This window comes from Lipotes vexillifer, unplaced genomic scaffold (assembly GCF_000442215.2).
Source record: "Lipotes vexillifer unplaced genomic scaffold, Lipotes_vexillifer_v1.1 scaffold1094, whole genome shotgun sequence".
NCBI lineage: Eukaryota > Metazoa > Chordata > Mammalia > Artiodactyla > Lipotidae > Lipotes > Lipotes vexillifer.
Window position 1 is genome coordinate 1,754,479 of NW_006792775.1, and position 70,345 is coordinate 1,824,823.

Below are 70,345 nucleotides of genomic sequence, written 5' to 3' on the forward strand. Positions count from 1 at the left end.
TACGCGGGCCGCTCGCTGTTGTGGCCTCTCCCGTTGCGGAGCACAGGCTCCGGACGTGCAGGCTCAGCGGCCATGGCTCACGGGCCCAGCCGCTCCGCGGCATGTGGGATCCTCCCGGACCGGGGCACGAACCCGTGTCCCCTGCATTGGCAGGCGGACTCTCAACCACTGCACCACCAGGGAAGCCCCAAGGCCCCTGAAGTTTTGTTGAATTTATTTCCTACCCTCTGACATGCAAATGTCATACCAATAAGTCTGGAGTAGTAGCTGCTTCTTGCTCAATAGGTCCAATCGGTATAATGTCATCAACGAAGTGGACCAGTGTGGTGTCTTGTGGAAGGGAAAGGTGACCAAGATCGCTGTGAACTCAATTGTGACCCAGGGCTGGAGATCTGACTTACCCCTGGGGTAGGACAGTGAAGTGTACTGCTGGCCTTGCCAGGTAAAAGGAAACGGATTCTGCCGGGCTTCATGGACAGGGATGGAGAAAAAGGCATCTGTCAAATCAAAAGTTGCATGCTGGGTACCAGGGGATGTGTGAATTTGCTCAAGCAATGAAACCACATCTGGTACAGCAGCTACAGTTGGAGTCACCACTTCATTAAGCTTATGAGAATCCACTGTCACTCCCCAAGACCCACCTGTCTTCTGCACAGGCCAAATAGAATGGGAATGTGGTGGGATCACCGCCCCTTCACCCTTCAAGTCCTAGATGGAGGCACTAATCTCTGCAGTCCAATCAGAAATGCTGCTTGTTTTACCATCTTCCTCAGTAGAGGCAGTTCTAGTGGCTTCCACTAGGCCTTTCCCACCATTAATAGCCCTCACTCCGTGGGTCAGGTAACCAATGTGTGGATTATGCCAGCTGCTGAGGATTTCTATTCCAGTTGTGCCTTCTAGTGGGACTGCTGTGGTTGGACCTGAGCTGGAGATGCCCTGACCCCCTGACCTCCAGGGGCCCCTGTTTGACTGAGGGACAACGGGGAATTTTGGAGTGTCCTGGAATTGGTGTCAGTTCAGAGCCAGTGTCCAGGAGTCCCTGGAAAGCCTCATTGTTTCCCCTTCCCCAGAGCACAGTCGCCCTGTGAGTGTCTGCCGGTCCTCTGGGCAAGGCTGGGAGAAAGACTGACAACATCCATTTCCTAGGGTGTCCTGGGTCCTTCCTCAAGGGGACCCCACCTCCCCTTCCTTCAAGCGTTCTGGGGTTGAAAACTGGCTCACATCTGGGGATTGACTGAGTGGCCACGACCCTCTGTTTTTACAATTCGAGGTAGACGTTTGTTCACTGGACCTAGGACTTCTCCCTTATCCAGATGCGGTGAGAATCCAGCAGGCTTCCTGCCCGGTTCACGTCTAGGAAAACCAGGGTCAACCAGCCAAGGCCACGGGTCAGCACGAGTCTGACTATTTTGACCTCTGCCTCTGCTCTGCCATCCGTGCCGGTCACCACACCCACCTCGCCTTTGGCAGTGAGTGCCCCCACTTGGCCCCTGCACCCTGGGATCCAGGGACCCCACTCACTTAGGTTTCCTAGTTGGGGTGACTGCAGCTCCCACTGTGAGGTCTGGACAGCAGAGAACGGAGCCCCCTGAGGATGCGGTCTGAGGGGGTGCTGGGGCTCTCCATGGACGTACTCCCCGCAGTCGTGGTGAGAGGGTCTTCTGGGCCCTCCCGGGAGGGTGGGCAGATCTTACATGACAAATCCACTCTGACATCCTATATCCCTGAGCCTTTGACCAAGGGAGGTAGGCCATCTCCAGTTCACCTGTTATGGGCCACCTTTTGGTCCCTGTTTCAGCCAAGCAGCTAAACCAACTGTAAGAGCCCTCCCTCACCCGCAGAGCTGCAACATGAGATCCAGAATCCATGCTCAGAGGGCTCACGTCAATAAATTCGGTCCGGCAAACTTCATCTTCCTTCCTCCCCTATCCCATACCTTCAGTTTCCATCTCACACATTCCCTTGGCTTTTGTCTGTAAACATTAGAAAACTCAACTCGATCTTCTGGAACGCAGCACACCTCGTCATGAGTCACACTTTGTACATCACCTTTGAGGACCTGCTGGGGACTTGAGTCTAGTTATGGGTCTAGAAGTAAAGGGGTGGTGAGGGTGGGTCCTGAGGAGAAGCAGCAGAGTCTTCCATGGCAACTGCCTCTGGGGCGCTGTTAGCATCTCCCCAGGCAACGCACAGTTAACCCCTCCAAATGGAGGTGGGAAGGCTCCCTACCCATTAGGAGTGGGGAGACCTCTTCCACTGGCAAAGGGGACTCATCAGAATTTAAGGGCTCAGTATCCCCCACTCCTTCAGGGTCTTCCCACACATCCTCACCCCAACACACAGTCCTCCAGTCCTGCTTTAACTGTAGACACCCCGCGAGACTGGGAGTTCACTTTACGTTGTGAGTCAGGATGAGATTCTGCATTTGGTTGTCAGTAATCTCAGCCTTGCAGTGGTAGGAGATAAGGCTTTCCTTGGCCACACACAGAAGTGCTCTTAGATTATTTATGGGGCACTTGAGCTGGGAGTTCACAACCCTGAACTCACCCTTTTCTTAAACCACTTTTTCCAGCAAAAACCAGGAGTCACCAGCCAATGTCACCACATTCTTCAGTTTTCCAAAGATGTTCAAAAGTATATTCTATACAGAGTAATGCAGCTCCTGGCTTCGCATAAGTGGATTATGGGGAGGGTGCAGATACTGTGGGCATCTCTCTTGCTAGATCCCGCCACAGACTGTCAGTGCTTTCTCTCCGGCTGGAAATAGAGTCATTGGCGTCTTTAAATCCCATCGAATTAGAAAGCTGATTCCAGGAACCCGGAAGCAACTCAGAAAATTCATTCTTAACATTCTTTACCCTCTGGAAGCATGCTCAGTACCAAAATCTGTGTTAGTTGGGGTTCTCCGGAGAAAGAGAACCAACAAGATATAGAGTTTTGTCTTGGTAACTTGGCTCATGCAATTATGGGCGCTGAGAAGTCCCACCATCTGCCATCTGCAAGAGGGCCACCCAGGAAAGCTGGTGGTGCGATTCAGTCCAAGTCCAAAGGCCTTGGACCGCCAAGGACAGAAGGTCAATGTCCAGCTCGAGCAACCAGGCAGGAAGCAGAGAATTCCTCCTTCCTCCACCTTGTGTTCTATCGGGCCCCACTGGACTCACCATCCACACGGGGAGGCCACCTTCTCTACTGCATCCATGACTCAATGCTAATCTCACCTGGAAACCTCCTCCCAGACACCCCAGAATCGTGTTTAACCTGGGCACCCGGTGGTCAGTCACGTCGACTCAAAATTAACTATCCCAGCTGAGAGAACAGATTCAAAGCCTGCTCTGGAGAGAAGAGCATGGGGTCCCCACGTGGAAGGGGTGTTGCTAGGCCCTTCCCACCTCCAGGGCTGTGAAGTCCCCATGGGGACACATGTTGGAAGAGCCCCAGGCCTCCCAGGAGCAATAGAATGTGAACCTTAAATGTAATTGAATTATCTAATAGCCATGTTAAAAAAAAAAAAAAAAAAAAAAACTGAAAAGGAACAAAAGAAATGCATTTTCATGATATATCCAAATTAATAGCATTTCAACATGTAATTGATATAGAAATCATTAAGGAGATAATTCACAATTTCTTTTCATACTAAGTTTCTGAAATCAGACGTGTATTTTTTTATACTTACAGCACATCTCAATTAGGACTGGCCATTTCAAATGCTGAAAAGCCATGTGTGGCTCGTGATTACCACGTTGGGCCACACAGATCTGGACAGAGGGATCATCACTCCTCATTGTGATACTACATTTTCTGCTCTGTATTTGGTGCCTTGACATCTTGGGGCTGCAGGGACCCTGAAGAGACTGCCCTTTCCAGGATTGGCCAATTCCTAGAGATAAAGGCCAGGCTGCAGTGCTCCTTTCATAAGCAAACCACCCGCTGCAGAGCTCACCCCCACCACCTCCTCCACTGGCCTCTCATGCTCAGGACTGCCATCCCCTGCCGTCGTCCTCCCAGACCAGGTGCCAGAAAGCCAGGGACAGACCCTGTGCCCCACAGCCCCTTGAAATGATTAAAACCAGCTAATGCTAAGCTTGTTCACCCAGCCTTGCCTCTTCCTTCCCACAGAAACCACGATAAAAGTTCCTGCCCACGTTTCCCCCCTTCCCCATTCTCCTTCTGCCTCCTGACCCAGCCCAGTGCATCCCATCACCTGTCCCCTCCTCTCGGAAACTGTAACTGTCTTTTCAATGACATTCGTCTTCTGCTCTGTTGGTCTTGCTGTACCTGAATAATAACAAAACCTACATTTTAAAACATCCGTTGCCTCACATGACAGACAAGAAAACTGAGGCCTCTTGCCAAAGGCAGGCCAGCCAGTGGGAGGAGAGACTCAGCCATCCCATTGCTGAGTCCCTTTGATTTGGCCTCCTAAACATCCCTTCACCCCCCTGAAGCTGAGAGGGCTCCTGTAGGTGTGACCCTGAAGACCGGTCAAGCCTGCTTGGAAAGCAGCCACCCAGCCCACCGGTAGGGGAGAGGTGTCCCCTCCACCAAGTCCACCTCGTGCTTCCATGAACGGAAAGCCAGGTGGATATTAGACCAAGAGGAAAGTGCAATGCAGTCATGACAAGACAAATCCTTCAGGCCACACTTTCTAACCACAGTGCAGTAAAGCTAGAAAGAAAATATTCCAAGTCTAGTCACTAGCAGGGCAAAACAAAAAGAGAAAAAGCTTCTAAATAAATCTCAACATAAAGAAGAAATCAAAACAGCAAGCATAGGGACTTCTGTGATGGTCCAGTGGGTAAAACTCCGAGCTGCCAATACAGTGGGCCCAGGTTCGATCCCTGGTCAGGGAACTAGATCCCGCATGCATGCCGCAACTAAGAAGTCTGCATGCCACAGCTAAAGATCCCGCATGCCGCAACGAAGATCCTACATGCTGCAACTAAGACCCAGCACAGCCAAAATTAACAAATAAATAATAAAATTTTTTAAAAACCCAGCAAGCATAGGCTTTTTGAAAATAGTCACGAGAACAATTTCTAATATCCCCAGAACAAACATATAGCTTTTGGTGGATTTCCTAGAAAACCAGAGAGATTGGATGAGGGTGAACAAAGCATTCAACTCAGGAATATCAGGAAAAGAAAAATCCAAAACAAATAAAAGAAGGAACAAGGCTAATTAATGGTGATAAGGGAAGAAATTAACAAGACAGAAAATAGTCAATAACTTAGTCAATAAAATGAAAAACTGCTCTTTTAAAAGACCAACAAAGTAGGCAAATCTAATTAAAATAAATAGAAGAAACATTTCTTAAAATAACAGAAATATGAAAGGTGACATAAGCACACATATGAAAAAGATTAAAAATTAAAGACTTCCATTTCTGACCAAAATGAAATAAGAGGAACTGACTTTATCCCCCACCTTCCCCTAAACAATAAAAAAGGGACAAATTCAAGACGCTGGACAGCAGGCAACAGATAACAGTTGCCCTCGAGAGATGAGGCACATATTGGGGGAGGGGCTGCAGCTGCCCTGCTGCTGCCCTGGCAGGGCATCCAGGCTGAGATGCAGAAGAGGTACCAGGCAGAGCCCAGTGGAGTTTGGTTGAGGAGACAGAGCACAGAGCCCTAGAAGGCTGAAGCAGCTGGAGGGCTCATGCCAGAGACCCAGAGAGGAGAGGGTTCCCCAGAGGTCTGCAGAAAGCCCCCCTCAAGACAGCAGAGAACTGCCCAGAGCACACAGGTGAGGAAGCTACCAGAGGTGGGGCAAGAATTGCCCTAAAAGAGTAGAGAGTGGTGCCCACTCTCTCTCAGGTTGGAATAAGGCTTCTCTGTCAGCCGGGGTGGGAAACCTCGTGACTCATGGGGCATGCAGTAGAGTTCACAGTAGTCTCTTGCCTTACCAGTGGGGACAATTTTCCCTAAACTGAGCACAGCTCCAGTCGTGGCTGACCCGGAAGACTCAAATTGTTTCCAAGTACCTCAACTCTGTCCCAGTACAAAGCTAGAAAATAGGAAAACAAAAGTACCTGGCAAAGAAAAAGATAAAAGTTACAATGTCTAATATCTGATCACAAATGCCAAGCATGAAAAAAAATCAGGAAAATATGACACATAATGAAGAGATAGATAAATAAATCAATACCCAGAACTGATAAAGATATTAACAAGGGCAAGTAAATGAACAGACCAGGATATTAAAGCAGTCATTGTGACTGTATTTCATAAGCTGAAAAGTTGAGATATGAAAAAAGACCCAAATTGAACTCCTATAGTGTCTATGCTGAAAAGTGCACTGCACTGGATTAACAGCAAATGAAAATGACAAACCCACAAATCCAAGAAGCCCAACAAACCCTAAAAACAAGGAACATAAAGAAAATAACACTAAGACACAATTTAATCAATGGTTCAAAATTATAGTAAAGAAAAAATAAATTTTAAGCAGCCAAAGGAAAAAGACACATTACATATGTACAGAAAATTACATATTACAAAAGAAAAAATTAATGAACTTGAAGACATAGATATATCTGATATCTAAAATTAAGCATAAAGAGAAAAGAGATTTGTTTACGACCATAAAGTGTGCCAAAGAGCACCGGACAGCTCCAAATGGTCTAATACATAAGTAACTGAAGTCTCCCTGAATAAAAGGAGGTAAAGGAGGAGACAGAAAGATGGCTAAAGCTTTTCCAAATTTCATGAAAATGACAAACCCACAAATCCAAGAAGCCCAACGAACCCTAAAAACAAGGAACATAAAGAAAATAACACTAAGACACAACTTAATCAATGGTTCAAAATTATAGTAAAGAAAAAATAAATTTTAAGCAGCCAAAGGAAAAAGACACATTACATATGTACAGAGGAATAAGGTATGTACAAAGGTATTAAAATAAGAAAAATACAGATTTCTCATCAGTAGCAATGCAAGGAAGAGACAGTGAAGCATAACTTTTAAAGTACTGAGAGAAAAGAATCTGTCAACCTAGGATTCTATACCCAGTGAAAGTATCTTGCAAAAGCTAAGAGATATAAAGATTTTTTTTCAGGCATTCAGAATCTGAAGGAATTCATCACCAGCAGACCTGCACTACAAAAATATTAAAGAAGGTCTTTCAGGAAGAAGGAAAATTATATGAGATGGAATTATAGATGTACACAAAAGAATGAAGAGGATGAGAAATGGTAACTGTCTGAGTAAATATATTTAAATTGTTTTTGTTGCCTAAATATTTTAAAAAGATAAGCCATTGTTTAAACAAAAATAATAACAACTTAGTGTGGGGTTGTGAGCATATGTAGAAGTAAATTGCATGACAACAATAGTACAAAGGTCAGGAGGGAGGAATGAAAGTAACTTTTGTAAAGTTCTTATACTACATGTGAAGTTGTATAATATCGCTTGAAGGCAGACTATAAATTTAAGATGTGAACTACAAACCCCAAAGCAACTACCAAAATAAGAAAACTAAGGGTTATAGTTAATAAGCCAATTAGGGAACTAATGGGGCCATTAAAAATTACAATATTCAATTAACTTTTTAAATCCAGAAAAAATAAAATAAAAAGGAGCAAAGAGAAGATGGGTAAATAGGAAACAAAGAGTAAGATGACAGACCTAACCAAATCAATAATCACATTAAATATAAATGGTCTAAATACACCAAGTAAAAGGCAGATACTGTCATATTGGACAAAAAAGCAAGATCTAACTCTATGCTGCCTTTTAGAAACACACATCAAGTATAAAGACACAAATATGTTAAAAGTAAGACAATACTCTGAAGGCTGTAACTAAGGAAGCCCTGATTATCCTGGTAGTCACATCCAAGGCTGAGTCTAAGGTGAGATGAGTGAGGCACTTGCCTCAGTCAGTAAATTTAAGAATGCGTCCCCCAAAAAACTCATCAATCAAGATAAATAATATCTTAATGCAGTATTTTTAAAATACAGATTTATGTAAAAATATTCCACGAAAACCAAAATATAAGTTTTAAATACAGGATTAATAATGGTACCATGCCATGCCAAGCCCTACTGGGGTCTGAGGCAAAGGGAAAAAATTAGCCCTGTGGGAATCCTTGACCCAGAGGCACCCAGCTAAATCACCAGTTTTCTGGCCCACAGAAAACTGTAAGGTAAAATATTTTTTATTGTTTTAAGCCACTAAGTTTTGGGGTATTTGTTACGGAACAATAAATAATTAGTACAGATTTCAAAAACTATTCTGTGTCACAACTAATCGAAAGAAACCTGGAGTCACATACATTAAGAAAAAAGAAAGATCTCAAAAAAAAAAATTCTAACATTACACCTCAAGGAACTAGAAAAAGAAAAACTAAGCCCAAAGTTAGCAAAACAAATGGAATAGTAAAGATTAGAGAAGAAATAAATGAAATAGAGAATGGGAAAACAGTAGAAAATATGAACAAAACTAAGCGTTTGTTCTTTGAAAACATAAAGAAATTGACAAAACTTTAGCTAGATTAACAAAGAAAAAAGAGATAGAATTCAAATAAATAAAATTATAAATGAAAGAGGAGACACTACAGCTAATACCACAGCAATATAAAGGATCATAAGAGACTACTATCAACAGTTACTCACCAACAAATTGGACAACCTAGAAGAAATGGATAAATTCCTAGAAACATTCAATCTACTGAGACTAAATCATGAAGAAATGGAAAATCTTAACAGACAAGTAAGTAAGGAGATTGAATCAAAAACCTCTCAACAGAGCACCAGATGGTTTCACTGATGGATTCTACTAAACTTTTAAAGAAAAATTAATGCCAATACTTCTCAAATTCTTCCAAAATTGAAGAGGAGGGAATACTCCCAAACTCATTTTACAAGATCAACATTGCTCTGACACCAAAGCCAGATAAGAACACTACAAGAAAAGAAAACTACAAACCAATATCCCTGATGAATATACAGACAAAAATCCTCAACAAAATACTAGCAAACCAAATTCAACATCACATTAAAAAGATTATATGCTATGATCAAGTGGGACTCATCCCTGGGATGCAAGGATGGCTCAACATACACAAATCAATCAGTGTGATACATCATATTAATAGAGTGAAAGATGAAAATCATATGCTCATCTCAATAGATGCAGAAAAAGCACTTGACAAAATGCAACATCTTTCCATGATAAAAACTCTTAACTAAGTAGGTATAGAAGGAACAAACCTCAACATAATAGAGACCATATATGACAAGCCCATGGCTAACGTCATATTCAATGGTGAAAAGCTGAGAGCTTTTCCTCTAAGATCAGGAAAAAGACAAATGCGCTCACTGTTGCCACTCCTATTCAACAAAGCACTGAAAGTCCTAGCCAGAGCAATTGGGCAAGAAAAAGAAACAAAGGACATCCAAATCAGAAAGGAAGAAGTAAAATTGTCTCTTTTTGAAGATGACATGATCTTATATATAGAATATCCTAAAGATTCCACTAAAAAAAGAAAGAAAAAACCTATTACTACTCATCAACACATTCAGTAAAATTGAAGGATACAAAGTCAACATACAAAAATCAGTATGTTTCTACACACAAATAACAAACTATCTGAAAAAGAAATGAAGCAAACAATCCCATTTACAATAGCATCAACAACAAGAAAATACTTAGGAATAAGTTTAGCCAAAGATTTGTACAGCGAAAACTATAAGACATTAATGAAAAAAATTGAAGAAGACACAAATAAATGGAAAGCTATCCATGTTCATGTATAGGAAAAATTAATATTGTGAAAATGTGTATACTACCCAAAGCCATCTATAGATTCTATTCAATCCCTATCAAAATTCTGATGGCATTTTTACAGAAGTAGAAAAAAATCCTAAAATTCTTAGGGAACCACAAAAGATCCTGAATAGCCAAAGCAATCTTGAGAATGGAGGCATCACACTTCCTGGTTTCAAACTATACTACAAAGCTATAGTAATTAAAGCAGCATGGTATTAGCATAAAAATGGGCACAATGACTAATGGAACAGAATCAAGAGCCCCAAATAAACTCATGTGTATATGTAATATTTAACAAAGGAGCCAAGAATGCTCAGTGGAGAAAAGATAATCTCTTCAATAAATGGTGTTGAGAAAACTGGACAGCCACATGCAAAAGAGTGAAACTGGAACCCTACTTAATATCATTCACAAAGATTAACTCAAAATGGATTAAAGACTTATATGTAAGATTTGAAACCATAAAACTCGTAGAAGAAGACAAAGGTGGTAAGGTTCTTAACACTGGTCTTCAAAATGATTTTTTGGGAATGACCCCCAAATCATAAGCAACAAAAGGAAAAGTAAACAAGTGAGACCACATCAAACTAAATGGCTTCTGCACAGCAAAAGAAACAATCAACAAAATGAAAAGACAACCTACAGAATGGGAGAAAATATTTGCAAACCATATATCTGGTAAGGGGTTAACGTACAAAAGATATAAAGAACTCATAAAACTCAATAGCAGAAAAACCCCAAACAATCCAATTAAAAAATGGGCCAAAGGCCTGCATAGACATCTTTCCAAGGAAGACATACAGATGGCCAGCAGATGTTGAAAAGATGCTCAACATCGCTAATCATCAGGGAAATGCAAATCAAAACCATAATGAGATATGATCTCACACCTGTTAGAATGGCTATCATCAAGAAGACAAGAGATAGTGAATTCTGGTGAATATGTGGAAACAAGGGAGCCCTTGTTCATTGTTGGTGGGATTTTAAATTGGTACAGCCACAGTGGAAAACAGTATGGAGGTTCCTCAAGAAATTAAAAATAGATTTACTATATGATCCAGCAATCCCATTTCTGGGTATATATCTGAAGGAAATAAAATCACTCTCTTGAAGAGATATCTGTACCCCCATGTTCACTGCAGCATTATTTACAATAACCAAGACATGGAAACAGCCTAAGTGTCTATCAGTGAATGAATGGATAAAGAAGATGTGGTATACTACTAGAATTAATGGAATATTATTCATCCATGAAAAAGAAGGAAATCCTGCCATTTGCAATGTAGATGGAACTTGAGGGCATTATATTAAGTGAAATAAGTCAGGCAGAGAAAGAGTAATACTGTATAATATTATTTATAAGAGGAATCTAAAGGAACTAAACTCATAAAAACAGAGTTGAATGACTGTTGTCAGGGGCTGGGGTTTGGGGAAAATGGAAAGATGTTGGTTAGAGGAAACAGAATAAGTTCTGGGGAGCTAATGTACAGCATGATGACTGAACTTAACATGACTGTACTATACACTTGAAAGCTGTTAAGAGAGTAGGTCTTAAAAGTTCTCACCACAAAAATGGTAAATATGTGAGTTGATGGATGAATTAACTAACCTGATCATGGTAATTATTTTGCAGCATATAAGGATATCAAGTCATCATGTGCACCTAAACTTGTTATATGCCAATTATATCTCAATGAAGCTGGGGATAAAAGAAGAAAGAAAGCTGGAGTAGCCATTTTAATATCAGAAAAAGTATATTTCAGAGTCAAGAATATTACCAGGGATAAAGAAGTTCATTTCACAATAACTTAGGGGTCAGTTAAGAAGACAAGAATCCTAAATGTTAATGCATTAAGCAAAACCTGATTGATCCACAGGGGAAACAGATAAATCTGCTATTATAGTTGGAGACTTCAATACTCCTCCCTTCGTACCTGGTAGAACATATAGACAGAAAATCCAAAAAATATAGAAAAGGTAAATAACACTATCAACCAACTTGACCTAATTGACATTGATAGAAAATTCCACCCAATAACAGAAAAATATATGTTCTATTAAAACGCACATGAAACAGTTACCAAATTAAACTATCTTATGGGTCACAAAACAAGTCTGGAAAAACGTAAAAGGATTCAAGTTATACAAAGTATACTTGCTAGCCATAATAGAATTAAATTGCACCAATAATTAGACTAATAATATATCTTATTATATCTGGAAAATCTCCAAACACTTGGAAGTAAAAAATAGATCTAAATAGTCCATGATTCAAAAATAAATCAAAAGAGAAATTAGACAGTACTTTGAACGGAATAAAAGTATAAGCATAATAGTTCAAAATTTGTGGAATGCAGTACTTAGAGGAAAATTTTAAATGCCAACATGTATTAAAGCTGAATAAGGGCCTCAAATCCCTGACTTTAGCTTCCTTAAGTAATTAGAAAAAGAAGAGCAAAGTTAGCACAACATAAGTAAAACAAATGTAAAAACAAGAATCACAGCAGAATCAGTGAAACTGAAAACAGAAAACAGTAGAGAAATCAGTGAAATCAAAAGCTGGTTCTTTGTAAAATTCACTGAAATCAATAGAAGCCAAAATGACCAAGAAAAAAAGAGAAGATGCTAGTTACCAATGTCAGGAATGAGTGAACTGACATCAATACGGATTCTATACTCATTCTATGAGATCAGCATTATACTGATACCAAAGCCAGACAAACACAACACAAGGAAAGGAAACTACAGATGCTCCTCAGGAACATACAGGCAAAAATTCTAAAGAAAAGCTTAAGCAAATCGAATCCAACAATACAAGTGGGGTTTATTCTAGAAATGCAAGTTCGTTCAACATTTTAAAAAAATCAACTCAATTAATTGACCATATTAAGTTTAAAAATAAAAGCCATATCATTATTTCAATAGATGCAGAAAAAGCATTTGACAAAGTCCAATAGCCATTCATAATTTTTAAAATCCCAGCAAACTAGGAATCAAAGGAAACTTTCTCAGCCTAATAAAGGGCCTCAAACTTAATGGTAGAAAACTGACTGATTTCTCTGTAAGATCAGGAACAAGACAAGGGTGTCTCTTTTCAAGACGTCTAGCTAACATTGCTCTGGAAGTTTTAGCCAGTGCGATATGGCAAGAAAAAGAAACCAAAGGCATTCAGATTGGAAAAGAAGAGCAAAATGTTCTTATTCATAGAAAACATGATCATCTACGAAGGAAATCTGGCCAAATCTGCAAAAACATTACTCTAATTAAAGTGAATTAGCGAGGTTGCAAAACATAAGACCAATAGAGAAAATCAGCTGTATTTCTATGCACCAGCAAAAAACAACTGGAAAAAGAGCTTTAAAGTGCCCTTTATAATAACATCAAAAATATTAAATACTTAGGTATAAATATGGCAAAAGATGTGCAAAACCTGTACACTGAAAACTACAGAACGTTGGTGAGAGAAACTAAAGACCTAATAGATGGAGAGATACACTATGTTCATGCATTGGAAGACCCAATAGTAAGATACTAATTTTCCCAAAGCTGATCTAAGATTCAACACAATCTCAACCAAAATCCCAGAAGACTTTTTTGTAGAAAGTGACAAACTGACTTTTAAAATCCAGGTGTTCTTTATGACTCATATAAATTTATTTCATGCCTCAATTGATATATTATTTTATCTGTGAACGTTTGGAAGTTATCAGGTTAGGATGGAACACATCATAATTTTTACCACTAAATTAACGAAAAATTTTTTCATTTAATGGCTTTTCACATCCCAGAAGAGCTCTCACAAACAAATTAATAGTTTTAAGCATGGAATCAATGTATACAAGAGTCTGTCTCCAAGTTCTCTACTCCCTATCTTTAGTCTAACTTTGTCCTGGTGACAATCCCATGCGGTTTGGGGTTTCGTATTAGGCTCCATCAGGTGCCTTAATATCAGACAGGGCAAGACCCTCTTTTTTGTCCTTTTTACTCAAAACCGATCTGCCTACTCATGGACTTGTATACTTCGATATCAGCATTAGGGTAAGTGACTTGGGCATTTCAGACCCCTAGCTGAGATGTGAGTTGGGATGGCACTGGATATCTGAGTTAATTTTGGGAGGTTTGACGTCTTTGTCATATTAAGGCATTCCTACATGAAAAGTCTGTCTGTGCACTCCCAATGACCTCTACCAGGGTCCTTATTTGAGTCTAGAATGTATCACAGGGAGGCCTGGCATATTTCTGCTCCACAAATTTCTGGATGCTCTCAGTTTTGTTATGGTAATGGGTGGTGTCTTGTATGTTGTCGTATTTTCTCGTTGGTGATTTCAGGGATGGAGAGAAGATACTTGGTCTCTCCCACTTTCATATCTCTTACAGATCTCCCAGGATTTATTTATCTTACTGTTTGAGAACTTTGTTGGCAAAGTGGATGTTACTGTGGCAAATACTGTAAATATTCTGAAGCTTAGTGCCTCTGAAAGTGTTTTTATTCTGCCTTCACATTTAAATAATAATGATACCCTGGAAAGTCCGCTGTGCAAAGTTATTCATCCTCTGTGCTTTCTGAATGCAACTTTTTCTCCTTGTATCCAGCGCTGCCCTTGAGAAGAATGATGTGACTCTCATCCTTTCAGGCAGTCTGTGGGTTACTCTGGAACATTCTAGAACTTTGGTCTTTGTAAGTGGCACGATGACGGGTCCGGTTTCTTCCTTTTCTGTCCTGAGCGCTTTTTCTGTTTCTTTCCTGAGCACTTTTTCTGTTTCTTTCCTTCTGAGGTACTTAATTTGGTTACTTTTCCAAATATTTCCTCCTGTTTCTCTTTTCCTCTGTGACTCCTCTCACCCAAACAACGTATGTACACTTTTCTCCCTACACGCTCAGCGTCCCCTGTGGCACGATGACGGGTCCGGTTTCTTCCTTTTCTGTCCTGAGCGCTTTTTCTGTTTCTTTCCTGAGCACTTTTTCTGTTTCTTTCCTTCTGAGGTACTTAATTTGGTTACTTTTCCAAATATTTCCTCCTGTTTCTCTTTTCCTCTGTGACTCCTCTCACCCAAACAACGTATGTACACTTTTCTCCCTGCACGCTCAGCGTCCCCTTTCTGTTTTCTACCCCGTTATTCTTCCTGAACCGTTCTGAATTCCTCCACCTGATATTCCATTTCACAGCATCATAGTAAATGATTTATGTAGGCGCAAACCACCAAATGATGCTAAAGCAGCGAGTAGGTTTGAGGAGCAACAGGATATATACACAGTTTCAAAGTTCCTCCCCACAAAATATAAATTACAGAGGGCAAAATATTAACTTTACCCTGTAACTGCAAACCTGCCACTTACGACGTCAAGCAAATGTTCAAAGTTAACATCTCCAGGTTGTTTTCTCTTGGCCGTGATGGAGCAACCAGGACCACATTGACCTACTGTCAGCGCCCAGAGAACAGGACACAACACGTGGCACAGTGGTGTTCAAACACAGACAACAGGGAGTGAAGCATCCATGAAAGAAGGGGAACAACCCAGGGGAACCCCGTGACTCTCCAGCTGAGCCCAAGGTCTCATGAACTTGGGGGAGCGGAGATCAGAGTTCAGGGAGGCTGAGGCAAGTAGAATTTGCAGGCAGATCCGTGGAGGGAGGGAAGGAGAGAGACAGAGAGAGACACATCGCAGACACACACACACACACACACACGCACACGCACACACACACACACTGGATCACCAGGGCCTTTAGTGTTCCCGGAAGTTTATCACGCTTTGCTGATTTTTCCTCAGATCCGTCCCTCCCTCCAGGTTCTAGGGGTTGATTCTGGGTGTCCCCATCTAGCGGCCAATTCTGACGCTGCGATGGTCACTCCACCTCTCTCTGGAAAGGAGAGTGGATGGGGCGGGCAGGACCGGTGAGTCCAGCTGACGGATGTTGCAGTCAGATGAGCAAGGTCGTAGGCTGACGGCCATGAAGGACAGAAGCACAGTCGTATGAAATATTCTGGACGTTCTGCAAAGAAGCCAGACACAAAAGGACACGTCCTGCACGATTCATCAAATATGTCGGATGTCATATGAGAGGACCAAATCTTATCTGATTCCACTCCCAGGAAGTCCCTGGAAGAGTCACACCCATAGACGGAAGGTGGGACGGTGGGGGCCCGGGGCTGGGGGAGGGCGAGGGGAGTGAGTGTTTCATGCAGACAGAGCTTCAGTTTGTGAAGATGAGAAAGTTCTGGAGGCGGATGGTGGTGATGGTTGCACAACAATGTGAGTGCACTTAATGCCGCTGAACTGTGCACTTAGGGTTATGATGGTAAATTTTATGTTACGTGTATAGCACCACAATCTTAAAAAGGCAGAAGGCCTGGCACGTGGCGCTCATGGACGGGGGGAGGGGGAGTCACAGGTGATTCAGGGTTTCTGCCTGGGGTGGGGCAGAAGGCTGGCCACAGGGGTGTGGGGGAGGACTCAGGGGAAGGCGCAGGCTCCCTCTTGGACACGTGGAGTTTGGGATATCTGAGAAGCATCCACGCAGAAACGGGAGGCGGGCCATTGAAATGCCAGCGTGGGACACAAAGGGGGAGGTGGCTGGAGAGTCCCCTGCATTCAGCGCCATTTAATCCCCAGGAACTGATGATACCACCCGGGGAGCCAGAGGGAGAAGAGAAAGGGATGCAGACCCAAGGAACCCCAAATTTCAGCCAGTGGGAGAGTGGAGGGGTCAGCAGGAGACTGAGAAGGGGCACTGACTTCAGTGCGACAGAGGAGTGTCAGTGATGCCAAGAGACAAGGCCTCCCCAGGGTCCGCAGCGCCACGGGCTGGGCTGCCCTAAGAGGACACCAGGGAGGACGGAACCATGTCTCTGGGTTTGGAAGCTCAGAGGTCACTGGGGGCGGGGCAGCAGCCCGACGGCGGGGTCCCAACTGCATCCTCGCACCAACAGGACCCCGGGACTGATCTGGAATCTGGGTGTGACCCCCTAGGACCGTGGTGTGGTTAATCAGAGCCCGAGCAGCCCTTGCCTCTGCCACGAGCTGGGGCTGCCGTCGGGGGGCTGGGCAGCCTGTCCTGGAGCTGAGGGAGGGGACCAACCAGGCCAGAGGGCATGGTGGCTCACTGAGCAAATCTCTGAGCATACGGAGAAAATGGTCACACGTCCCCTTTCACCTTCCACAGCTTGCACGGGTCACATGACCCAGACCAACCTGGAACCCAGCAGGGAGGGCAGTTGTGGGAAATTCACTTCCAGCTCAGCTAAGGTGACACCCTGCCAATCCACCGTGGTGCCCCTCCCCTTGGCATCCCCAGGCAACCCTTCTCTTAGAAAAACTCAGTGTTACTGGGATGTAACTCACACACCATGAAATTCACTCTTTTAGTTTTACCAGTGCATGGCTGTCAGCATCTTTGCAGGGTCCTGCAACTACCAGCCTTATCTACATACGGCTAGAACTTTGTCACCCCCCCAAAAGGAAACCCTGTCCCTACCAGCAGTCACTCCCCAACCCCCTCCCAGCCTGTGCAGCCAAGACTCCACTTTCTGTTTCTGGATTTGCCTGTCTGGATTTTTCATCCAAATGAAATCGTACAAAACCCCACGCACCTTTTGGGATTGTTCTTAACTTGCAAATAAAGAAAAAGTAAAATCATGCTTCTGCTTAACGAGGTGTGGCTATATGTGTACAACCAAAAGCATATGCTCCCCTCCCCGCCAGGGAGAGGAGGTCCCTTTATCCACCCTGGGGTGGTGTCCTCGCCTCTTCCAGCCAAGTCACATTCCCACCCTGACGTCCCAGGATCCACCTGCTGGGGCAGAGTGACGGGCCATAAACCGTGGTCACATCCCCCAAGCTCTGTGGCTGGTCACGCGGCCGCAGCTGGTCGCTACAGCCACCTTCCCCCACGGCCCCCTCCCCGTCCTCTTTGCCTCCACAGGCACCTTGGACGGTGGCTCCTTGCCTCGTGGGTCAGTTCGGGCCTCTTTCCTGAGGGGTCTGGGCCAATGGCTGTAACCCTCCATTGATTCCCATCACGGGACCAGAATCACGTGCTGCAGGGGACTGTGGGCTTTCCAGACGGTTTCTGCTTCGTCCCCACCGTGGAGGAACCACCGGTTCCCACCTGAAGGTACAGGTCACTCCAGCCGTACAGTCACCCCTCTTTGCCTGTTGATCCTCTGGCACGAGGACCCCAAGGTGGCTGGGGTTAATGGACTCCTCGTGTGTCCCTGGTGGGAACCCTCCTCCCTCGGGAACTCGAACGTCTAGACCGAGAAGAGCTAGAATTGTGTGCAAAGACTGCAATGGGGGCATTTCATTAGGGTAAGAGAGGTCATTGCCATTTCTCCCTCGAGAGTCCCAGAACCACAAATCTGAGCTAAGAGAGAAAACGCTGATTCAGAGCATCCCAGCCCCACACAGTGTTGCCATCCAGCAGGTGCCATAGCCACGTCTTCAAAAGGCCATTGCACTGTTGAAGTCAGGCCAGTTGCTTCAGGGTGACAGGGCACACGGTGAGGCCTGTGAGTCTGGGCCCACTTCCCCCAGCCCCCCACCGGCTGGGAAATGGGCTCCTTCGCTGGAAGAAACATTCCGTGAGACCCATGATGGTGGGTCAGGCATCCCACTGGGCACAGGTGGGGTGTCAGCAGACGCGTGTGGACAGGAGAGAGGATCTATACTCAGAGCATCTCTTCTAGGGAAGCCAAGCGGTGCCCCTCCCGAAGTGGAAGCAGCCTGCCTCACCCTCGCCCCCGGGATGCTGGTGCGGCCCCTGGACCATATTTGGCTGTCAGTGTCGGTGTCTCATCCCCAGCTCGCAGACGGCCCTGGGGAGTGGAGTCTGTGTGCTGAGCCCACCCATCACCTCCATCGCCGTGGCCACAGCGAGCCCTTTGGGCGGTGATGGAGATGGGGGAGGAGGCTGGCTGAGGTCCACAGAAGGGCCAGCGGTCTGCCTGGTAAGTGAGAGTCTCCCCGGCCGCGGTGGCAGCTCAGCATTCACACAGGTCCCAAACGCCTCCACACTCCGTGCCCTGTGGGGAAGTCTAACCACACCCCTCTTTCCCAGACCTCCTGCCACCAGTTTTCCAATTGTGCCCCTTCCGAGTCCCTGACCATCTAGCCAAACTGTTAGCAGCTATGATCGGTGTAGACCTGTAACTCCGACCTATCCTTCCCGGCAAAAATCAAACGAAGAGGCACTGTTGGAATTCCTGGCCCAGCGGGTACACTTCCCCTCACCCCTGTCCTTAGCGGGGTTGGAGCTCCGGGCCTTCCACCTTTGGGTGATGCCCCTACATGGCTCAGAACCGCGGGAAAGCCAGGCCCAGGCTTTTCCTTCCTCGATCACCAGGTCATAGGGAAGATCCCGTGAAGCCAGAGGCGACACAACAGGGCTTGGGCACAACAGCCTTTCCAGCCACTTCTTGACGTGACCTACTTGTGCCCTCGGAACCTGCTCTGAGCCCGTATTGTACGCACCCCTTCTGTGGTGGTGGAATACAACTATGCATGCCCAACTTCATGGCGTAAAAGCGTGTAAGCCCAGCTGCACGGTCTGGTCTGGTCTGGTCTGATCTCCTTGGTGGGTCAGTTGACACCCATTCCTGATGGACAATTCAGGTCTCATGGTAACTTGGTGGCCCATGGTCACGCGTTCTGTCTCCACTGAGGCCCAGAAGCAAGCCAGGATCTGTTTCTCCAAAGGAGAGTTATATCCTCAGAGGATGGTGGGGCTTTGCTCCAATCCTAAGGGTGCTGGGCTGTGATCTACCTACAGGAGCTACTGATGGCTCCAAAGAGCGTCCTCATCTGCCACAGACCCCTCAAGCTCCCTGGATCTGCTAGTTATACGTATAAGGCCCTTGGGGTACCTCAGCTGGCACAGCAGCCTGGACCTGCTGCAGAGGCTTCTCTCGCTCTGAGCCACACTCAACACAGACAGCTTTCCAGGTCACTCGATTAACGGGTCTCATGTCTGCGCGGCCTCCAGAACCCGAAGAGGTCCACGGGGCATCACGCGTCCTCTTAAGCAGTAGGAAGGGTCGGATGTGGATCTCGACATGCCCCAGACCACAGGACCCCTAGAGTGTCACCAAGGTAGCAGGTGCCCAGTTCTGTGGGATTGGTTTCCCATCTCCGCCACAGCCTGTGGTAACACGGTGTCTGAATGATCGCCACTTCCTGCTCACCGGGCCCAACCAGCACGACATCGTCAAGGCACTGGACCAGCATGATGTCCTGTGGACGGGAAAGCTGGTCGAGAACACCAGAGCTCACACGGTTGACCAGACATAAGACAACTGGGAAGAGAAACCTCCCCACTCGCCCAGGGCTCAGGAGACGCTGCCCAGGGCGGACATGTCTGGGCGGCTGGGGCAATGTCAGAACCAGGGCGAAGGGCAGAGAGGAAGCCAGAGGCTGAATTCAGGGTCTCCTCCCGGCCCTGAGCCCCACCTGAGGAGGGTGACCCAGCCGGCAGAGCCCCACACGAAGGGCTGCGGTGTGGTGATGCGCCACTGGCAGCCCAGGCGCTCCTCCCTGGCTGGGAGGGGCCGTGTCACCGCCCCGTGAGGCCTGCAGGGTCTCCTCTGATGGAAGAGAAGGCGGGACCTGTCCCTGGCCTCCCTCTGGGCGGCTGTTAGGAAGCAGGGTGGAGGCTGCCACCTCCTAGCCCACGGGAAGCAGCCTCCCTGTAGGAGGGGCCCCGCCTCGGCGCCAACACCCCCTCCCGGATCTCCAGAGGTCACTGCCCAGGTAAACTGAGGTGGCTGGCAGAGAGCAGGCTGCAGCAAGGGAGCAAGTGAAGAGTGAATGAAGGGTGGATGTGGGGGCAGGAGCAGGTGGGCAGGTGAGCAGGGGGCAGGTGGGCAGGAGAGCAGGGGTACAGGTGGGTAGGTGGGCAGGAGAGCAGGGGGCAGGTGGTCAGGTGAGCAGGGGGACAGGAGGGCAGGTGGTAGGTCGGCAGGGGGGCAAGTGAGCAGGGGGACATGTGGGTAGGTGAGCAGGTGGTAGGTGAGCAGGTGGGTAGATGAGCAGAGGGACAGGTTGGCAGGAGAGCAGGGGGCAGGTGGGCAGGTGGACAGGTGAGCAGGGTGCCAGGTGACATCACTGAGTAAGTGAACATCTTGGAGACAAGCAGTTAATGGAGTGGAGCTCGGGCCAGCCTGGGGCCAAGAGTTGACGACCCAGTGAGTGGACGGGCAGAGGCGACACCATACTGCATGCGCCCCTCTGTGCCGTGACACTGGGGTGGCAGCCAAAACCATGTTTTTAAATAAAACTCATCTGAGAACAGTTTGGGATTTACAGAAGAGAGCTGCAAAGATAGTACAGCGAGTTCGCCTATACTACCCCACCCGCAGTGTCCCCTAATAACAGCGTCTGACATGAGTGTGGGACATTTGTCACAGTGATTCAGTTCATATGGATCCATTATTATTGACTGAAGCTCATACTTTATTCCGGTTTCTTTAGTCTGTACCTGCTTCGCTTTTTCTCTTCTGGGACCCCATCCAGGATCGCACACACATCTGGTCATCACATCTCCTTCGGCTCCTCTGGGCTGTGGCAGTTTTGATCACCTTGACAGTGTGAAGGAGGACTTCCGGGTGTGTAGCAGGACGGCCCTCTGTTGGGGTTTGTCTGGTGTTTGTGTCATGATTGGACTAGGGCTGTGGGTTTGGGCAGCAAGACCACAGCGGTGAAGGGCCCACCCATCCCATCCCATCAGGGCACACGCCCTCAACACGGCTTACCTCTGCGATGCTGTCTGCGCTCACCTGGCTGAGGTGTGCTTGTCAGAACCGGAAGGGGGACCAGGAGGAGGCTGCTACATGCAGCCACACCTGACGGCTGGGAGTGAGGATCCCATCCCTGGCAGGAGAGGATCCACACACATTATTTGGAATTCTTCTGCACGGACGATTTCTCTTCTGCCCCAGTGGTTCATTCAGTCCTTTATTTGAACCAGCATGGATTCATGGATATTTGCTTAATATCGTGGGTTGTCATCCAATACGTTATTTATTCTGTTGCTCAAACCATCCCAGCTTTGGCCACTGGGAGCTCTGTCAGTTGGTTTCCCTGACAAAACAGTTTTCTATTGACCAAGTAATTATTAAATGAGGGCGGAGAAGCGGGAGAAAAAGGAGGTCACTGGCCAGCAACCAACACTACACAAACACACGTGGGTGCACACAAATGCACAGGCACACACGTGCACACACGTCTTCCGTGGACACAGAGCCTAGGCGGCTCACAGCGGGCCCTGGCCCTCAGCACAGGGTCCGTGCGAGGTGGGGGTCTGTGCCCTGGCCCAGCTCCTCCGGACAGAAGCTGCTGCTTCAGGCCCCCTTTGGACAGCTCTGCCCTCACGAGGGGGTGGCCACCGCAGGTGCCAGAGGGGATGGGCGAGTGGCTGAGGGTCACGCAGCTGGGCAGGGCCAGCGGCTTCCCCTCCAGATGCCACTTCCTCTTGCAGACAGGCTGTCGAAGTGGGAAGGTGAGGTTCAGCCACGGAAAGGGGTTCCCTGGGGCAAGTGTGTATGGCGCCCGACATAGGCCAGGCTCCCTGCCAAGCTGGGGGGCACAGTGCAAGGGGGCCACGGTCGGGGGCCGCGGTCAGAAGCCTGGTCTTTAGGGGGTCTGACCCGGGTTCAGTCCCCACCAGGCCAGTCACCAAGGAAGCCTCATTTCCTGCCCACAGAGGGGTCTGGTGCCGCTTTGGGAAAACACAGCGAGGTCATTTGTGCCAGGTGCCTGGCACAGGGTAGGTGCTCCACAGGGCTAGGTCAAGAAGCCAGGCCCGGCCCTGCTCCGAAAGATTTGCCCCAAAGTCAGAGAAAGACAGTGCCAGAAGTGAGGCAGGCACAGTGACCTGTGGCTCATCTCTGCTGGAGGGAGGGTCCAGGTGGCCAGCTCCCCAGCCCATGGCCCTGCTGCCCCTGGATCCCGGACTTTCACTCTCGCTGCACCCCCTTGGGCCACACCCGGGCTCCACCGGAGCGACCCACAGGTGGTGACATCGGGGACCCCTCCTGCCCCTGCAGACCCAGAGCAGGGATTCCTGGGGGCCAGGGGTCACATGGGGGGCACTGGGATAGATGAGGGGTCCTGGCTGGCCCCTGCTGGCTGGCCCCTGCTCTGGGCAAGGAGGTGGCGGAGCTGACAGCCAGCCCAGAGCCCCATTCTGCTGGTTTCTAGAAGGCCAACCATCACCACGCCCATGGCTATCTGGGGCACTCATCCTCCACGGCTGAGGTCCCCCAGTGTCCAGAGGACCCACATTACGAGACACTGAAGGGGGGCCACTCCAGCATGAGAGGTGAGCCGTGCACAGGTGGCCAGCCCTGGAGGACCACAGCAGGGGTCCTAGTGGTTCCAGCTGGCCCAGGTGGGACCCAGAGAGCACCTTCACTGCGTGTCCCCTCCAGGCCCACGTTGGGCCCAGTGGCCCAGTTAGCACAGCCCCACGTTCATTTGGGTTTGCAGCCGTGCCCCATCCCCGGGTTCACGTGGTTTAGTTTGATTACAGATTCGGGTTTTGACAAAGCCTCGGTGTGGGTACCGGTGAGGGCCCAGCACCCCCCAAACCCCCGCACCCTCCAGATGGCTCGGCCCTAAATTACTCATTTGTGCCGCTGAGGCATCAAAAATCAAGTTGCTTTTTCAAAACTTTTGATGTCACAGAGCATTTCAAAAGATGTTTCATAAGACAATGCTTCAATAAGGACATCCGGATCGGACCTTCTCTCCCCAAGTCCTCCAAGGACGATGGCCCCAGGCAGGACTTAACGGGAGGTCCAGCCTCTGCTCGCACACTCCAGAGACAGGAAGCTCTGTCACCCCCGCGCATGTGCCCTCTCCCACTTGCCCACCTCCACCCAAGGTCCTCTGCAGCCACGCCAGGAGCGCCTTTGGGAGAGGCCTCTTTCATCTGCAAGCATCCTAGGGTCTTGGGCCAGGGGTGGGGGCAGCAGGGGGGCAGAAGCTGCCCTCGCCACCCCTCGCCTTCCTGCCTGCCCTTCCTCTGGGGTCCCCAGAGGCTCAGTTCCTGGTGTGCTGGCAATCAGACAGATGGGCGACCAACGTAACCCAGCTCCTGGGCGGGCAGCTGTGGTCTGAGGCCCCCGCCCAGCTGGAAACCACAGTGGGAGGGGAGGGGAAGGAAGAGAAGGGCAGGGGAGAGCAGAGGAGACCTCCATGGGGCCTTGGAGTCGAGTCAGGGTGGCCAAATGCCAGATGCTGGTCACCAGTCTCTTTGTCTTGGTAACAGGCAGGCTGGGCAGGGGCGGGAGGCGGCGGTGGGGGTGCTGAGCCATGCTCCCGGACCTCTGGGACTGCGGTCCCCACCCCGACCACACCAGCCCTGCCGCCCCGGTGGACATGCACCTGGGGCTCTGGTGGCAGACTCCCGGCAGCAGAAGGATGCCGCACGAGCAGTGCCTGTCCTACTGCCGGGAGGCACGGGCCCTAGAGAAGGCCTGAGGGCCTTGGGGGGCTGGTGAACCGGGCTCGGAGGGGCTTTCCCTGGGGGAGCGGTGGGGGGGGCTGGCCTCCCGCTCTGGAAGGTGCTCTCATGGCTGGTGGGGGGAGAGAGGCGGGCTGAGAAGGGCTGGGTGGGTCCGTTCCCTGCTCCGCAAATGGAATGATGCAAGGTTCCAGGCCCTTGGAAAAGATGGGCAGTGGGTGCGCATGTTGCAGGGGAGGCGGGATGTGAGTGTGAGTGTGTGTGCCGGGGTGTCTTGTGTGAGTGTGAGTGCGTCTGTGTGCCTGTGGGGGGGGGGCTGTCTGTGTTGGGGAGTGTCTGGGCCAAAGGTCTCCCTGAGACCACCCCCAGAAACACCCAGAGGCCCCACAGTCGATCCTGTCTCCTGTGAGACCTGGAAGCTGGAGGGAGGCTGGCAGGGGGACGGGTCAGTGCCCAGCCCTGCCCCACATGCTGGGTCTACCCCACCCCCAGCTACTGGGCCTCGCTATGGCCACCACAGCAGTGCTCACCTACTTCGGGCCTCACTTTGCTGTCATCGGCCACGCATCCTCAGAGAGGACCCCCTATGAAGCTTTGCACCTCTGGGGTAAGTGAGGCTCTGGGCGGGGCAGCCACTATTGGGGAGGGGGCTTCAGGAGCAAAGGTGGCTGGGGAGGAGCCCCAGGCTAGCGTGAGGTCTCCCGAGTGGAGCCGGGCTGGGGCAGGCAGTGGGGTCAGAGGTAGAAAGGGCCACCCGGAAGTCCCAGCTCCACTGGGCAGAGCCTGGGGTCTGCCCAGGTCTCCCGCCCTGGGACCCCGGGGACAGTGTGGGCATGTCGGGTGGCGTCCGGACCCTGTCCTCTGTGTCCAGGAAGCGGTGCTCACCCATGATGAGGCCTTGAGCATCAGAGATGGCATCCTGTGCCCCCTACCCTGCCCCTGGGGGGCTTGGCCTCCGGAGAGAGCACACTGGAGGCCAAGGAGAGAGGCTGTGGGGGAAGCCGAGGCTCAGGGGGTTGGGGCTGGTGGTCCCCACCCCAGGCCTCCTGGTGGCCGCAGGCCCCATGTTTTTACCCTGAGCCCTGAACCCCAGACTCCCTAGAGCAGGAAGCCTGGGGCCAAGCCTGGACTGATAAGATTACAGCCACCTGCCAGTAGGGCCTGGGGGCAGGGATGTGGGCTCTAAGATAGCCCTGGGGTTGGGGGAACAGGGGCGACAGGAAGCTAGGAGGGAGGGCGGGGCCGGCATGGAGGCGGATGGGTGGTGGGAGGTACACCCCTGCCTGACCAGACAAGGCCCATTCAGAGCTTCGCAAAGTCCAGCACCCCAAGTTGACTCTCAGGTTGGATTTCAGACCTTGGCTCTGTGCACATGGGACCCCTGCCCTGGGCACGCTGACACCCATCTCTCTCCACGCTCAGCCTTCTCCACAGGAATCACCCTGGCCGCGCTCCTGACCCTGGGGGCTGTGCTGAGTGCCGCAGCCACTGTGAGAGAGGCCAGGGGCCTCATGGCTGGGGTGAGTTCTCTGTGTCCCCAGCTCCCCCAGACGGGATCTGGCAGGGCTGTGAGCCCACGGAGCCTGCCTCTTCCCTGTGTCCCAACAGAAACTGAGGCTCCAGGGGTGTGGGCCAGCCAGGACCCCTCCACCTGGGACCACCAAGGCCCTTCCACCCGGGACAGCCAGAACCCCCTCCACCAGGTGCCTATCTCACCCCCATCATCCATGGGGGCCTTGAAAGGCAGAGCTGACCCCCCCAGGCCTAGGCACTGTTTCAAAGGCCCAGGGAGGGCCTGGTTCTGTGACACTGGAGTCGCTGCGTACGTGGTTTGGGTGAATTCCATCCCCTTACCAGGAGGCCAGGCCCAATCCATCACCTGTAGGCCGGGACTGGTCAGTGGCCCCGAGGCGGCCTGCAGTCGGGCTCCTCCTGAGCAGCACACCCTCCCCTGCAGCCACCAGCAGTGGGGTCTCCCCACCCCTCGAGGTCCCACAAGCCTCTGACCTCACCCCACAGCAGTGGCCCTGTGTTGCCCCCATACCTGTTCCTCCATGTGGCCCTATCTCGGTCCCCACCAGCCTGTCCTGTTGCTCCACCTGCCAGCCCCGTCTCCCCAGGGACCACGGGCCTGCCCACTCTGGGCTCAAGCCCCTCCTCTCACCTGAACTGGGGCCTCAGCTCCTGGCTGGTGCCCTGTGCTGTCACCTGGTGCACACCACCCCCCAGAGCCTTCTCAGGCTCCCCAAGGCGCGTGAGACCAAGTCCAGCCTCCCTGTGCCTCCACGGGTCCCTCTGGCCTCCCGCTTTCCTGCCCCCAGCCCTCTGCTCTGGCAAACCCACCCCTCCCCTGGGAGTGGTTTGTGGGGCTGACAACCCCTGAGACCTCAGGCCGGGGCTGTGTTTCCCCGGGTTGGCCTCTGAGGCCGGCAACCCTGGGCTCCCTGAGGGCAGCCTTCTGGGTCCCCAGGGCTGGCGGGTCTCTCGGCCCAGCCTGTGTCAGCAAATGTTGGTTGAAGGACTCCTGGGTTGTAAACATCACCAAGGGCAGGGACAGAGTCACCTCCTGGAGCCGGGCCCCGGCCCTGGGTGTGCTTGGGGAGTAGAGGGGCATCCGGCAGCTCGAGCCCTAACCAGGACCCCGCAGGAGCATGGGCAGGGCAGTGCTGCGTGGGCGCACTAAGACCCGGGCCTGTGCAGTCTGGCTGGGGTATGGGGGGAGAGAAGGAGGCCCCAGTGGCAGCTTACCAGGCAGGTGCACTGTCCTCCCAAAGGGGAGCCCTGAGGCGTGGGGCTTGCCAGAGGGCCTCAGGGCTGGAGGTCAAGGCTGCTGGCGGGGCCAGACCCAGGGGTCCTGGTGAGGGCGGCCCGGAGAGGCCAGCGCCGAGGCTGCAGCATCGGCCACCAGGGGGCGCCATGGTGCTGGGCTCAGAGCCGAGGCGGGAAGATGCCAAAGGCTCCTGTTCCCAAGGTTCCTGGCTCAACGGTTCTCGGCCCAGCCGGTCACCAGGGCCTTCCCCAGCTCCCGAGCGCCCCAGCTCTGCACCCTGATCTGGGGGCGGGGGCCAGGGAGCACCAGGGTCTCGGCTCCGCGTCCCTTCACCGTTACTTGGGTCGGGCCCCACGGCCGCCCGCCTGCTGCACCCCAACCTCCCGCCCTGGGCCCCCAGCCTGGACGGCAAGCCCAGCACGGCCCCGCGGGGTCTGGGAGACCTCACTCCCCTACTGCCCTGCTGAGCCACGGCCGTGTGTGTGCATCTCAGTGTGCGTGCCGCGTCTGGCATGTGTGAGCCCACGTGGAGGGCCAGGGGGCAGAGATCTTTCCCACCTGCCGCTCCCCAGCCGCTTCCTGCCCCCCCCCAGCCCCCTCCCGCACCAGCGTCACACACAGGAAATGAGAGGCTCGCAGGCTCGGAGTAGGGTTGGCAGCAGCGCCGAGGCAGCCATTTTGATTTATGTATGTGGTTTTGTTCAGAACAGGGAGAAAGAAACCGGTAGGGATGGGGCCCGGCCGCACCAGAGCCTCAGCCCCGCAGAGGGCCTGGGGGCCCCGGCGCGCTCATCGCCGCCCAGGACCCTCCATGCAGGCGGACTGGAGGCGGGAGGGAAGGGCGTGATGCTTGCTTTCCTGAGGAATGAGCCGGTTCCTGGAAAATGCTGGTCCCCTGAGCTGGCTCTGGGCCTCCAGCCTGCAAGGCAATGCTGAGCAATGGCTTCCAGATGGGGAAGGCGGCCCTCGGCCAGCCCGGGGGGGCAGGGGGGGCGGGGAGGAGGGAGACGGGGGAGGAGGCAGCATGTCCTGGCTGTCCTGAGACTGAGGCCTTGAAGACCCCTGGGCAGGCAGGAGGGAACATGGGGTGAAGGCCGGTGGGCCGCCCGCCCCTGAGAAGAGCCGGAGGTCCCTGTGCCTACACTGAGTCTGGGCGCTGGCGGGGTGGCCCCCACTCTTTCATGGAGCCTGGTGGGCCCCCACCCCTGTGTGGACTCTTTTTTCAAACCCCATCCAGCTCGGGCAGCGTGTGTGTCCATCTGCATCTGGGGTGTCCCTCCATTCCATTCCAGGTGCCACCCTGAGTGCGGCCCCTAGGTTGGGAGAGCCTGGCCGCAGCCTGCCCCCGGCCACGGACAGCCCGGGGTGACAGGTGGGGCGGTGACACCAGGCCTCCAGACCCCCGGGCCGTGTGGTCAGCAGGCGAATCGACTGTCCAGGGCTTTAGAAGGAGCCTCAGCCCGAGACCCGAATCAGAGGGTCACCAGCACAAAGTGGCAAATCAGACTATGGGTGGGGGGATGTCCCCAAGGCATCACGTGGGCCAGGGCTCCTAGTCTGGGATGACCCTCTGAAATGACCCACAAAAGAGCTTTGGGGGCATGTGTGCACTTTGCGGGGAGGGACCATAAAGTTCATCAGCTTCAGAACCCCCGTGAGAGACAGACGCCACCAAAGCCCTGGGGCCCAGGGGGTGGCAGGAGGTGGGGACGGGGTCAGCTGGGCCACGGGGACAGAGCAGGGTGGGACGAAGGGGGTGGGGCTTCTCCGCAGGAGTCACCCCGTCTCGGGGCATCCTCCTGGCCATGCTCTCTGCAGAATGCCAACTCTGAACCCCCCCGGGAGGCATGTTTCAGAAAACAAAAGCAAAGCAGCAGTCCCTCCTCCAAAGGCCCTCCCTGTTCAGGGGGCCCTGCAGCCCCTGAGCCACCCCTCCTGCCCAGACTTAAAATGGGTTCGTTTCTTCTCCGGGATCCAAATCTCAGGCTCGGGAAGGCCCTGCCTGGCCCTTCCAGGGCCAGTGCGCTTCCCGGCAGCAGCCGCAGAGGGCAGGCCTGCGTCCCTGGGGCAGGGGCTGTGGCACTGCCATCAACGCCCCTCACGGGAGCTAAAACCAGCAATAGGGGGTCTCCCGAGAAGGGCCAAAAGAAGGGATGGGGACCAGTGTGCCCGCCGCCCAAGGCCTCCCCCTTGGGCAGTGGGGAGTCGCTAGGCCACCACCACGGCGCCCGGACTCACGGTCCCTCCTCTGCCCCAGGCCTTCCTGTGCTTTGCCCTGGTGTTCTGCGCCCTGGTGCAGGTGGTCTTCTGGAGGTTCCACAACCCCACGCAGGTGAGCGCCCCGGCCCGCCCCCATCCCGCCGGCGAGGGTCCCTCAGGTATGAGAAAGTCCGTTCCGTGCTTCCTGTCACCTGCTGGTCACCGCTGTGGGGACGTTCTCTGCCTGGGGGTGAGGTGGGGATGCAGAGACCAGAGGGCTGGCCCTCTCCTGGGCTGGGGACAGCGGATCCCCAGAGAAGGAGGGGAAGCAGGTACAGGCCTCAGACACCCCCTTCTCACTAAAGATGGGACCTGGGGGGTTGGAAGGAGGCCCCCCAGCTGGCCTGAGGGATTGATTAGTGGGGGTTGGTTCCAGAAAATGCACTGGGGGCTGCTCTCCTGACGGGGATCGGGCCAGGCAGGGAGAGGCCTTGTCCAGGCGTGGGCGCTGCAGGACAGTGGAGGGGACGGCCAGGCCTCCTCCACAGGACGACAGCGGCCCTGCAGTCCAGGACTCGAGCTGCCTGGAGGTGGGACCGTTCACATGATCCTACTCATTCCATTTTCACTGTGGGCTTTTCCCAGGGACATGCATGTCAGTGGTGACCGTGGTAATGGTGGGTGTGGGTCCCCATAGCAGGGGGCTCCTTTGTTTCTTCCTTCCTTCATCTGTTCATCCGTCCCTCTGTCCTCTGGGTGCCACTGGTTCAGTGGGGCTCTGGGGTGGCTCAGGGCTGGGAGGCAAGGATGCCCCAGCTCTGGGATAACACGGTCACGCAGGGCCCCGGCCCCCAGAGAGCAGGGCTCGAAGACTGCAGGCCACGGGTCTAGGGTGGGCGCTGACCCCAGGGAGCAGGGCAGGACCACAGCTTGGGAAGGACTGCTCCCAAGGGACACAGGGGGCTGGGGCAGCCTGGCCCTGCAGAAATTCTGTCTGAACTCTGGGTCCTGAGACGGAGCTGAGAGCCTGCCTGGGAAATGGGGCTGGCCAAGTTCATGAGCAGAGCTGACCCCTCCCAGACCAGGGCTGGGGGTCAAGGCCAGACCCCCTCTGGCCAGGCAGAGAAAATGGGTGCCCAAGAGGCTCAGGGAGAGGGGCAGCGACCCCGGACGGGCTCACGTGTAGGGCCTGGGGACTAGTGGGGGCCAGGAGGGTCCACAGTTGGCTGAGGAGGGGACACCGGTGGCTCCAGTTGGCCCGTACCAGGCCAGGGCACAGAGCAAGCCCGGCCACTGCCCTCCAGCACCCTGTGCCCATGGCCCCCCGACAGGATCAGACTTCTTTCCCCAGCTGAGCTGCGAGCCTGCAGGGCAGCCTCCGGGGCGCCCTTCCCAAAGGGCCCTCTCCCCACCCCCCCACCACGTCTGCTTCTCAGCATCTGTCCCAGGCCTCAGGCCCCTGCTCCTCCCCGGATGAGAGGTGCCGGGGAGCAGCCTCCCCCCGTCCGCAGCGATGCACACGACCGAGGCAGCAGAACTCAGGCCCCAGCCTTCACTTGTGAGAGCCCAGCCCCAGGCAAGACCCCGAGGCAGCCCCGCAAGGAGCTGCGGGGCCAGCGGGTGGGGCCACAGAGAGGGACGGGAGAGTCCAGCCCCACAGGCCCCATCCGGCTGGACTCTCTGAGACCCTGATCAGTCCTTTCTCCTCTCACTGGGACTCAGTTTCCCCATGCACTCTGTAAGGATCAGGGAAACCAAAGCCAGTCCAGCTGGAGTATACCCGGTTTCTGGGCAAAACCCTGTGCAAGCAGGTGACCAGCAATGATTTTTTGCCTGTGTATCAGGAGCCCCAGCGGCCCCGACCCCCTTGTTGCCCAGGCCCCCCACCCCCCGGCAGATGTTCATGCAAGATGCAGCCAGGTAGGAGGCTGAGCTTGTGCTGTGTGCCTTTAGGTGTGTGATTACCCACTCTGGTCTTACCTGCAGTAATGGGCCTAGTTTCTGCTCCCTGCCCCAGTGCTCCTTGGAGTTGTTGAGGCCGTCACCAGACCTTCCAGGGTGGTGGCCATCCCCTTGGTCTGCAGATGGAGGGACTCAGGCCCACGGGGGTGGGGGGAGGGCAAGATCACCCCGGCAGAGGCAGGCAGGAGGGGTCCAGCATCCAGGGCTCTTCACCCTGACTCAATGCCTTTTTACCCTTCCCTGCCCAAGGGTCACCCCAAACTGTTCACCACCACCTTGGCATCACCTGGGGTCACCCAGATGGAATGCCAGATGGAAAAAGGGCATTTCCTCTGGCTCTGGAGGGCTCGGAGCCTGACAAGGCAGCCTCGGCTCTCGGTGACCAGGGAGCGCTGGGCTCGGCTGGTGTTTTGGCCTCACATTTCCCATCCACCGAGAAGCCCGGGCGAGGTCTGGGTCACTGTGTGGGTGGTCCCGGCCAAGACAGCTGCCAGGGTGCCCTGGGCAACCCCTGCAGCTCTCCTGGGGGGCGGCTGCAGCCCATCCTTTCTGCCCTGACACTGTGTGTTTACAGCTCTGAGCCCAGGATTTGCACTTCTGCAGGGGAGGGGCCATGCAGGGGCCACAGGCCATAATCTGGCTGGGGTCCCCGCTCCGGGAAGGGGAGGGTGCAAAAGCGGATGGCTCCCAGCTGGCCTCTTCCGTGTCCCAGCCCCTGCCGCCATCCCCGACGGAAATCTTCCTGTCTGGTCTGCGCTCCAGCTGGCTTTCAGGGTCCAGCTCTCGGGGTCCTGCCTGACCCCAGTCGGGGTTGGGGCTTCCTCCGTGTCCGGGCCCACGTGGGCCCACAGGAGGCCGGGGTGGGGCAGCTCTGGCTTCAAAGTCTGGGGTCAGCCTCTCACCCGGTGCCCTTGGGACCAGCTAGCCTTCCTGGGCCTCGGTTTCCTCATCTGTAAAAGGAGCATGAGAACCCCAATGAGGGGGCTGCTGAGTGGTGGGAATGAACCAGTGGGACCCACCTGCACCCCCTGAGCCCAGGTCTGTCCTCCATCACTGGGGCCAGTGCAGAGCTGGGCACTGGCCAGGGCACGGGACCCGAGCAGCAGGAGCAGGACAAGCCACCCGTCCTGTGCCCCCCAACCCAGGGAACCTGGGCAGGTGCCTTGGCATCAGGGCCAGCCTGGGCCAGACAGATCCCAGCCCCGCTCCTTCCTTCCACGAGATCCTCATGGAGGCCCAGGGAGCAGAGAAGCACAAAGGGCCAAGCTGTTTGCTCCAGGGGATCTGTTCACCCCCATTTCTCCCCCTGCACCTCCCCTGAGTGACCCCCTAAGATATCCTGAAACACGGGGTCAAGATGGGCCATCTAGGGCAACCCTACAAATGGGAAACCTGGGGACAAGGAGAGGACAGGGACCGGCCACGACTCCTGGTGGCCCAGAAGGCAGGCCGCAGACCCTGGAGGGGGGGCACTCACTCCCCCGCACCCTGGGGCGGTCACTCCCTCAGAGCCCTGGTAGGCGCCCTGAAGCTGGGAGGGCCAGCAATGCAGGGACTGGGTGGCTGTGCTATGAATACAGAGCATGAGAGCTATTAATTATGTTCCTGCGGGAGCCTGAGAGCCACTCTGCCACAGTGCCGTCCCCAGACGGGCTGCGGGGCAATGAATTGCCTGGCTCCACTTAATAATTCATGCACGGATTAAGTAGAGCACTGCCGGGAGCCCCAGAGAAAGGCTGTCTGTCTTCTAGCTCCCAGGTCTGGGCCCCTCCCCTCGAGGCCACTCCCCTCCCCCATAGTCCAGCGGCCGCCAGAACCAGCCCTGGGGCACAAGGCCCTGGTCTGCAGACCACCTGCAGCTCCCACGGGCCACCCCCTCTGCAGCTATTCTCCCCCGCCCCCCCCGCCCCCCCCACCGCAGGTTTAGCAGACAATGGGGAGGCAGAGGTCAATGGCAGGGTGGGGAGCCAGACTGGCACCCCAGGCACCTGGTTTGTATTCAGCGCCCCAGGCACTCCCGTCCTGAGGGGTGCCCCCTGGAGCCCTGGAAGATGGGGCTTAAAGATCGGGGCACCCTGGCAGGGAGCACCCAGGTATCAGGGCCCAAGGGCCTCTGAGACCTCCCAGCCCACCCCCAGTTTTCTCATGGAGAAACACAGCCCCTGAACCTGGTGATGGGGGGCAGACGGTAGAGCACCACCCAGGCACCCAGGCCTCAGGAGAGTCAGCCTGGCCCCCTGATGCCAGGCCCAGGGGTCTTGGGCAGGGGCGTGGCTTTGCCAGATCTGCTTCTCCATCTGAAGGAGAAACTCGCGCCCCACTTCTGGGGTCACGGGGAGAGACGTGCAGCTCAACCACCAGCGGCTTTGTTCTTCCCACTCATGTTTCAGTAACAACACCTCCAGAGGGGCCGGGGTCTCCCTGGGCCCTAGTGGGCCTTGGGAGTGGGGATGGAACCCCAAGGGTGGGCTGAGCTGGCCTCCCTGCCCCGGCCTCCTGCACCACCGACCCCGGGCCAGCTCTGCTAGCCCCTCAGTCCTCACCAGGACCCCCTCCCACGAGAACGCAGTACAGCCTGGCAGGTCTCCACCCCCATGTCACTAGAGGAAACGAAGGCCAAGAGAGAGCCGCCAGCCAGGTCTCCCGCGGTGGTGGCCGGCCTGGCGCCTGGCCCCCAGCCCAGGACGCTGCCCACCTCCCACTGGGTGGGGAACAAAGCAGCTGGCTGACTCTGTGGGCAAGGTCTCAGCCGGGAGGGTTAATGAGCCCTGGGAGTGGTGGTCAGGGTGGAAATTGGTCTGGTTCCTACTGGACAGCACTGGGCGAGACCGCCCCCTGCCCACCTGCCCCCAAGTCCTCCAGGCTGGGAGTGGAGAAGCCGCCCTTCCTTTCTGGAGGGTGGGGGTGAGTGGCCAGAGCAGGGCACCCCTGAGCGCCTGTCAGCCTGTCCCCGCTGTCAGCACAGCATGGGGATGGGAAGGGAAGGGAGGCAGGGCATAGGGTCTCTGAGGTAGGAAAAGAGGCATCAGAGGGCAAGGGAGCTCAGAGGCCTTGCCCATGCTAGAGGCCAGCGACCCCAGTGCAGTCACAGAAGCCTTCCTGGAGGAGGCAAGATTCCAGTTTGTCTCTGATGAAATCACTTGGCAAGGGGAGGGCATTTCGGTCTGGGGGCAGCACGAGCAAAGGCACAGAAGGGGATGCTTAGCTGGGCAGAGGCAATGAGGTCTGGGTGAGGTGTGAAGGCAGAGCTGGCCAGGCCCCTGTTGCTACCCTGCTTCTCCTTTGTCTGCCCCCAAGGGGCCTCGTCTGCCCTGGGTGCCCTTGGCCAGCTCTGGGTAACTGCCTGGGCTTTTCAGAACCTACCGATGGTTCTAGGCAAAGACCTGGAGCATCCCTGGGGAGCTGAGCTCCTGGCACGAGGCCACTCCTGGCCGTCTTCCCCCAGGGCCCACCGGTGGCTTTCCCTCCCCACTGCCTGTTTCCAGATCAACAGAAGCAGGTGGACACTTCGGCCAGGGCGTCCTCCCACTGTAAGACAAGAGCTGGGGGGTGGGTGGCCAAGCTCGGGCCTCTGGTTTATCCTGCAGGACCCCCCAGGGGCAAGAGTGGCATTAACGGCCATTCTTGGGGGGAGGTCCCCACAACTGAAATATGGGGACCCCTGTGACCGGCCACCAGGGGACCCAGTCTCCGCTTCCAGGGAGCTCTGCCCCGTGGAAGGAGGAGGGGGCCAGCTGGACACCACCCAGCACCCGAGGGCCAGGCCCCGCCTTCGGGGGGCTCCGTCGGGGGAGGGGCTTCACAGGCACAGGGGCCTTCCCATGATGCTCTCGGGACAGGTGGAGGACGCCGTGTTGGACGCCTACGATCAGGTGTATGAGCAGGCGGTGAAGAGCTCGTCAGGAGTCTGGCGGCAGGAGCTGGTGGCCATCCAGGACATGGTGAGCGTGGTGGGGGGAGGCCCCCTCCCTGGGCAGCCCTGGACTGGTCAGCCTCCCCAGGTGGGCTGTGATTTAGAAAATGGGCAGAGGTAGCCCCCCAGAGCCAGCCGGCAGGGGGCCAGGTGCTGAGCAGAAGGTCCCAGGGCGCAGGTTGTCAGTGCCCCTTGGGGGGAGGGGGTGGAGACAGAGAGGTCCTGTCCTCCGTCTGCCCTACAAGGGCAGCTACTGCCAGGATTTGCGGGGCCCAGAGCAGAGTGCAAGACTCCTTGTCCAAAAGTGATGACGAATTTCAGGGTGGTGACGGCACAGCATTCGGTGGGGCCCCAGTGACTGCTGGCCAGGCTGCCCGGAACCCAGCACCCCCTGCAGAGTCAGCAGCCTCGCCCTGAGCCCCGGTCCTGGCCTCTGGGGGGGGAGGGGGTGCCCTTCGTGCCTCAGTTTCCCCATCTGTCTGACAGGGATCCTGGGGTTCTCAGAGCGAACTGCCTCCCTCTTCTGTCCCTGCAGTTTCAGTGCTGTGGTAAGAGCCCCCCCCTCGGCCTCCCGGAGGGCTCGGAGGCTGACCTGTGTCGGGGGCAGGAGGCCGCCAGACAGGTGAGGGGGAAGGGCCTGCAGAGACCCCGGGGGGCTCAGCCCCAGAGCAGGGCCACTCCCACGCCTTGACCCTGGGGGCTGTGCTGGGCTGGGGGGAGTTGACAGACGCGGGCCCGGGTCCTCTCCAGGCCCCAATCACTCCCTCACCCCTTCACACAGTTCCCAGCTTGGGGGCTCCGCATGGCCAGGCACAGTGTCAGGCACTGAGACCGCCCCCCATCGGTCTCCCATCGGCCCGCCCCCCATCGGCCCCTAGGAGGCGGGTGGGCAGCTCTGCCTGCGTTGGGCTGGGGGCAGGTGTTCGAGGGCCCCTGAAGGCCAGAAGGGCGATTGCCAGAGGGTCAGCCTAGGCCAGAGTCTGGCCACGAGGGCTTCAGTGATGAGAGACAGAGGCAGGGACGCTATTCTTCGGGATGACGGCGGCCCCCCTCCCCCCACCCCGCCTCCTCAGCTCCCCTCCCCCGCTGTCCGGGAAGCAAACACCCCTATCTCTGGCAAGAGGCTCCTGGCCACCCTCCAAGAAACGGACAGGAGGATGCGAATGGCTGGAGGCCCAGCCAGGGACAGAGCCAGCACAGCACCCTGGGCTCTCGCGCTGGGAGGGGCGAGGGCAGAAGAGGGCCCTGCATTCAGGGAAGGGGGCTCAGGAGGCCTGTTCACACCACCCAGGGAGAGGCCTCAGGTCGCCGTCTGCAAAGTGGGAGCAAAGTCTGGTTTCTTTTACCTTCTGGGGTGGTGGGGGCCACGGGGAGACTGTAAAGGCCATGTGGGTGGGGACACCTCGGGGAGGGGGCGAGAGGGCAGGGAGGTTGTCCTAGATGGTGGTCTGACCCCGGGCTGCCTTCCAAGAGGAAGTGGGACCACGCTGGGGGACCAGACCCGATCAAGGGAATTCATGGACAGATGGACGGACAGTCAGACACCAAGCCGGCCTCCTTTCCCCCCGGCATCCCAGCCATCACAGTCTAACCCTGCATGTCCCACAGCACATCCTTCCCCAGCGTGCCCCCAAATGCCAGGTCCATCCCCCAAACCAGATGCCACCATCAGAGTGATTCAGAGTTGAGACCGTCACCTCCCGTTTCCTTGGAGACAGAGAGCCTCTGCGGATGCCACGTCCTGGAGAGGCTGTGGAAATTCAGGATGGAGCCAGGACAGCCCGGGGACACCCATGCCCCACCCTGTTAGCCAGTGTCCTCTCCTCACCCAGGCTCTGTGTCCCACCCTGGATGGGGTTTGGGGGGGCCCAACACAGGCAGATCAGGGGACGCCCAGAGGAAAGCACCCACTGGACCCCTGGGGGCCCCATGGTCCCCACAGAGGTGGGCTCCACCCTGCTTGTTTTTGCCTGTTTTCAGTGCCAGTCCCCAGAGCTCGGGGTGGTTTTCCCTGGGATGTGCCGCACCCCGACTTTCCATCTCCCTAGCTTTTGTCCTAGATGGGCGCTGCAGCTCCATGCCTTGGTGGAGGCGCCTTGCCCTGGGCTGGGAGGGGCGGTCAGGGGGCCCATGCGTGCTGCCCTCCGCGCAGGACTGCCTGCAGGGGATCAGGGACTTCCTGAGGATGCACAGGAACATCGCCTCCACCCTGATCAGCCTCAGCCTCGCCTCCATGGTACCCTCTCACCCCCACCCCCGCCCCTTCCCCACCTGCCTGTGCCCCCCCCACCTCAGACGGAAGGGCAGGGCTGGGCAGCCCCAGGTCAGATCGCGGGTCTTGGGGACCAGCAAGGCTTGCCCTGCGCAGGGAGCCGGGAGGAGCAGGCCTGCGGGGTGACAGGGCCTCCCTGATTCCCTTCCCTAGACGGCTGGGAACCCTGCACAGCCCAGTGACCTCCTCGGGGGGCGATGAGCCCCCTCCCCTGGAGCTGCTGGTGCAGGTGCCTCCACCTCCCCCAGGTGTACGTGATGCCGCTCAGCGCCTTCCTCTGGTTTGCCATCCACTCGGGCAAATACACCCTGAGCCCACGGTAGGCCTGCCCGCCCCTCCCCACCTCCCCAAAGGGGTCCTACAGCCCTGCAGCTGGAGGTGGGCAGGCAGAGAGCACGCCCCGCCCCGACCCCACTCCCAAGATCTCTGCCTCTGCCCAGCGAGTGGGACCCCTGGACCACGGGCCAGACCAGTTCTCCAGAGGAGGTGCTTTGGGGGAGGCTGGGCCCACTGAGGGAGGGGCAGCATGCACTCCACCCTGCAGCCCCCATCCTGGCCGAGACCTGGCCTCACAGCTGCCAACTCCACCGACACTGAGAGACGGTGCTTCTGGGGCCCCCGGCCAGGACCTCCCATGAGCAGGGAGCAGGGAGGACCCGGTCCCAGCAGCCGAGCAGCGCCCCACCACCCCTCAGCGCTCACAGCGTCCCTGCCTGCCACCTCCTTCACTCCCTGACTCAGCCACTCTGCCCTGGCCACCTGGGCGCCCTCCCTGCCCAGGCATCCCGCCCGGCCCCTCTGCATCCTCCAACGGCCTCAACGGTCCTTCTGCCCCTCAGGGCCCGTGGCTGCCAGCCCCGGGAGCCCCGCTCCTACAGACGCTGCCCGGAGGGGCCCGCCCCTCATCACCCATCTGAAGCAGATGCTCTCAGGGGCCGTCGGGGTCCAAGCAGTCGCCCGGGTCACCCTCCGCTGCTCCAGGAGACCCACCCGCCTACACACAGGAGCAACAGAGATGCTCCAGCCTCGGCCCGCACGCGATCCTTCCCAGGAGGGGATGAGCTGTTTTCCTCCACATGGTGGTGGGATGGGGAGGGAGGGGACCCCACCAGACAAGCAGCCTCCATGTAAGCAGACGGGGGACCGGGGGTCATTTGCAGACTCTGGGAGTGGGCTGGGAGGTGAGTGAGGAGAGAGGAAGCAGAGGGCAGCTTGGCTGGGCTCTGCTTTGAGTCCCACAGGGTCAAACCCAGGGGTGGGCTGGGCTGGGCTTGGCTGCCCCTGCAGGCTCTGGGGAGGACCCACTCCAGGCTGGGTCAGGCTGTTGCCAGAGTTCGGTTCTGTGCGGCTGTGGGACTGAGGTCCCTTCCTTGCCCGCTGTCTGCGGGGCCGCTGTGCTCCCTGAGACCCCTACCCCTCCATCCTCAAGTCAGCACGGCAGGTGGGTTCCTGCTCCTGCTGGGAATTCCTCTGACTCTCCCCAAGGCTGGAGGACAGTCCACTTTCAAAGGCTCACGTGTGTAGATGAGGGCCACCCGGGTAAACTTCCTGCCGTACAGAGAAATCACATTTGTGGTGATACTGTGTTCACGGGTTCTGGGGAATGCATTTGAGAAATCCCGCCTGCCACGGCCTCTCCCCGTGGCCATCCAACTACCCGGCTGGTGAGTTCTCTCTAACGAACCGTCCCTGACGATTTGCATCCTTGGCTCGAAACCAAAGTCCTGGGTGGGACGCCAGACTGACCCAGCCTAGGCCGAGGCCCCAGCGTAACTGACAAAGGAGAAGGGACTGTGCGGCCCTTTTAACTTGCATAGAGGGAGCTCAGCCCTGCCCTCCCCCCGAAACCAACAAAGTCGGGTGCCTCCCCAGTAAGAAGCAGCCCTCTGTGATGGGCAACCAGAAAGGGGCAAAGTGACCAAAGCCTGCTGCAGTCCACCCCTTGTGTTTCCAATCACACACACACACACTCCCTCTCTCTCTCTCTCTTCCCACACTTACACCTCCAAAAACAAGACGGTGCTCAGCCAGGATAAAGCAAATAGCTCTCCTACAAGTGAAGGCGCACAGGCCTTGCCCCCAAGGAATGTGCCGGAAGTCCAACGGTTCTGCATTTGATAGCCGTCCAGGCATCCGGGGATGTGCGCGCCTCTCCCGGTCCCGTTCTTCTCATCAGACAAAATAAACTTTAAAGAAGCACCAGCTGAATTCCTGTGTACAGCAGTGGTGGAGAGAAAAGGGGATGCAGTTAAATTCTGTAGAAACGTACATGACACCGCAGGAGAAAGGGCTTTGCCAGAAGCTGTTAAATGGTGCTCCTTTCTGCAGTGGCCACGAGGCTGTGACCGACCTTCGGGCTTCCCTGCCCCACCACCCTGTCCACGTCCTCTCACGGGTCCGAGCGCTTCTCCTGCTGGGTGAGCCCACTCTTCGTCGGGGACGGAGCTGGGAAGGAAGGTCTCCATCCTGTGGTCACCTCTGCCACCGTCTCTCGTCATCAGACGCGCAGGATGAGAGACCTGGGGAACCCCTCAGCCCTCCACATTCAGTAGCAGCACCTTGTTTCCTCTTGATAGGATCACCCAGCCATCCCCGTGGCCCCCTTTGTGGCCTCTTAACCCAGTGGCAGAGGAGCCCTGAGTGGGCCAGGTGGAACCCCCCACCCAGCTTCCAACTCAAGGACACTATTGTTTTGTTCAAAGCATTCCTTTGCTTGTTACTAAAATGGCCAAACCAGGAGAGCAGGGACCAACAGGGCCGAGAGACAAGCGTTTGTGAGTGGCTCAGTCGTTCTAATCACAGGAAGGGTGCTGCCCCCACCCCTACCTCCCCCACACCATACATCCTGATTCAGGGGGAAAGGCGCTGCTGACTAGCGTGTCCTGCAGGACACAGCGTCAGTGTCCCCGCACTGTCCCCTGGCTGTGGTCCTAAATGATGCCCAAGATTAGGCCACCATCCCTCAGGATCGCCTCCTTTGAGGAGCAGGGTACATGGTGGCCCTCGGGAAGCCCATGGGCACCTCCCATTGCCTTGTTTCTTTGACTGTAAAGTCAGGTCCTTGGCCAGAAACAATGACACGTGAGGAACAGGGACAGCAAATAAGGCTTTAAGTAAGTAAATAAGGAAGGTGCCGGTACATGCAGGGGAGAAAAGCCAAATCCAGAACGAGGCCCAAGCCCAGTGGGAACAGTCGCTACCTTCCCCCACAAGGGAGGGGCCCATGATGTCTACGGTTGTGTCAATGTGACTGGCCCCGGGTGCCCGGGTGGGACACTACTTCTGGGGGAGCCTGGGAGGGGGTTGTTTCCAGGTGAGATCAGCATTGAATCGCGGATGCAGGAGAGCAGGTGGGAGGGCACCATCTGGTCCCCGAGGCCTGAACAGAACACAAGGCAGGGGAGGGAGAACGTGTCCTTTTCTGGCCCCACCCCTTGAGCTGGGACAGCTCCTGTCACCTCCTCCTGCCCTTAGACTGGGGTTTACACCATCCACTCCCCTGGCTCTCAGGCCTCCAGACTCAGACTGGACGACATCACCAAACTGGCCTTCCTGGGCCACCAGTGTGCAGACAGCACGTCATTCCCAGCCCACCTGAGCCAATTCCTCATAATCATATTTTTTATAGAGAGGTAGGTAGGTAAATAGATGGATGATAGGTGGATGGGTGGATGGATGGGTGGGTGGATGGGTGGGTGGATGGATGGATGGGTGGATGGATGGATGGAGGATGGATGGGTGGATGGATGGATGGGTGGGTGGATGGATGGGTGGGTGGATGGATGGGTGGATGGATGGATGGGTGGGGATGGATGGATGGACAGATGGATGGATGGATGGATGGGTGTGTGGGTGGATGGAGGATGGATGGATGGATGGATGTGTGGGTAGATGGAGGATGGATGGATGGATGGAGGATGGATGATGGTTGGAGGGATGGATGGATGTGTGGGTGGATGGAGGGATGGATGGATGGATGGAGGATGGGTGATGGATGGATGGATGGATGGATGTGTGGGTGGATGGAGGATGGATGGATGGATGGATGGGTGGATGGAGGATGGGTGGATGGAGGATGGATGGATGGGTGGGTGGATGGATGGATGGATGGATGGATGAGTGGATGGATGGATGGATGGATGGGTGGATATAGAGACAGATATCCCACCGGTGCAGTTTCTCTGGAGCATCCTGACCAATACAGGGTCCAAAGTCAGTGAACCTGCTACAGGTGGCAGGCTGGTCTCCCATGAAGCTACTGCATTGCAGTGCAGAGTTGGACACTGCTGTAACAAATGGAGCATCCGGCTGTAGGGGTGTCCAGGTGAGGCTCGGCAGCTGGACCACAGGCGGCTCCCCCTCCTACCCTCTGTCTGCTTTTCACTAGGCCACCGGGCAGTGCGGGGGTGGCTGGGGGAAGAGGCTGCCTGCCCGCCACGGGGTTCCAAGAACCTTACAACAGTCCAGACACCCAACCTCACTGGGCGATGCGGAGCTGCTGGGCCTGCCCAGCTACGCGACCCAGTGGACAGATGACAGCCACTTCAGGATGGGCGGTTCGGGTCACCCTGCTGTCCCACGGACAGGGGTCAGCTTCTCCCCTGGCCCACAGGGAAGCCAAATGCTGAGTCGCAGAGGAAGGCGAGGTCCTTGCAAAGAGTGTGGCTGCGTGTCCGTGTGGGAATGGCGCTGAGATTCCCCATCTCAGCTTCCACAGTAGCCGCTGGGGCCATGGGGTCCCCGGGTCACAAGGACCAAGCTGTGTGGCCACCAGGGCACCTCCGCTGCTCTGCACCTCGCTCAAAGCCAGCAGCCCAGCACACCGCCTGGGTGCCGGTGAAAGCAAAGCCGATGCCCAGACGTGGCTTCCTCCACCTGTGCACAGGTGGCCAAGGCTGCAGAGGGGACACTCTTGTGTCCACTGGACCCAGCGAGGACTTGTGTTTTCTCAGGGTTTACTCTCACTCTGCCGGGTGCAGTTTTCACCGAAGTGACCAGACATTTCTCCTCCAGATCTCATCAGCACAGGATCTCGGGGGTGGGGGGGACACATGGTCAAGGTCCCTGTGGATTCAGCTGTGGCTGAGACCCCGAGTGCCCGTGTGGTCCCGAGGCAAGACCGCAGTCCTGCCCTTCCAGGTGCAAGCAAACGGCCTCTGGTTCTCTGCACCTCTGGACAAACCTAAAAATGCAAAAACAAAACGAGGGATTCACTGGCCGAGCAGCCTCATGCCGGGGGGCGGCCCCTTGCATCGATTTGCACCGGTTAAGAACACCTGAAGCTACGGCTGCGCTTATGTCACCACCTGATTTCAAGATCCCCCCCACCCCCGACCCCGCCCCCGATGGGGCACAGCTCACAATCCGACGACCTGATGCAGGGTTCCGTCCAGAGGCGGGGGCGCCGAATCACTGCGCATGCGCGGGCCCACCTTCAGGAACATCGCCCAGCGGTCCTCTGACTGCTCGCTCCAATGTCAGTGCTCGCAGCAGCGCACACGTGCTCTTGCCCACAAACTTAAAACTTCTGTCCTTCTAGTAGGTGTTAAGCGGTATCACATTATGGCTCTAATCTCCTATTCCTGTTTCCTGTTTTCATGATCATTGGCCATTTCTGTTTTGTATTCTGCCAAATGTCTGTTCATGTCTTTTGCCCATTTTTTTAAATTGGATCCTATGTCTCTTTCTTCTGGTGCATAGGGAAGCTGTTTTGTATTACTGGGTAGAAATCATGTGTTACTTATATGTATTGTAAACATTGTCTCATATCTGTGACTGACTTTCACTTTCTTTATAGTGACTTCTGTGAACAAATGTTCTTTGTTTTTTACCTTTTAATGAAAAGCTTTAATACAGAAAATAAGTAGAGAGAGTAATGCAATGAACACACATATATCCACTGGGACAGCTCATTTTATGTGTCAACTCAGCAGGGCCTTGGTGTCCAGCTGTTTGATCCAACCAACAGCTGGCTGTTGCCCTAAAGGTGTTTTTAGATGAAATTAACATTTAAATCAGAAGACCTGGAGTAAAGCAGGTCACCTGCCATCGAGTGGATGGGCCTCGTCCAATCAATCAAAGGCCTTAAGAGCAAAGACTGAGGTTTCCCAGGAAAGAAGGATTTCAACCTCAGGACTGCAACATACAGAGCCTGCCTGGGTTCCTGCCTGCCCACCTGCCCAGGGAGTTCAGATGTGCCCCTCTCCCAACTGCATGGACCAATTCCTTGGAATAAATATCTCATTTTCTCTCTCTTTCCCTCTGTCTGTCTCTCTCTGTCTCTGTCTCTCTCTTTATATATAGACATGCATACATATACACACACATATATTTACTTTAAGATGTATGTATTGATATATGTAAGTTTCTTAAAGTCAATTCCATACATTATGACACTTCAACCAGAAATAGAATAGATAAGCAGTTCAGCATTCATCTCCAAAAATGGAAGACATCCCCAGCCGACCCACAATCCCATTAGCATGGAGCTAAGCTAACAATAATTCCGTAATAGCATTGAAAAACCTAATCCATATTCCATTTCCACCATGTCCCCCATTAGCTTTTATTGCTGGTTTGTTTACTCCAAGATTCCATCAAACCCCCTGCTTTGGGTATGTCTCGTCTTTTCTAATTTACAGCAGTTTCCTCCCACCCCCAGTATTTTTCTCCACACCACTAACTCATTTCAGGAGCCCAGCTCAGGTGCCCGAAGGTCCCAGATTCTGGAGGTGACATCCTCATGGTGCCATTTTACGTGTTCCTCCCTCCCCTGTTTTTCCTGCAACTGGAGGTCAGCACTAAAGGCTTGGTTGTATGGCAGCTGGACCACTTTGGCAGGATCCCTGCACAGGTGAGGCGTGGTGCTCCTTGCTGCCCATGCCCAGGGAGCATGGTGCCTGCTTGTCCCATGTTAGTGAGGCTAAGTTTGATCACTGGGGACACCAGATATTTCCACTGTAAAGTTGTAGCTCTGGACGTCCTGGTGATAACCAGGTCCCCAGCAAGCATCCTCCTCCTGGTTGTACCATCTGTGGATCGTCCTTGTCTGAATCGATTATTTCACCAGCTGCGGCAAGGTGGCAAGTTGCTGATTGTGGGAGTTGGCATTGAAATTAGCCTGAGACTCTGCGGTATCTATCTAACTACTCAAATCTGCGACTGTTTGCAAAAGGAGCCATCTATCATAACACAGAGGAGTAGCTGTGGGTGTATTTCAATAAAGCTTTATTTATATTTGACTTGCGGGTCCTAGTTTGCTGACCACTGGCTTACAGCACTGTTTTCACATAAGATACAAATGTCAGAGTATAATGGGTTTTTTGTTTTGTTTTGTTTTGTTTTTGCGTTACATGGGCCTCTCACTGCTGTGGCCTCTCCCGTTGTGGAGCACAGGCTCTGGACGCGCAGGCTCAGCGGCTGTGGCTCACGGGCCCAGCCACTCCACGGCATGTGGGATCTTCCCAGACCGGGGCACGAACCCGTGTCCCCTGCATCGGCAGGTGGACTTTCAACCACTGAGCCACCAGGGAAGCCCCAGAGTATAATGTTTTAGTGTAAAACTTCATTACTTACGACTGAACAGTAAAATTCAATAGTTAGAGCTTAAGATAAATTCATTCTCTCCTATTAAATAAGAGCTTGCATTTGACTTAATGAACATTTATTAAAGTTTAATTTTTTAACACACACACACACACACACACATTAGCTCCAGAGAACTCTTCCTCCTGCTATAGTCATGCCCTCCTGTGCAACCCCCTTGTCTACAGTGTGGGCTGATCCAGTGAGTGACTTACTTCCAACACCTGAATGAGGTAAAAGTGATGGGGTGTCTCCAGAGACCACACCAGCTTCCGTCCTCTTACCCTCTCTTGCTCGCTCTACGGGGAGCAGCAGCTGTATTGAGGACTTCCCTGTAAAGGAGGGCAGAGTCCAACCAAGAGCCAGCAAGGATGAATCCTGCCCACAACCAGTAAGTGAGTTTGGACGGGGACACTGCCCAGTCGTGCCTTCAGATGAGACTGCAGCCCAGCGACTGAGGGCCACCTTGTGAGACACCATGCAATGCATCCTGTGGCTTATCCTGTGAGAGACCCTGGGCCACAAGACTCAGCACCCACAGAAACTGAGATAATAAGTGTTTGTTATTTTATTTTATTATTATTATTATTATTTTGGCCATGCCACATGGCTCACGGGATCTTATTTCCAGAACCAAGGATTGAACCTGGGCCCTCAGCAGTGAAAGCGTGGAGTCGTAACCACTGGACCGCCACGGAATTCCCATAAGTGTTTATTATTTTAAACTACTACTTTGGGGGCTAACTGGCTACTCAGCCACAGATAGCTAATGTGCTGATTTTGCCATTCCTTCTGTGTCCCTTGGATGGCTCTTCTTTGGAAAGACACGCATTCCTTCATCAACTGAGACTTACTTGAGAACTTGGGATATTCTTACTTTTATTTCTTCTTGAGTCAACTTGGTCCATTCATCATTTTCTACCAATGTTTTCGTTTCATTGAAGTTTTCATATTTCATGGCACAACTTTTTTGTGACACTCTGTTTTGGAATAATTATACGTTTACAGGAAGTTGCAAAGAAGTGTACAGGGAGCTCCCGTGCACCCTTCACCCCTCCTCCAGGAAGCCTGATGGGAGAATCTGCTGTCTCATCTTTCCTGAATGGGTCTTACAGACACTACTCAAAACATAAGTAACTAACAAAAAAATGGGGAAAGGGACCTGCAGAGTCGAGGAACTGCTCCTAACAGGGTGGAAATATTTAGGTTGTTATTAAAAGATGGATTAATAGAAGGGACATTGATGGGGCAAAACAAAGGTCTTAATACAGCCCTCTCCAGGGTGGGTGGGACAAAGGGACCCCCTACTCAACCCCTAACATTAAAGGGCTCCCAACAAGTCTGGTCTGTTTCCCCCAGTTTGGAGGAGTGCAAGAAGCAGGAAGGCGGAGGTGACAATGAAAAAGCAGACCTGGAACCTCCCGGGGACAATGATAGGACAGCTTAATCAAGATAAAAGTTGACTATTTACAATAGCCAGGATATGGAAGCAACCTAAAAGTCCATCAACAGAAGAATGGATAAAGAAGATGTGGTACACACACACACACACACACACACACACACACACGCACTGGAACACTACTCAGCTATAAAAAAGAATGAAATAATGCCATTTGCAGCAACATGGATGGGATTATCATACAAAGTGAAGTAAGTCAGAAAGAGAAAGACAGGGCTTCCCTTGGTGGCGCAGTGGTTGAGAGTCTGCCTACCGATGCAGGGGACATGGGTTCTTGCCCTGGTCTGGGAAGATCCCACATGCCGCGGAGCGCCTGGGCCCGTGAGGCATGGCCGCTGGGCCTGCGCGTCCGGAGCCTGTGCTCCACAACGGGAGAGGCCACAGCAGTGAGAGGCCCGCGTACCACAAAAAAAAAAAAAAGAAAGAGAAAGACAAATACCATATGATATCACTTATATGTGGAATCTAAAAAAAATGGTAAAAATGAACTTATTTACAAAACAGAAATAGAGTCACAGATGTACAAAACAAACTTATAGTTACCAGAAAGGAAAGGCAGGGAGGGATAAATTGGGAGATTGGGATTGACACATACACACTACTATATATAAAATAGATAACTAACAAGGACCTACTGTATAGCACAGGGAACTCTACTCATTACTCTGTAATGTCCTATATGGGAAAAGAATCTAAAAAAGAGTGGATACATGGATATGTATAATTGATTCACTTTACTGTACAGCAGAAACTAATACAACATTGTAAATCAACTGTACTCCAATTTTAAAAAAAAAGATAAAAGTTGACAAAAGGGTCCCTTGGCTCAATTCCCTGCTGGGGACCCAGAGCCTTGTGCACAGAGCGGGCCCCAGGGTCAGGGGTGGAGAGACATGGTCCAGGACTCCTTGATGCCAGAGCCCCGCGCATGGTGGTACCAAAACCAGCTGGTGCAGCCAACAATCAGAACGATGGGATGGGGAGAGTACAGGGGCGCCGGAGATGGTAGGATGATGGCAGCTGGGACGTTTGAACAGGCTTTCGGTAAAGAAGCTGTGCCTCCCTTACCTAATGTTTTATGACGTGGATATTATGTCATAGTGACGGACGCGTCCCCTACCTAGTATTGTGAAACCAAATCCTATAGATGAAATCCCAGTGCAGGCCACCAGGAAGAATGTCAGGGTCGATGGAAGCAAGGTCAAAATTTGGAGGAGCATTGGGATGTTTGAACAGGCTTTCTGTGATGCGACTGCACCTCTCCCACCTGATTGCACTGGGGGGATGGACATGGTGCCCGACTGGGGGGCGTTTCTCCTGCCTGAGCTAGTAAAACAGGCATGTGACTCCACCCTTCAAGTTGTGTTCACCAGACATGCTGAATGGGAACCAGTAAGACGACCTGAGCCACGCAGTGGGGAGTAGAAGCTGGGGCTCTAGGCAGGCAGGTCCTTGTGCGATGGTCCTGCGTGAGGCCGAGATGGGGGCTCAGGGCAGAAGCCCGCGGGCACCTCCCAGTAATGCCTGCAGGCACTTCGGACGAGAGAGCTTCCGTTTGGGTGGACTTATTACCTTGGTGTCAGACACCCACTGGAGCTACCCCAGTAGTCGCAGGATGTAAAATGATCATGAATCCCAAAATACCCATAAAGTCCAGGGTGATGTGGGGGAAATGCTCTCACGGGGGCGGTGCTGCCCAGAAGAGCTCTATGATGACATGGAAACACTTTATACCGGGTCATGCGGTCTGGGAAATGTGAGGTGAGACCCTCCCAGGCGGGGACCCTCTCCTGGCCCAGGACTGGCTCCCCTAGGACGGACCGAGTGAAGAGCTGCTAGATTCTGCTGTCACTTGGACAGTGTCCTACAAACAGCTCTCGACTGACCGACCAAGAGCTGCTCGGTGTGCGGACGGCAGCAGCATCCTGTTTGGAAGGCCTCCAGCCTGGCCGAGGAGGATGCAAACAGCTCAGCCCGGCGTCGTGCAGGCTTGCGTGTGCTGTCCTAGCAGCGGGGGAAGGACCGAATGGTGGGAAAAGTCCCGACGTTCGGGTTCTTACTGACAACATGGGCAGCAGCCAGTGACCCGGCCATATGGTCAGACAGGAGGGCCGTGGAAAACTGGCCTATCACAGGGATGTCCACGCGGGACGTGGTCCCATGGAAATCTCAGGTAGGCACACCCTCAGAGGCACAACATGCCAAGGAGAGCTGCTCCGCCACCAAGAGAGCGAGGCGGCCAATGACCATGTGGCCGTTCCCGGGGGCAAGGCCCTGATCACAGCTGGGAGGTGAGACTGAGGCTGGGCTCCCAGGGTCTGCAAAGGGGTCCCGACAGGAACAGACGCTCACTCGGGATGGGGCCTGGCTGACTCCATCTGATCTGAGGTGTAGACGCTCAGACCCATAAGAAACTGGAACAGAAATGTTGCACCAATCTGGGCAGCCAACTGCCATTTCATCAGAACGAGGAACTCACTCTAGGGCCCAGGATGTCCAGCACGGGCAGAGCTCCCCTCCTCAGAGCACAGGTTGTAGGGCGGAGGGACCAGCCGGGCATTGAAGCACAGGGAGCTGAAAGCACGAGGCCGCGCGCTCCGCGTGGGTGGGCTGATCCCACTGGACGGATGCTCCAGTTTTTTCTGGTGGAGCTGGGGCAGCGGGGGTGGAGGAGGGTACTGGTATGACTGTGCAATTCCTGCAGGGCCGGTGGGGGGTGTACTTTTTTCTTTCTTCCCCACGTCACCTCAATTTTTTTCCCCTAATTGTTGCAGCGGTCACAGGGTCAAATCTGCAACTACAAGGGCCAGAAGCAGGGGTGATTCCTATTCGAGAGACTGCAAGTGGGGAATTTCCCTGGTGGTCCAGCAGTTAAGAATCCGCCTTCCGATCCAGGGGACGTGGGTTCGATCCCTGGCTGGGGAACTAAGATCCCACGTGCCGCGGGGCAGCTAAGCCTGCGCCCTGCAGCTACTGAGCCCGTGTGCTCTGGAGCCCATGCACCGCAACTGGAGAGAAGCCCGCACGCCAAAACAAAGAGCCCGCATGCTGCAACTAAGGCCTGACACAGCCAGATTAATTAATTAATTAAAAAAACTGGTTAAGATGGTAAATTTAAAAAAGAAAAAAAGAAATTGTAACTATGTTTTTAAACCTGATGTCAGAATTCCTGTAGGGGCCAGTGGTGACGTCGCCCCATCTGGCAAACCGGGGGCTGACAGCGGATGCTGCCGTGCGGCCAGGGGCCGGATAGCCCACTAGCCCTGCACCTGCGTGGACGGGAGTGGACTGGGGGGAGGACTCTTGGGGCTTGTATCCTGGCCTGAAATCTAGACCAGCTTGTCTGGGTACCAGGGGAAGGAAGGAGGAACAGCAGCTGAGGGTGAAGAGATGAATCAGTGGGTTCTGTGATGTCAGGAAGGAAACCCGGTACTACACCGACACCTGAGAGAGGACCGGAGGAAGACGGTGGCAGTCCTTAGCTCAGGCTCAGTGACGCCAGAGGCCTGAAAGGTGAGGCCGTGGGGACAGGGCCACTCCTGTTTTGGAACCTGACCAGTTCTGATGGAGGCCTGCAGTCCTGAGAGGTCTCACCCTGGGGGATATTCCCACCTGATATGACTATGGACTGGGCCGATTCTGGCAAGGTGCCAATATCTTTTGACTTTTATGATCGCTTTACTGTAAGGGATGCAGTCAGAGACCAGAGGGTGGCCTGTGATATAAGAAAATATAAATATTTGGTCTTTGTTCTGGTTCCTGGCACGCAGCCCTAAAACCCTTGGCATTTCTTGGGACTTCCCCGGCGGTCCAGTGTTTAAGACTGCACTCCCAGTGCAGGGGACACAGGTTCAATCCCCGGTCGGGGAACTAAGATCCCTCATGTTGCACGGTGCAGCCTAAAACAATAAATAAATAAGAAATTAAAAAATAAAATAAAACCCTTGGCGTCTCTGGAGTGATGAGCGTCCTTTTGTGAGCTGAGATGAAGGGTATCTGGGGGCCCCTAGATCACTTCAGGATGAGCCCTGGTCTCCAAAAAGAACAGGCGTGATTAGAGGGTTGCAACCGTCAGCCCACCCCGCCTTGAGCTCTGGGGAGGGGAGAGGGGCTGGAGGCTGAGTTAGTCCCTGTAGTGGTGATTTAATCAGCCATGCCTATGACTGGAACCTCCATAAAAGCCCCAAACTGACGGGGTTTGGTTGGTGGACAGTGGAGGTGTCAGGAGAGGTGGTGCGCCCAGGAGGGTATGGAAGCTCCTCGCCCCCCCACCCCCCCACCTGGTCCCAAGCATCTCTTCCATCTGGCTGTTCCTGAGTTGCATCGTTTATAATAAACGGGTGATGGTAAGTAAAGCACTTTCCTGAGTTCTGGGAGCCATTCTAGGAAATTATCAAACTTGAGGAGGGATTGGTGAGAACCCCCGACTCCCAGCTGGTCGGTCAGAAGTAGGGGTGGCCCTGGACTTGCGGCTGGCGTGGGAACCATCTTGTGGGGCTGAGCCCTTAACCTGGGGGTCTGACACTAACTCCAGGCCGACGGCGTCAGAATAGACTTGGATCCGCCACTGGTGTCCAGAGACTCAGAGAACTGGATGTGGGTGTTGGGAAACACCCGCAAGGGGCTATGATAAGTAAAGCTGCTATGGACACCTGTGTACAGTTTTTTGAGTGGACGCAGATTTTCATTTCTTTTGGAGAAATGCCCAAGGCTGTCATCACTGGGTTGTGTGGTAGTTGCATGCTTAGTTTTATTGAAAAATAAACAAATAAAAACCTGCCAATGTAATCAAATACTCTCTCACTATCATTTTAATCTCTGGCTGAATCTGTCGGTAGGTCCCTTTTTACCTTCCTAACATTTTTTCGTTGTCTGTGTCCTTTCGTGATCCAATTCGCCAGACTTTGTTAATTTCGTTCATCTTTTCAGGGAAGCTTTTGGCTATCAACCTTCTCTCCTGTATCCACCCCCGCCCCCATTTCATTATTTTCTGCTCTTCCAAGGTATTGTTAGGTGGTGTTAACTTCCCACAACGACTTCCTCCTTTGGCCCTTCGTTGTTCGGGGTAAATGTTTTAAACTATCTTGTTCCTGGCTTCTGGCCTCCTGAGTCCTTGGCCTTCGTGGAGACCGTCTCATGGCCGACAGTGGAGGGACGGGCTCCAGGGGCACCCTGTGCCGGGCCCCACGTCTGCTGTCCTCAGAGCGCCCTGGCGAGGCTGGCCCGGCTCGGCTTGGTCCTTGGCCTGTCCTGACCATGTGACAATGAGTGCCCCTTCCCCCCACCCAGGGTCAGCCGGGGACACTCACCCCACAGCAGGCTTCTGAGACAGGCTCTGGTGCCGCCGGCCACAGTCCTGCCATGTTATCTGGTCCCATTGCTGCCCTTCTAATGGTCACAGGCCTCCCAGGCCTTCCTTGTTACTCCCCCTGCCCCCCCCCAGAACGGGTTCTTGCAGACTCTCCAGGAGCGCAGGAGGATGGTGCTTAGAGGCTCTGCTTGGCTTCCATCCCAGGGCAGCCAGGCCTCTTCCTTCCCCGTCTGGTGTGTGCCGGCCGCTCAGGTTTTCAGCGCTGGACACTCACCCCCCAGGGCTTCCCTGGCAGATGACATGCAGTGTGCTGGCAGCAGCCTACTGCTTAGCTGGGGCACTGCTGTCTGTCTTGTCACCTGCATATTGACACACCCTTCCGTATATGTGAAAACATTTCACAGTTTCACAAATGTACAACATGACGGCGGAGGCCCAGCAGTGCCCCCTGCCCCCCCGCCAGCCCCAGCGCCCCGGGGTGGTAGGGGTCCCCAAAGTCACACGGCAACCTCCACCCCCAGCGCTAGTCTGGGCGCTTGGCAGGCACTGACTCGTTCCGGCCCAGGAGGGCCCAGGCCAGCCTTCATCACACAGACTCGGTGCCCAGCAGAGCTCCCTCCCCGCATCTGCAGCACTCGCTCCGGGGGGAAGGGCAGTGAGGGCGGAAAGGCTGACATCCACTGTCAGGGTGCAGTGCTGGGGGTCCTGGCCGGTGGCAAGAAGGGGCAACCCCCCACCGGGGGTTCTCCGGCCCTGCCGTGCCCGTGGCCGACAGCCCTCCCTCCTGCCAGCACGCAGCCCGCTGGGTCCAGGGCACCTCTCCAAATGGGTCAGGGTGACCTGGGAGGACAAACATCCCAGGTCTCAGACCAGAGGGGATTGCAAGAACTCACCACTCGGGAGGGTGAGGGGTGGGCACCGGTGGTTTCTGTCCCTCTGGCCCGAGGGATCAGAAAGCGTCCAATCCAAGGGACAAGTGCAGCAAGGGAGACCCTCCCCCCAGGCCCCAGTCCCGGGTCGGAGGCCCTGCTAGGCCTTGGGGGCAGAGGTCATGCAGCAGTCCCTGCAGCCAGGCCCTGGGTGTCCATCCGTCCACGTGGCCGGCGGTGTCTGCCTCACCTCCCCGCCAGGAGCTGGGAGACCTCACGGGGGGAATGAGAGTGCTCACCCTGCCCCACTGGCTGTCGGGCACCTCCAGGCGGCTCTGCGGATGGCGAGGTGCGGGTTGTCGGGCACTGTGTCTGTGAGGACACACGTCCAGGGGGTCGAGGGCCTTGGTGGGCAAGGTCTGGAGAGCCCCTGGGAGCTGGAGTCTGCTGTGCAGGGACCCCGTGCCTCCCACCGGCAGCTTCAGGGTTCCCACCCCTGCTTCCAAGGCCGAGTCCCTTCCAGGCTGCCAGGACACAGGTTCAAAGATGCTGGAGGGGGGCTGGGAGGATCAGGTGGCACAAAAGAACAGCTACTGGGCTGCTCAGAGTCAGAAGCCGGGATTCACCGGCTGCTGCCTCTGTCCCAGCCTCAGCCCCAGAGCTGGAGACTCCAGTAAAGCCGGGGCTGGGGCCCCGCAGGGCCTCCCGGGGTTGCCCGGTGTCCAAGTGTCGGCAGCCTCTGTCTGGGCCGCGGAGCTCACTCTCAGGTCCACCGCCTGTGGCCCGGCCCAGCCTGGGGGTCCCTTCACAGTCTCCCATTGAGGGGTGTCCCAGGGCTCCCCGGGGTCAGGCCTGACCCCGCACACCAGCTGCAGCACTGCCACTGGAGGCCACGTTCAGCCCCTCCCCTGTTCACTCAGCTGTGCCCTCCTCTGCCCACTGGACCACGACCTGCTAGCCCACCCCGGGCACCGGGACACGGCTCGGAGCTGGCAACGCCGGCGGTGACAGAGGGAGACCCGCCAATGGGCCACAAGCCCATGGGGGGGCCAGCGAGATGGAGGAAGGAAGACGGGGCAGGGTGGGAGCCACAGGGGGCGCCGCAAGTGTCTCAGCCCAGCTGGTGGGCAAGCTCCAAGCTGAGACCCGAAAGGCCAGGGGGATGAAGAGGTGTGTGCACATACGTGGATGTGTCTGCGTGTGGGCATGTGGGCATGCTTGTGTACATGTGGGTGTGTGTATGCACATGCGTGTGTGTGTGCACCTGGCTGTGTGTGCGTGTGCACGTGTGTGTCGGGCAGGGTCGGGGGAATATTCCAAGCAGAGGAAACCAAATGTCCAGCTGCTTGGAGGTGAGGGCCCTGTGTCAGGAGCAACAAAAGCTGGACGTCCAGGGTGGCGAGCGGCGACGGGACGACGGGACGGCTGCCGGCCCCAGACACACCCACTGAACGCGCCAGCGTGCTCACTCCTCTCTGCACCCGACGGCCGCTGCCGGGGCTCTGGGGCGCTGACGTGCGCCTGACCCTCCCTCTGACCTTTGCCTCGCTTGCCCCGACTCAGACGTTGTTCTGGGCCTCTGTCACCAAGCTTCTAAAATCCCAACTCTGGAAGCAGCTGGCTTTCCAACTTTGCCAACTTCTGAATTCCTGGATCCGTGTCCGTATTCACTTTCATTTCCGCTCACAAAGTGGGCCTTCTCGACCTCACCTCTCCCTTGTACACATGAGGCCAAGGGCACACACAGCACCCCTGCACACACCCAGAGCACACACACAGCACCCCTGCACACCCAGAGCACACTTGCACACACAGCACCCCTGCACACCCAGAGCACACACACACAGCACCCCTGCACACACCCAGAGCACACTTGCACACAGCACACTTGCACACACAGAGCACACTTGCACACACAGCACCCCTGCACACACCCAGAGCACACACACAGAACACATTTACATACACTGCACACACACAGAGCACACTTACACACACAGCACCCCTGCACACACCCAGAGCACACACACAGAACACATTTACACACACAGCACCCCTGCACACACAGAGCACACTTGCACACAGCACCCCTGCACACACAGAGCACATTTGCACACAGCACCCCTGCACACACACAGAGCACACACAGAGAACACATTTACACACACAGCACCCCTGCACACACAGAGAGCGCACACACAGCACCCCTGCACACACCCAGAGCACACACACAGAACACATTTACACACACAGCACCCCTGCACACACAGAGAGCACACACACAGCACCCCTGCACACACCCAGAGCACACTTACACACAGCACCCCTGCACACACAGAGCACACTTGCACACACAGCACCCCTGCACACACACAGAGCACACTTGCACACACAGAGCACACTTGCACACACAGCACCCCTGCACACACAGAGCACACTTGCACACACAGCACCCCTGCACACACACAGAGCACACTTACACAGCACACTTGCACACACGCATCATTCTGTTTTCCAACTTCTGCCCTTGGCTACTGGCTCAGCGCCTTCACAGTCTCACTGCGAAGTGACCACGGGCTTTTTTTACCAAATGCAGAGCCTCAGCATCACGTGGACCACCCACCACCGTCGTTCCAGCCTCTGCTATCGGCTCCCATGGCCAGTGTAACAGAGTAGGACTCCCCCTCCATGTCCCCTGCCTGCCTTTTGTCTGTAAAAATCTTTAGTCAAAGAATAAATTTAATCAGAGAAGTGAGAAAATGTAGAAAGAAAGAAAAACAGTCAAATAAGATAAAATAATAGTTTAGCCACTGAACAAAGTCAAGGACCTTTAGTTCCTCCTCCAGGGCTGTAGATCATATTCTGAGCCGTGTCCTTGAGCTGTTTTGCAGATACCGAAACCCCCACCAGGTGGGAGAAGTTAACTCTACGCTGCCCACAAGCACGTAGACCCCAGACCAGCTGGAACCAGGAGGCTGATGATGACTCCTTGTTATCTCACCACCAACCAATCAGAAGAGCGTTAAAGAGCGTCCACGAGCTGATCACACACCCCACAACCTCCCCTCCCTCACTCTGTCTTTAAAAATCCTTCCCTGAGGACTTCCCTGGGGGTCCAGTGGTAAAGAATCCGCCTTCCAATGCAGGGGACTTGGGTTCGATCCCTGGTCAGGGAACAAAGATCCCACACGTTTGCGGGGCAGCTAAGCCCATGCGACACAAGTACTGAGCTCGGGTGCCTGAATGAGAGAGCCCGTGTGCCGCAAAACTACAGAGCCCAGGTGCCCTGGGGTCCACGTGCCACAACTAGAGAGAGAAAACCCGCACACCACAGCTAGAGAGAAGCCTGCACGCCTCAACGAAGACCCTGCGTGCTGCAACTAAGACCCAACGCACACAAAAAAAAATAAAGAAAAAAAAATCCTTCCCTGAAAGCCTTTGGGGAGTTCAGGCCTTTTAAGCCCTAGTTCCCCGGACTCCTTGCTTGGCACCTGCAATAAACGCTGCGCTTTCCCTTTCCATGACCTGAGGTCAGGAGACTGGTTTTACTGTGTGAGTGCGCAGACCCAAGCTTGGTTCTGTAACACCAGCAGCCTGTCTGCTGAGCCAGTGCCACATCATTTTAGTCTAGGGCTTATTTGTTACCACAGCATAACCTGGTCTATCCTGACTAACAGAGAAAAAGATTGTCTGAAGCAGGGCGCTGCCATAACAAAACATCTAAATTAACAAGTATCCACACGTCACTGTGACACCAGGCAGTACACTTTGCAGCACATGAGGTGGGGCTCCGCCTGCCATGTCAGGACATTGGCTGCTGTGCGCAGACCTTGGCTGGCTCCACGCCACGTGTCTCATCCTCAAGAAGGCTGGCCTGGGTGTATTGTCTTGATGAGAACAAAAGCGAGTCACGTGACTAAGACCAGTGCCAAGGGGCAAAGCTCCTGAACCACGGTGGGAGGGCACCCCAAAGTCCCATAGCAAAAGCGTGGGCACAGGTAAGGGTGAGGCCTGAGGACGCGGATACAATCTGTCAACTTTTAAAGTCAAAAGCTGCAGGACCAGGAGGAGGCTCACCCCCATCTGATGTGTTACCACCTGGGGATTCAGACCTGGGGGGTGGATGCTGTAGCCAGAGGACTCTGGGGAGGGAGAGGATGTGTTCTGTGTGTGAGAAGTTGTCTGGTGAGCAGAGGGGCCCGGGTGGAAGAGGGGATACTAGGTGCTGGGCAAACAGATAGACTGCAATTCCCAGCCTCCCCTACGGTCAGTGCGGTCACTCAGCATCACATGACTGCATTCCGACCAGTGGGATTCTAGGGGAAGGGAAGTAAGCTAATTCCCACATGGTCCCCCCTTTCAAGGTGACCTTGGAGGCCACAGTTTCCAAAAACAGTTAGAAGACGAGGCAGACGTGCTCAGCCCACGAGACTGCGTGCGGTAGAAAGAAGAAAACTGAGAGTTCAGGGTGTATTTGTTACTGCAACATAACCTAGTTTCAGAGTGTGACGGCTGAACCAGTAGCATCCCCTGAACGGGGTAGAAATGCAGATCCTCAGGCCCACCGTGGAACTTCTGACTCAGGAATGCTGAAGCAATCATGTCCTAACAAGGCCCCCCAGGGAGGGTGGTGTCCGTTCCAACTAAAAGGAGTCGCAGACACTGAAACCCCCGGAGGACCCTGTGGGGCTCCTGGGCAGGAAGCCTCGCAAACAATTGCAATCAGGGAAGGGAGGGGATGCAGTCAAGAAACAATAGTGCAGCCCTGGAGCAGGGTCCTGGTTCCACCTCAAGGGATACACATAACAATATCTTTGAGCTCTTCTGCAGAACTAAAACCCCCAACAAATGGAAGATGTTATCATTCTTCATTCCAGAGAACCCGCATCAGGAGACCACCCGAGGCCAGATTAAAAGAGTGCAGGCCCTGTACACACCCTGATCTTATCGGCAACCCCGCCCTTGAACCACTGCTATAAACTCCTCAACACATCCTCCCGGGGTTGGGACACTTGGTTTTCAGGGCGGGGGGGTGGAGCTCACTGTGTCCCCCTTTGCCTGGCAAAGCAATAACGCTATTCTCGTTTACTTTACCCAAAACTCCGTCTCCGAGATTCGATTCGGCACCGCTGCACAGAGGCCGAGTCTTCGGCATCAACACGAGCAAAGGCACGATTAGTGTGAAGGATGTGGCTGTTGTAGGCTGGTGGCTAAGATGTGAAGACAGGAGCGGCAGGGAAGTAGGTGCTCAAGACAAAGCAGGTACGAGATAAACACAGGGCAAGTGCAAGGATGCAAGTGAGGCGCCTGGGGTCTTCAGTCTCAAGGGTGAGGCTGATGACACCCAAGGGGTGACTGTAAGGCCAACTGGCCCGAGGCAGGGGAACACAATCAGATTCACAGGTTGCATCAGACCGAAATTCTCCGGACCACCCAGTTCCAGAAACTGCCCTGGAGACATTCCGGACCACCCAGTTCCAGGAGCTGACCTGGGGACTTTGAACCCAGCCCAGCCTTCCCCCCTTTCGAGGGGCCAGGACTCACGGTCCCCCAGGAAACCCGAAAAGACCACCAAATAAGGAATACCCTGCGCCCTCCCAGATTCACCACACCCTTTTCCCTTCTTCCCCTATAAAATCTTGCCCAACCCCCGCCCGGGTGCGACTTCTCTGGCCCCTTTCTCTCGGACCAGTGAACCTCGCCCGGGAGCGCTCCCTAATAAAGCCCACTTGAAGCTTTCCTCTGTTTCGCGGTGCCGTTTGTTAAGATCCGACCTTACAGTGACAGTGGGCTCGCAGATGGAGTGCAGGTCAGCGGCGTGGAGTGCAGGTCAGCGGCGTTGAGTGCGTTGTCCCGCCTGCGATGGACACAGGGCTGAGCTGGTCCTCTGCAGATCCAGCACACCTGGCTCCTAGGATGGAGATTCAGTCCCCTGATGGCTTCAGACTCTTGGAACAGTTCCAAAGACACAGCATATTCATCAGGGCTCTCAAGAGACACAGAGCCAGTAGACTGTGTGTGTACATGGAAGGAGACTGACTGCAAGGAATTGCCTCATGCCATCAGGGCGGCTGGGGAGTCCCCAGACCTGCAGTTGGCGGCTGGGAGGAGCAGGTGGGCAGCTTCTGTCAGTTCTAGTCCAAAAGCCAGTGGGCTCGAGACCGGGGAAGGGTCCACATCTCAGTCTGAGTCTGAAGGCGGGAAAAGGCTGTGGCCCAGCTCCTCCATCAGGCTGGGGGGGCTCCCTCTCACTCAGCCTTTTGTTCTATTCGGGCCTTCACCTGACTGGACAAGGCCCACTGTGCTGGGAAGGGCCACCTGCTTTATCCAGTCTATACATTCCAACGCTAAGCTCCTCCAGAAACAGGGACACACCCAGCGTAAGGTTTGGCCAAAAGTCTGGGTCCCCCGTGACCCAGTCAGGTTGACACACACGATGAACCCGCTCACATGGCTTCTGTCCTTGTAATGGTGTAGAATTCCACCCCACCTCCCCGTTCTGGACCAAGGCCGCCACAAGCCCTGAGCTGGTTCAGACATGATAGGACCAGACGCAGAGGAAGCTGGAGGACCTCTTCGGGGGCTACGAGAGGCCGGGTCCTGAGCGGGCCGCCCCACGGGGAAGGGATACCAAGTTGAGTTAAGTGTGTGGATGTTGAACCCTCCCTGTGACACGGGATTTAACTCCCTGCAACGCTCCTGGAAGACAGCGCTAAAACATCGCTAGATTGGCCCTTGGATGCCTGGGCACAAAAAAGAACCAAGTCTAAGTGTTGTTGTCATCCGGGGCTGTGTAACAGGATACCACAGCCTGGGCGAATTGGACAACAGACGTTTACCCTCTCCCAGCCTGGAGGCGGGAAGTCCAAGGTCAAGGTGAGGGCTTGGCGGGTTCCTCTGAGGGCTGTGATGGAGGATCTGGTCCAGATCCCTCTCCCAGCTCCTAGTGGCTTTTGCTGCAGATAGGTGGGGCTCCTTGGCTTGAAGAAGCCTTTTCACATGGCCTTTTCCCTGTGTCTGTGTCCAGTCTCCCCGTGACTTTGTCTTATAAGAACAATTGTCCCTGGATTTAGGGTCCACTCTAAATGCGGGGTGATCGCCTCTTGAGATCGAAAACTTAATTCCCTCTGTAAAGGCCCTGTTTCCAAATACAGTCACATTCTGAGGTACTGTGGGTTATGACATCAACATATGAGTTTGTTGGGGACACAGTTCAACCCATAACATCACCCCTCCCACAGAGGAAGCAGACCAGCAGGTGTGATGCAGGGTGGGCTGGCTGGAGGGGGATGGGGGCAGACACCCCACGGCTTGACCTGATGGCTCAGGGAGGGTCAGGTGCTCCATCAGGAATCCAGCCCTGGGCCTCCCAGCCCAGGCCCTGCCCAGGGGCCTGTGCACAGCCTCTGCAGGGGTCGGACCAAGGTCCGTCCTTATGCGTAGATGTCCGTGTTCTGTCCCTCACGACCTTGGACCCCTGGGGCCCCTGCAGCGCATCAGGGTCTGGCCAGCATCCTTTGACCTGGCCAAGGGTGAAAACGATAACAGCCGATGAGCCATTGGGTGCCCGTCTCTGGAATCTGAGCAGAGAGTGTGGGGAAAACTCAACAGTTAGAAGAAAAGAACTGGAGGCGCCAGCTCTGCATGGGCTCCTGTGGCCAAGGGGCCATGATCCCCCAGGAGGAAGTGGGGGTCACCGTGTCCTGGACTTCTCGGGTCTGTCTCCCGCCCTGCACCCCGTGATCGGAGGTCCGTCCCTGTAACCACGCCATCCTCCCAGCTCCCTCACCACCAAAATCAGGTTTCCTGGTGATTTGCAGAAAACATTTTGGAGATAATAAAATAAACAGTCAGAGAGGACTTGGGAACCCTGGAGGTGGGGTGCAGGCAAGGCATCACCCAGGGAGGATGAAAACTTCCACAGACGGCTCCATGTTGCCCCAGAGCCAGCACAGGGCAGAGGCAGGAGCAGGGGCGAGGCCTGTGCTCCCGGACCTGGGCGTGGCGTGCAGGGAGGCAGGACGTCCCGCCTGCCCTGGGAGGGGACTCTTTAGTGGCTGGAAGAGCCCGGGTGAGGAGGGGCTTCATGGATGGGCCAGCAGGGGGCTCCGAACTGGGCGGATGGCGATGCCCGCAGACACCTGCAGGTCTGCAGCTCCATTCTGGCCTCACGGGACCCTCTCCACCTTACACACCCCTATGCACTTCGGGGATGGGGGTGGGGGAGGGGAACATGGAGTCTGGAGTTACAGACGGAGACAGAGCACACCCCCAGCCCAAAGGGTGCTGCGCCCCCACCCTGGCACCCTGTACAGAGGGGCTCAAGGAGAATGAGACGGGGGTGGAACAGGATGGAGCTACATGCTGGCGGCCCAGGAGCGTGGAAGACTGACTGGCAGTGACCCGGTGGCCTCAGCACCGAGATGGGCCACATCTGGGGCAGGAGATGGCTCTCCCAGCTTCTCCTACCCCATGGGCTCTGTGAGGTGAGGGAGCAGGGAGGGGCATGTGGCCCAGGGTGGGGTCTGAGGGAAGCCGGCCGTCCAGCCCAGCACTGTGAGTGGTCAGTTACCCAGTGTCACGCCCTCCCGCCCCAACAGCCAGGCCAGGAGGGTGGGGGGGCTGTGGGCTTTGCTCAGTCATTTACATATGTTGGTTGAACCCCTATAGTCCATACCAGGCAACATAAATGGCCCCCAGGATGCAGCAGGGCCCCGATCGGGCACAGATGCTGGCCCCACGGCTGACGCTCTGGGGAGGCTAGGCGTGGGGGGCTCCCCAGGACTCCCCTCTCCCCCTGCTCCCGCTCTGGGCACAGCGGGGAGGGGTGCAGCCTCTGCTCTCCCCAGCCCCAAGCTCGGGGGTTTGGAGCCCTTCCCCATCACCCACCCCACCTGAGCGCTGGGTCTGCTGGGGTCCTTGCTCTGCCCACCTGGGGCCAAGGGTCCAAGTTCCCACGGGAGGCTGGCCCGAGTGGGGCCCCCATTCCAGTGTTCCCAAGACTCAGGAGTTCTTGGGCTCGGTGTGACCGGGCTTTGTGGTGTGAGGGGGGCTGGGCGAGTTCAGAGGTGGGGAGGGGAGGAGGGGCAGCAAGAGAATGGGGGCCTGGAAGAGATGCGAGGGGCCCAGAGGGTGCGCAGGGCACAGGGCCAGGAAGCCAGAGCCCCACTGCCCCGGGCTAGTTTCAGCGAGGCCGGTGGTGCCGAGGGCTCAGCCTCCACCGGACCCACGCGCTGCCCGGACCCCCACGGCCAGCGGGAGTGGAGGCACTCTGGCCAGGGCCTCAGCTCTAAGGGGACTTAGAGTAGCACCTGGCCCAAGTGGGTAATGGGGACCGGTCCCCAGGGAGTCCCCAAGGAGAAGGGCTGCGGGACTCACTGCCCCCATCCACCTGCCTGGCCAGCTGAGACTGTTGTTTGAGGTCAAAGGTCCCCCAGCTGCACCCAGACACTGGGATCAGTCCAGGTACAGCACCTCAGGCTGGGCATCCAGTGCCCCCAGTCCCCTGCCTGCCCCCGCCCGCCTTCCGAGAGCCCCTGGTGTGTAATCCAGGGAGAGGAACGGACAGAGGGGAGGGGGAGCCTCATCTCACCTGCCTGCTGAGGCCCCATCCGGCCCCCGGCCCCCCAGACTCAGACCCTCTCCACCCTCCCCTGCACCTGTACCCCCACGGGAAACAGCCTCTCCACTCCCACAAGGCAGCCAAGCCTGGTACATCCCTCAGTGACCCCTCCTGCAAGTCCCTTGGCCTGTTCCCCGGTAGTCATGCTGTCACTCCATCCGGCTTCCTCATCGCCCACTTGGGCCCCTGGGGGACCCTCCCCACACACATATTTTGAATCCATCCTCAGAGCTGCCACCAAAGTCATCCAAAAACTGGAGAGCGTCCCGCCCTCCTCTGAGTCCTCCCTGGGGCCCCACTGCCCGAGGTCAGATATCAGCTCCTTGCGGGGCCTTCGAGACCCCAGGACCTCTGCCCGCCTCTCATCCACTGCTGCCCTCCCACCTGCATTGGCTGGTATCGATTTTAAATGTTCTCTCCCAGTTATTTGATTATTTGGTATTGATTTGGAAACCAGAGCTAAGTCCTTCGGTAAAGCAGTGAGAGTAGGCAGTGTTGATTTCTATTCGCTTTCCTTAATGTTAAGAACGGAAACCCCATTACCCCACGCCACCACAGTTTGGATACCGAGGACCCCGCCTCCGCTCCTAAGCCTATGTCTCCATCTGCACGACCCCGCCTCGTCCACAGCAGGCTGTTCAGGGGCCTTGGGCCTCCCTCCAGAGAGACCCACCAGCTCCTCAACGGGAAGCACCAGCGGTTTAAGGCTCTGACCCCACTCTCTGCTGCATCCACCAAACGGGATCCCTGGAGCCTGGGCGATCCCGGTCCCAGTGTTGAAAGATCCCCCTATTCTCAGTAGACCCGACCTGACCCCGACGCCGGGCCCGTCATGACGTGGGGCCCCCTCCCCGCCCACGTGGGAGCCGGTACTGGACAGTGGATCGTGAGTCCCTTCCTTTCTGGGTACTGCCCGTCTCTCCGTCGGGTCTCACCAGGGCAGCCAGGACGCAGAGTTCCTCTCCGTGGTCCTAATCATGTAGACGTAAACAAGGCAATGGTATCAGAGCTTGTTCGAGGGAGAAAGACCCTGGGAGCCTCTTGTTGGGGGCCTGGGCGCCCAGGGGCAAGTTTAAGGGGCCCCGTGACTCCCTCAGCCTGAGGCTCCCCCCCCCAAGCCAGACAGGGACCAGCTTTTTCCTTCTCCCTGGGGCGGGGCCCCCTCCAGCTGCCCTCGGCTAAGATTTCCAGTGGTCCGGAGGCTAAGCGGTAACCAGACGCCAGGCCGCCCTCAGGCCTCAGATGGTGGCCAGGAGGAGCACCCCTGTGAATAGTGAGTGCACGTGGCCGTGTGGCTCTGCGGGTCCCCTGGCCGGTGGGGCGTCGGGGTGTGGGAACTCTGATGTCCATCCTGGGCCTTGGAGCCCCACCAGCCTCAGTGCAGCCATGGTCACAGCCTCCAGGTCTCTTTTCCTGTCTGGGCCCAGGGCCCCTCACCCCTCCTCGTACCCAGAGCAAGACTGAAGGGGAGGCCAGGGGACCCCCGAAACGCCTGACCAGGCCCCACACCATCACCGCAAACTGCCCCAGAGGGACAGATTCCACACCTTGGGGGTCTCCTAAGAGACATCTCACTGTGCCCTTAATCACGCCCCGATCCCTCCCTGCACGAACCCTAAACTATCCCTCACCCTCTGGTGGCTGGCCTGTCCTCCCTCCCTTGACCCCCAAGACACAGGGAGGCCCTCCTGGCCTGAGACCCCTTGTCCATCTCTGCCCCTCATCCTGCACAGTCAGCGCTGGCCTGGACTCCTGCAGTTACTGAGCCCTTGGCCGCCCCACTTTCCAAAACACACCTGCCGGCCCCCAGGGTCCCCTGGCCTGCCACCGCCCTCGGAAGAACCCTAGACCCCCAGCCCTCCCCTCTCCCAGCTCATTCCCCTGCAGCACTCTACGGCCTGGGCTCTCTGCTCTCGCCTGGGCCAAGAGGCCCCCAGAGGGCTTGTCCTGTCCCATCACCTCGGCCGCTCCTGAGCTCCTGTCACTACTCTCAATTCTCTAGTTTATGAAGTGGGAGCTCCAGGAGGGCAGGGCCCCCCGGTTGAGAGCCGGGCCGAGAAGTTCAGTGGAGATAACCCTACCCCACCATGCCTCTCACACCTGATGCAGCGCATTCTTTATCCCTATTTTAGACTCACGGAGCAAGAGGCTGACTACGCGAAGGACAAGGACAGACCACACATGACAGCAAGGTCTGACCCACATGAGAAGTCCAGGAAGACCAACCACAACCTCTGCAGAAATCGGCCCAGAGGGTCAGGCCGTGGCCAGGACTGCTGGCTTCCCTACTTTTGTTCCCAACCCAGGACCGCCCAGAGAAAGCCAAATAGCCCCCAAGCCACTCCCACGGGGCCGCCTGGCTAGTTAGCTACCTCCATCTCCCCCAGGGCTGACAGCCCCTGATCGGACACAGTGAAGCTTCCCTTCTCTTTCAGCTTTACTGAGATGTAATTCACATACCATCAAATTCACTCCTTTAAAATGTACAGTTCAGGGGTTTTTATATGCTCGCAGAGCACCATCAGCACCACCTAATTTCACATTTCAACACCCGGAGAAGAGACCCCGCAGGTACACATCAGTACTCACTCCCTCCGCCCCGCCCCCCGCAGCCCCAGGCAACCGCTAATCTGCTTTCTATCTGTGCATTTCCCCAAAACGGACATTTCCCATAAACAGAAATATAACACGTGGCCTTCTGTGACTGGTTTCTTTCACTCAGCCTCATGGTTTCAGGGTCACATTGTAGCCTGTGTCGGTGTTTCCTTCCTCTTCGCGGTTGAATGGTATTTCACGGTAAGTCTACTCTATATTTTGTGTATCTATTCAGCGGCCAGTGGGCATGTGGGTTGTTTCCACCCGTTAGCTGTCGTGAACAGTGCTGGACACATTTTTGAGAGGACGTACGGTTTCGTTTCTCTTGGGAATGTACCTAAGAGGCATTGCCGGGTGATGTGATAACTCCATTTAGCATTTTGAGGAACTGCCAGACCGTCCTCCAAAGTGACTGCAACACTTTACATTCCCACCAGCAATGTTTGAGGGCTCCAGCCTCTCCACATCCTTCTAAACACTTGTTATTTTCTGTCTTTTTTGTGATAGCCATCCTAGTGGGTGTGAAGTAATTACTTATGGTGGTTTTGATTTGCATTTTTCCCTGATGATTAGTGCTGTTGAGATCTTTCCATGTGCTTATTGGCTATCGTCTATCTTCTTTGGAAACTGTTTATTCGGGAACTTCCCTGGCAGTCCAATGGTTACGGCTCTGCGCTTTCACTGCCGAGCGCGTGGGTTTGATCCCTGGTCGTGGAACTAAGATCCTGCGAGTCGCCGGCCGAAAAAAAAAAAAAGAGAAAAATGTTTATTCAGATCCCGTGTCCACTTTTAAGTTGGGTTGTTCGCCTTTTTGTTTCTGTTAAGAGCTCTTTACATGTTCTGGATACTAGTCTCTTATCAGATATCTGATTTGTAGATATTGTCTCCCATTTCATGGGCTGTCTCTCCACTTTCTTGATGATATCTGTTTTGTTTAAGGGGGCGGCAGATCACGCTCAGATTGTCTTTGCCAATACGTTAACACAGGTTCCCGGCGGGAGTTATAATAACATCACAAGCACACAGGATAATGTCTCTTAATAAGCTAACACAGAAATAACATACTCCAAACAAATGATAGATTAATTACCGCTTTGTTCCAGCCAAGGGGAAGTATAAGGAATAAAGTCCACATTCAGTTGAGATGCACCGTTTGTACAAAGTTTTGGTTTCTCGGGGGAGCGGATGTCCCGCTGCCCGCGCAAAAATAAAAGTCCCTCGTTGCTAGAGCGCGTTGCTAGGGAACCACGGCGCTGGTGTTGGCCGGCTGGCTGATCTCCTTGGAGAGAAGGCTGCACCGTTTGTCACCACTGCCCATAAAGGAATCACCTTTACCAGGGCGGGAGCTAATGCCCCAAGGGCTTCGGAGAGCTAGATCAGCAGTCTCGCCTGGTCCTCACAAACTCTTGGTATTTACAGCCCTAATGTCCGGCACCAGAGCTGCTTTTTCACACGGTTCTTACTGATAAGCCCCCAGGGAGCCCTGAGCTGCTGAGCTCTGATAATAACATAACATCCTGACACGGTTCATTCTTATATCAAAACAACTTTACTTCTATTTTGTTTGTTTTGTCTTTAATTTTAATTGTATACTGGAGTATATAGTTCATTAACAATGTTGTGTTAGTTTCAGGCGTACAGCAAAGTATTCGATTACACGTACACGTATATCTATTCTTTTTCAGATTCTTTTCCCATATAGGTTATTACAGCGTATTGAGCAGAGTTCCCTGTGCTATACAGTAGATCCTTGTTGATTATCTATCTTATATATAGTAGTGTGTATATGTTAATCCCAACCTCCTAATTTATCCCTCCTCCCCAAAACAACTTTACCTCTAAAAACAACTTCTTTTTTCTGTCTTTGCCATAATCAAGTGGATTAAAACAACTTGACTTAAATCATCAAGTGGATCTGAAATCATATCAATCAATACACAACATCGTTTGACACATGAAAGTTTAAAATTTGACCAAGTCCAATTTACCTATTTTTTCCTTTTTCTTTCTTTCTTTTTCTTTTTTTTCTTTTTTTTTTTTTTTTTTTTTTTTTTTTTTTTTTTTTTTTTTTTTTGGCCAAGCCGTGTGGCTTGTGGGATCTTAGTTCCCTGATCAGGGATTGAACTTGGGCCACTGCAGTGAAAGCACCGAGTCCTAACCACTGGACCACCAGGGATTTCCCTACTTATTTTTTTCTTATTTCGCTTGTGCTCTGGGAGTTGTATATAAGAAACCATTGTCTAACACAAGGTCACGAAGGTTTATGATTTTCTCTAAGAGTTTTATAGTTTCAGCTCTTACATTGAGGTCCATGATCCATTTTGAGTTGTTTGTGTACAGCGTGAGGTAGGGCCCCAACTTCATTCTTTCGCCTGTGGATATCCAGCTGTCCCAGCACCAGTTGTTGAAAAGACTGTTCTTTTCCTCATCGAATTGTCTCGGTGTCCTTGTGGCAACCCACCATGAACGTGAGGGTTTATTTCTGGACTCTCAATTCTATTCCACTGATCTGTTCGTCTGTCCTTAACGCCAGTGCCACACTGCCTTGATCTCTGTAGTTTTGCAGTAAGTTTGAATGGGGAAGTGTGAATCCAACAACTTTCTTCTTATTTTTCAAGTTTCTTTTGGCTCTTCTGGGGCCCTTGAATTCCCATATGAATTTTAGGATCAGATTGTAAAAAGCCAGCTGGGATTTTGATAGGGATTCCATTAAAGCTGTAGATCAGTTTGGGGGAGTATTGGCACCATAAACATATTAAGTCTTCTGATCCATGAACACCAGTTATCTTTTCACTTAGTTAGATGTTCTTTAATTCCTTCTGACAAGGTCTTGTAGTTTTCAGTGTACAAGTCTTACGCTTCTTTTGCTCCATTTATTCCTAGGTATTTTGTTCGTTTGCTGCTGTTACACATGGGATTGTCATCATAATTCCACGTTTGGATTGCACATTGCTAGGTATAGAAATAAAATTGATTTTTGGATACTGATCTTGTATTCTGCCAATTGTTGAACACACTTATCAGTTTTAATTTTGTGTGTGTGGCTCTCTTAGGATCTTCCACACACAACATCATGTCATCTGCAAATAGAGATAGGTCAAGGCTTCCTTTCTAATATGGGTGCCTTTTTATTCCTTCTTCTTGCCTCAGTGCTCTGGCCAGAACCTCCAGGACAATGTTGAATAGAAGTGGCAGGAGTATGCAGCAACATGGATGGACCGAGAGATGATCATACTGAGTGAACTAAGTCAGAAAGAGAACGACAAACAGCATATGATAGCACTTATATGTGGAATCTAAAATATGACACAAATGAACTTATCTACGAAAACAGAAACAGACTCAAGGACACAGAGAACAGAATAGACTTATGGTTGCCAAGGGGGAGGTAGTGTGGGGGAGGGGTGGATTGGGAGTTTGGGATTTTATTTATTTATTTATTTATTTAGGCTGCGCCAGGTCTCAGTTGCGGCATGCATGCGGGATCTAGTTCCCCCACCAGGGATCGAAACCCGGGCCCCCTGCATTGGGAGCACGGAGTCTTACCCGCTGGACCACCAGGGAAGTCGGGAGTTTGGGGTTACACATGCAAACTATTATATATAGAATGGACAAACAACAAGGTCCTACTGTATAGCACAGGGAACTATATTCAGTATCCTGTGATGAGCCATAATGGAAAAGAATATGAAAAAGAATATATATGTATAACGGAGTCACTTTGCTGTACAGCAGAAATCAACACAAAGATAGTGGCAGGATGTGGGGTCCTTGTCTCGTTCCTGATCTTAGGTGGGACGCTCTCAGACTTTTATCACTAGGTGTGAGGTCAGCTGTGGGTATTTGTAGACGCCCCTTATTGGATGGAGGACATTCCCTTCTATTTTGAGTGTGCTGAGTGTTTTCACCATGAAAGAATATTGGGTTTGTTTGTTTGTTTTTGCGGTACGCGGGCCTCTCACTGTCGTGGCCTCTCCCGTCGCGGAGCACAGGCTCCGGACGCGCAGGCTCGGCGGCCATGGCTCACGGGCCCAGCCGCTCCGCGGCACGTGGGATCTTCCCGGACCGGGGCACGAACCCGCGTCCCCTGCATCGGCAGGCGGACTCTCAACCACCGCGCCACCAGGGAAGCCCGAATATTGGGTTTTGTTAGATGCTCTTCCTACATCCACTGAGATGATCACATGCTTTCTGTGCTTTATTCTATCGATATGACGTAGTACATTTTTCAGATGTTAAACTCTTCCTTTTTTCTGTTGTGTTTTTCAACATAAACCTGTCTCCCTTGGGGGTGGCCTTCGAGTCCCTGCCAAATGCAGCGAGGGTGGCTGATTCCCTTGTACGTAGCAGGCTCCGCAGATACAGCCGGTTTGTCTCATTTAGGTGGTCTTTGTTTATTTCCACAGGAAATGAAGGCAAAGAGGCGGGGTTCAGTGATTCACCGACTCCCCCCGACAGACCATGTGCCCCAGGAGAGCAGTGAGTCACCAGCTACGGGCAGAGAAGCCTCTCCATCAGACAAGCTGAAAGGAGGCCCTGGCCTCCTGCCTCCCATGGGCCAGGCCTTGCTCACGTGCCTGGGCCTGTGGTCATGTTCCATTGCAGACAGGGACACGGTGGAACCAGCCCCAAGTCACTGGGAGGGGAAGACTCCGGCCAAACCCAGCTGGGCAGCAAAGCCTACTGGTCCTGCCGAGCTGGCAGCTGTATCCCCATCAGCTCCCCTTCCTAGGGCAGTCAGGGCTGCAGGGCAAGGGAAGCACAGGGAGGGGCTCTCCTATCCCAGGCATAGCAAGCTCTGCCGTGTCGCCCTCATTCTCTAACGCAGCCCCTCTGGGAGCTTGTCCATGCGTCCTGGAGCTGGGATGGAAAGCGCTGCAGTCCAGCCAACAACGGGAGCCTTCCCCAGGGCATCCCCGCTGGGCGTCCCCTGCCCCCGACCACACTGGCACACACATCATGTCACCGCTCCCTGTGATATGTACTGTTGTGTCAACATGACCGGCCCCAGGCGCCCAGGCGGGACATTACTTCTGGGGGAGTCTGGGGGGGGGGGGGTTTCCAGGGGAGATCAGCATTGAATCGCGGACGCAGGAGAGCAGGTGCGAGGGCACCATCTGGTCCCCGAGGCCTGAACAGAACACAAGGCAGGGGAGGGAGAACGTGTCCTTTTCTGGCCCCACCCCTTGAGCTGGGACAGCTCCTGTCACCTCCTCCTGCCCTTAGACTGGGGTTTACACCATCCACTCCCCTGGCTCTCAGGCCTCCAGACTCAGACTGGACGACATCACCAAACTGGCCTTCCTGGGCCACCAGTGTGCAGACAGCACGTCATTCCCAGCCCACCTGAGCCAATTCCTCATAATCATATTTTTTATAGAGAGGTAGGTAGGTAAATAGATGGATGATAGGTGGATGGGTGGATGGATGGGTGGGTGGATGGGTGGGTGGATGGATGGATGGGTGGATGGATGGATGGAGGATGGATGGGTGGATGGATGGATGGGTGGGTGGATGGATGGGTGGGTGGATGGATGGGTGGATGGATGGATG

The 70,345-nt window shown here is 54.4% G+C and overlaps 1 protein-coding gene across 1 annotated transcript; it reads left to right on the forward strand.

Annotated features, from left to right (window-relative positions):
- Positions 1-23,965: 23,965 nt before the first annotated feature.
- Positions 23,966-38,480, forward strand: TSPAN32 (tetraspanin 32). Its single transcript, XM_007466007.1, has 8 exons — positions 23,966-24,031; positions 24,726-24,840; positions 25,656-25,753; positions 29,261-29,335; positions 35,004-35,105; positions 37,230-37,313; positions 37,598-37,668; positions 38,189-38,480. The coding sequence occupies exons 1-8, from the start codon at positions 23,966-23,968 to the stop codon at positions 38,478-38,480; spliced, it is 903 nt and encodes a 300-aa protein (XP_007466069.1).
- Positions 38,481-70,345: the final 31,865 nt, after the last annotated feature.

Excerpts from the sequence above, each read along its gene's own strand:
- TSPAN32 (XM_007466007.1), top strand. The coding sequence starts at position 23,966 with ATGGGGCCTTGGAGTCGAGTCAGGGTGGCCAAATGCCAGATGCTGGTC. Across the intron at positions 25,754-29,260 it reads CCAGGGGCCTCATGGCTGGG|GCCTTCCTGTGCTTTGCCCT; the intron begins GTGAGTTCTCTG and ends CCTCTGCCCCAG. Across the intron at positions 37,314-37,597 it reads GCCTCAGCCTCGCCTCCATG|GTGTACGTGATGCCGCTCAG; the intron begins GTACCCTCTCAC and ends CACCTCCCCCAG.